The 72,089-nt window shown below is 42.3% G+C and overlaps 2 protein-coding genes across 2 annotated transcripts in view; one reads left to right on the forward strand and one right to left on the reverse strand.

Moving 5' to 3' along the window:
- Positions 1-21,081: 21,081 nt before the first annotated feature.
- Positions 21,082-36,127, reverse strand: LOC126285129 (trypsin delta-like). The gene is made up of 2 exons (XM_049984450.1): positions 35,762-36,127; positions 21,082-21,564 (listed from the first exon to the last, which is right to left on the reverse strand). The coding sequence occupies exons 1-2, from the start codon at positions 36,125-36,127 to the stop codon at positions 21,163-21,165; spliced, it is 768 nt and encodes a 255-aa protein (XP_049840407.1). The 3' UTR covers positions 21,082-21,162.
- A 34,602-nt stretch (positions 36,128-70,729) lies between these two features.
- The window catches only part of LOC126284331 (trypsin delta-like), a 3,695-nt gene continuing 2,335 nt past the window's right edge, over positions 70,730-72,089 (forward strand). Inside the window, exon 1 of the mRNA XM_049983178.1 lies at positions 70,730-71,219. Within this exon, the coding sequence (XP_049839135.1) occupies positions 70,854-71,219 (366 nt within the window). The 5' untranslated portion in view covers positions 70,730-70,853. The remainder of the gene's footprint in view (positions 71,220-72,089) is intronic.

Here is a 72,089-nt window from a genome sequence, read left to right on the forward strand (position 1 = left end):
GAGTATAGGGTAATATCAACAGCAGAAATAATTCTATAATGGGAGTAGAATGCGTTTGAATGGGAAGGTAGGACACACAGTGAGTTGCTGTTAACTGTCCATTGATAGGATCGTTGTTATCAGAATAGACAGTAAACCAATACCTACAAAAAGAGTTCAGGTGTACATGCAGGCGTCACAGGCAAAATATGAAGACACAGAATGTATAGAAGGGTACTGAAAGGGTAATTCAGTACGGAAAGTAGAAGAAAATATAATTGTCATGCAGGACTGAAGTGTGGTTATACGAGACAGAGAAGAAGAAAGGGTTATGGGAGAATATAGACTTGGTAGTAGGAGTGAAAGACGAGAAAGGCTAATATTGAGTTGTATCATAAATTTCAGTTAGTAATAACAAATACTCTGTTCGAGAATAACAAGAGAGGGAGATATACCTGGAAAAGGATGGGAAGTATGGGATGGGTTGGATATCAGTTAGATAACATCCTTATGAGGCAGAGATTATGATATAAGATATTGTATTGTAAGGCGTACTTAGGAGCAGATATGGACTCAGATCACCATTTAGTAACAGTGAAGAGTAGGTTGAATTGTAAGACATTAGTCAGGAAGAATCACTGCGCAAGGATATACAAAAATAACCACGGAAATTCAGGAAAACAGCGATGGAAGTCACTTAGGAATGATGTAAATAGGAAGTGCATGAAAGCTAAGGCTAAATGGATGCATAAAAAATATAAAAATATCAAAAAAGAAATGATTGTCTGAAAGGCTGAACCAGAAGTCGGTGAAATTAAAAGCAGGGGCAATAACACGTGCAATGGTAATACCACTGTTAGATGATTGAAAACAAAGCTGAGGAAATGTTACCTGGCGATCTGTTTTGACATTAGGAAGGGTAAGGGCATCGGAGAGTACTGAATATGGACTGAGAGCAAGATCCCTAGAGATCCAATGCTTAGGAAACGTCTCATGGAGAAATGAGGTAACATCCCCATGTTAGTGGGGGAAATGCAGAGTTCGCACCATGCCGAGAAAGGTGTGCCATAGTACTGGTGTGGACGTGCCTTGTGACAAAGCTTTTCGTGAATTGGTGAAGATCACATCTTCGAGAGTGCCTTTATCGAATGCAAATATAGCCAATAATATAAAATGTCGAGGTTGTCCGTTATGAGCATTAGTTTGTGCATCAGTATCTCTAGGCCAGAAACACTGTACACTTCTATTGCTCATAAGGCCTACAGTTCCTAATAATGTACTGATATTTTAGTGTATGTTCCCTTTCAACTACTTCAAGGAAAGTAATTTATCCAGTCATACTTGGCACTACCCTAAATATTGAGAGAAGAGGTGGATGTTCATTTTTTTTAATTCTTATGTACCGTATATGTGCACTTCCTAACATTTTCCCTGCTGTGTCTTGTCTCAAAAATTTAATTAAAATTTTTTTGCATCTTTTTGTCTGTTAGTGAGCTTTCAGCAAGTGAGATGGAGTCTTCCAAAGACAGTACAGTGTAGTTGGAAGTTAACTAGTTCGATACTGATGAAAGAAACCAAAGATATGGGTGATGAGGTTCGGTCAGTGGTAGTTGGCCAATCTGGTTCCAAGAATATTTTCATTTTGCGCATGATGCTTTGTTCAATGGACCAGCATGTGTTCTGGTGAGTAGTATTAGTAAATACCATATTTGCATTGACATGGCAGCAAGGAAAATTCTACATGCCTGTGAACATCATTAGTTGAGGATATGTGAGCGTAGAAATTAAGATCGATTTAGTAAATATTCAGTAACCGTCTCCATGCCATTGAGTGCTGAAATTGCATGACAATAACTGGGAATTGCACGATTACAGGTTTTTGAACAGCACATTTTTTAGGACAGGTGGAACAGAAAGGTGTCTAGTTCTAAGAGATGCCAGGACCCTTCAGTTTGGGAAAGAAATGAAACAGCAAAATTCTGGCCCATTGGATTAGCAAACACAACTGTTGGTAAATTTTTTTTAAATAATGAGTAGAGATTTACTTCCCTTCAGTTTTCTAAGAAGTAAAATTAATGAACCATTTGTCTGTATTGATGAATTAGAGTCATACAATCCCACTGACATAATATGTTTCTCTGAATACCATGTGGCCACTGTTGTAGATATGTTTAGTGCTGCAGGAGTTAGGTTAGATTCTCACTTTCATAGGACACAGATAGAGGCTGCAGGAGTTGCCACACTCATCAGGAATTGGCATAAATTGATTAATACAGACATTCATAAGTTTTTAATAGATAAGCATATGGAAGCAATGGAAGCAGGATTTCACAATAAGTCATTCATAATAGTAGTATATACTAAGTACCTGTATATAATTTTAATATGTTTGTAAATCCCTTTGAAGCTCAATTGGTCTATTTAACAACAGAGTTTATGGTTGCTGTCGATTTCCTTGAAGAATTTATTGCCATCACCATTATTGTTATTCAACTTAATTCACAGCTTTAGCTATCTGACCAGAATAACTAAGGGCCCAAATACGGCCTTTGATAATATATTTATAGAAATGATTAATTAACAATTATTTTATACAACCAATAACAATAAGGAGCCTCTCACAGCATGAAATGCAATTCCTTTTGCTGGATGTTAATAGTAATCAGTGTGTAAAACGTAGTAATTCTGATTTAATGAGGATAGTCATTAAGCCAAAAATTGTTTGTCTTAGGAAACTAATGGAAGAGATAAATTCGAGTGATGTATGCAGTGCTCATAACATGAATGAGAAATACAACACTTTTATTAATATAGTCCTTAACTTATTTGAAAACAGTTTTCCCCAAAAACTAACCAAGATTAGGGCACAGTCTACAAAAGTGCTATGGTTTACTCAAGGGTAAAGGTATCCCGTAAGAGGAAGAGGAAACTATATGTACGAGGCAGTAACAGCTCTGACGTAAAGGCTATAGACCCTTACAAAACATACTGTATTTTATTGAAGATAGTATCACGGACATAAAAGAAAATGCTGTATCAAAAAAGGATAGTCACATGAGATAACTAAATAAAGACAATATGGGACACAATGAAGGAAGATACTGCTAGAACTGAAGTTGAAGAGGACCATACAGCATTAAGAATAAATGATACACAGGTAACCTATATGTGCAGTGTTCTGAACTTTTCAATAAGCACTTCATAACTGTTACTGCAAAGATGGGGTTTTTAGGTTCAGTAGATGCTGCCACTGAATACCACCAACAAGTCACTACAAAAGATCACAATGATATAAGTATGAAACTCACAACACTAGTAGAACTAATGTCCATCATAAAATCCTTGAAATCAAAATAATTGCAGTTGCTACTATAATATATCAACAAAGTTGATTAAACACTGTGGATTTGAGTTTAATGGCATTTTAAGTTATTTTTGTAGCCGGTATTTTATCAACAGAAAATTTCCTAAATGGAAGAAATATGTTGAAGTTAAGCCTTTGCCTAAGAACCGAGATAAAGAAATACCATTAAACATATGTCTAATTTAACTTTTGCTCATATCCTCAAAAAATTTAGAAAAAACAATCCAACTGAAAGTAAAGTAATATCCAAGTCACAATTCAGATTTCTGAAGGATTTTAATATTGAGAACACTAACTACATATAAAGTGAGAATACACTTACTTCACTAGCCAGTGAAATACAGGCTACTGGTATAATATGAATTATGTCAAAGGCATTTGACTGTGTAAATCACAGTACCAATTTAAGGAAATTAGGATATTACAATGTAACAGGAAATGCTCCATAATGGTTCAAATCCTACTTTTCCGACAGAAAACAAAGTCTGTTAACAACGGGAAAGGGACATGTATTAAATTATCAAGCATCATCCAACTGGGAACCAATAACATGTGGTTTGCCCCAGTGTTCCATCTTAGGATCTTTATTTTTCTTGTGTATGTCAATGAGCTTTCATCAGTAACATTACTGGATACCAAGTTTGCTTGGTTTGCAAATGATACAAACATTGCAATAAATAATATCAAGTACAGACTTCGAACTTTTGCCTGCCGAAATTTTCATGGACATTCATGGACCTTGAAATAAAACCATACTGTATGCAGCTATCCTGCCAGTATATGCCTAAAATATGACGAAACCAGATAGGAGAAGTTGACATGTTACATTCTTATGATAACATCTAGGAACTGCTGAAACATCTAAACAAATCTGTATTTGCACTGTGAATTTTCTCAGACATAGCTAATATAAAAATGAAAAAGCTGGATTACTACGTTTACTTTCATTGTATAATGTCATGTGGGGTAATTTTCAGGGGTAGTTCTTCAAGCTGAACTAAAGTTTTCTGGGCGCAAAAAATGTGCAGTAAGAATTATTTTTGGTGTGAACTGAAGAACGTCCTGCAGATGGCTGTTTAAGGAATTGGCGATACTAACTACTGCATCCCAACATATGCATTCCCTTATGAAATTTGTCATTAAAATCATGTCTTTTTTTAACCAACACTTGAGTTCATGGAATCAGTACTAGAAATAGGAATAACTTTCGCAAACATTCGAAATCATCTACTTTGATTGAGAACAGTGTCCCTTATTCGCCAATACATATTTTCAATAATATTCCTGCAGTCATAAGAAATTTAACTAATAACTAACTTCATTGGGGAAGAATCTTAAAGTTTCATTGGTGGCCAAGTGCTTGTCTTTCGCTGATAATGTACTTAGCACAACCGATTGACATGTATATATTACTAATAATAACACATAATGTGAATCTACATGCATCTACATCTACATCTACATGACTACTCTGCAATTCACATTTAAGTGCTTGGCAGAGGGTTCATCGAACCACAATCATACTATCTCTCTACTATTCCACTCCCGAACAGCGAGCGGGAAAAACGAACACCTAAACCTTTCTGTTCGAGCTCTGATTTCTCTTATTTTATTTTGATGATCATTCCTACCTATGTAGGTTGGGCTTAACAAAATATTTTCGCATTCAGAAGAGAAAGTTGGTGACTGAAATTTCGTAAAAAGGTCTCGCCGCGACGAGAAACGTCTATGCTGTAATGACTTCCATCCCAACTCGTGTATCATATCTGCCACACTCTCTCCCCTATTACGTGATAATACAAAACGAGCTGCCCTTCTTTGCACCCTCTCGATGTTATCCATCAATCCCACCTGGTAAGGATCCCACACCACGCAGCAATATTCTAACAGAGGACGAACGAGTGTACTGTAAGCTGTCTCTTTAGTGGACTTGTTGCAGCTTCTAAGTGTCCTGCCAATGAAACGCAACCTTTGGCTCGCCTTCCCGACAATATTATCTATGTGGTCCTTCCAACTGAAGTTGTTCGTAATTTTAACACCCAGGTACTTAGTTGAATTGACAGCCTTGAGAATTGTACTATTTATCGAGTAATCGAATTCCAACGGATTTCTTTTGGAACTCATGTGGATCATCTCACACTTTTCGTTATTTAGCGTCAACTGCCACCTGTCACACCATACAGCAATCTTTTCTAAATCGCTTTGCAGCTGATACTGGTCTTCGGATGACCTTACTAGACGGTAAATTACAGCATCATCTGCGAACAGTCTAAGAGAAATCTAGAAATATTGCATTTAATCTGAGATCTGTACAAGTTTTGTGCAGTAATGCGATCATTGCAAATAAACGTTGTAATTTTTTTACTTTATTTTTTATTTTATGATGATTGGCTACAATAGCCTAGTAATTACATATCCATTTAAGTGTACTTAATATGTCATGTTTGGTGACAAGTTTTATGTCCTTTTAACTGGGCTTAAGGTTGTTTTTTTTTTCCTTTTCCTTTTTTTTTACTGAATCCTCATCCACAAGGTCAATTTCATTTAGGATATCTGGAAGATAAATTACTATATATATTCTTATATTGTAAATATTGATTGTGTGTTCTTGTTTTCTGACATGATCGACATCCCAGAGGATCTCCTTACTATATCTCAACTGGAACGAAAAGTACATCTAATCTAATCTAAACATAATAATGTTCATTGTAGGACGTGACATATGTTAGAATTCAGTCTCGGTTTCCATTGTTGACGTGGGACAGCGGATGGTCTAATATTTAACAAAGTAATTCGCCAAATGTCCATGCAAATTGAGAAGTTATTTTATTTTATTTTCCCTATCAGTTTCGGCAGTTCAGTGTGCTGTCTTAAGCCACGTTATGTACCTCTCAAAAATTTTCAATATTGCCAAACTGCGGCCCTCTGTTTGCGAATGTCGTGAATTTTCAAGTGCTTCTTTCGAAGACTTGATTTCGTATCACAAGCAAAATATTAAAAAACCGTGAGAATTAAGATGATCATCACCAACAGTCTAATAGTTTGACTATAAAAGATGTCACGTATGTAAGAAGCAACGAGTTCTAGTGTGCCTAAAAGCTTACAAGGACTAAGCACAATGAGGGCGCTTGTGTCTGTGACATAAGTTAAACGAAACAGAACGTCAGTCTTAAAGAAGTGAAACACCACTAAGATTATATGTCACGTGCTACTCAGCCGAATAAATGTATACCCAAAAATGACATAACTTGTAAAAAGGGGCTGAATAATGGATACAATGATCAGGTTTAATTAATAATCAGCTGACCGGTGGTGCCGTGGGCCGATGAAGATACGTTGCTACATTGACTTTTCGAGTATCCTGACGTAAAGGCCGGCGTATGTATATGGGTTTTCAGCCAGGCGAGTAAGTGGTCCCACCCCAGCCGACACATCCGACAGGACGGCGAGCGCGAGGTCCCAATGAGTGTTTCCGTTTCTGGCCTCCACCTATAGCTCTTGTAAATAACAGCTACAGCACAATACATTCATGCTTAGTAACTTAAAACCTTAGCCACATTACGGCTTAATGTAGGAAAATGTGTTAGGCACATTGATCACTAGAGGAATACGTGGCCCGCAGCTCAGGCCAGCTATCACAGTTAAAGCATATTTAAAAATAAATAAATAATGTTAAAAATCAATAAGATCTACCGCCTATTCAACAAAGTTGAGAGAAAAACGAGCAACCTAATGAAAATGGTCGTTCTTAACATACAGCAATTGAATAAGAAAGTTATGTCATTTTAATCGAGAGGTACAAATCGTCGTTTTAACTATTTGATATAAACCGCTGATTAAGCAGTTTGGCAAGTGAAAAGAGAGTATATACAATGAAAAAACAACCTGCTTCCAAGCGAGAGCTAATCATTCAGCAGAGCTTTGGAGTCTGGACGGAGATGTTTCTAAATGAGAAACTAAATCAAAGTTGTTAACAGAAAATTAACTTCTGAATCACCTCACAGAGGGGGCATATAGTGTGTTTTTGGGAGCTTACGGGTGCTCAACGCCGAGGGTATCAGCGCAGAAATCTTTCATGGACTCTCTGCCCCTCTTGTCATACATTCTGGCCTTAATGAATTCTCGCAATAAAACAATCTCGTTTTGTTCAAAAATGGCTCTGAGCACTATGGGACTCAACGTCTGAGGTCATCAGTGCCCTAGAACTTAGAACTAATTAAACCTAACTAACCCAAGGAGATCACACACATCCATGTCCGAGACAAGATTCGAACCTGCGACCGTAGCGATCTCGCGGTTTCAGACTGTATCGCCTAGAACCGCACGGAATCTCGTTTTGACCCGACCGGTATTACTCGGTAGACTTTTGTCAGAATTCCTTAGACTTCGTTTGATCTGTGTTCAAATTCAATGTAATCGTTAATGCACTTATAACCACATTAATCCTCTCCTGATGTGGCAAATAATCTGAAAAACTGAAATTTTTTCAGTAAATCGAATAGATGGCAGCCAGTACGTCTATTGGCAGGCTCAAATCGTTGTTTGCCCTCTAACTGGTTACTGTAATGTAGCCTATCATTGTTATTACTAGGCTTGTCTCTAATTTCCTGTTTCTTGGTCCAACTATTTGCTCTCAATTCTCTTGGAATTTATGTTGTTTATTGTGGAATGTCCATGATTACAATACTCAGAACGCCGACTGTTTTGTCTACTTTTCCAATCTGTGGCTGAATTTAATCTCCTGTGTTTTCATGATATTAGTTTCCGTTTTCAGCTGGTCATTAAGGATAGTAATACCTTTGCCTGTGTTTTCAGGTGATTCTCAAGGCTACCGTTTTGTGCCTTGATGCTTTTACCTAGTGCGGCAAGCTGACTATTAATGCTGTTAACTTGTGCTCTGATTTGTGCAGATACAATTTTCGATATATTATTCATGCTCAAAGATTTTTCACTGACCTGCTCTATTCTCTCTTCATGCTATGATTCTACCTCATGTGCTTCAACTGGACTGTTCTCTGAGGCGAACAAAACGTATCAGCCGATTCATTCGCCTAATCACTATTTTCCACGTAATATTTGCCATTTGTTCCGGCCTTTAGTTCCTGATTTGTTTGCGACTGGCTCATTATCTGAATCTGACCATTTACGTACGCTTCGTATTCCATGTAAGCCAGCTGACATTCTGTGTCGCTACCCATGAACTGATTTCGGTAACTACTGTCGTGTTTCATGGCGTTTCTCGGAACGCCCTGCCCTCTCTCGTTTCCTCGCTTTGATCTGCTACTGTTTTTGTACCCAATACTGAGTATGAGTTCCATTTTACTTCCTAAAGCCCCGTAATATTTGATGATGTTTTCTTTATTGAATTTGCTGCAAACTCATGCTACTGGACATTCAATGCCAGTAATAGCATTGTTTGTACAGAAAATTAGCTATTCGTATAGACTTTACTTGGAACTGACGATATGTTTTACAGATTAGATACGAGACAGTACCACACTTTAGGTAGCGATGTAAAAGCAGTTTGGCGTGAGCAATACGGAAGAGGTATGAAACCATTTTCGCAACAATCAGAAGCACTTATTTTCTGTATGGTAAAGCAGAGAGCCAATGAACATTACTGGTAAATTATCATTAGTGGTGGAGCACTGATAACTTGGACATAAGGTAGTTTTATCACTTAATTTTGCGGAATACTATCAATGAAAATTTTTTTGAAAATAATGTTATTTGTTCGGATTACTTTTAGCTTTATCAGGGAGTATTTACTTCTGTATACTAAATAGAGCACACTTACAAGACCTGCGGTTCCTGAATATGTGGCGGTTGGAATAGTGGAAGCAATTTGAATATTATACCACGCAAATGTTATAAAATTGGAAGTTACATTCCATTAGTACTGTAACTCCAATTTGGAAAGCAAAAGTGGTTCAACAATTCCTATGGGGAACAAGAATCCATTCTACTAGTGATTACGATAGTGGCAGATTAATTTTGTTTGAACACAGCATGAAAAACATATTAACTCTAAACACATGAAACATACCTGTAGATACTGTTACAGACCTGTGCCTTATTTCTTCCTTAAGCTGACTCTTCCAGTTTACTACACACTAACTCCTTTGATTGATGACACTTCTTTGCAGGGAACTTTGATACTGTATTGCTGTTTCAATAAGAACGATGTTTAATGAAAGCACGTTGGATCTTTTCCTGGCAATCACGTTTTAGTGAAACTTTAACTATCCTTATATGAAAAATACGTGGATTACTTCAGAAACACGGCTCAGTGAATGATTATTAAATGTACTACAACCACAAAATTTATTACTTGTAGTTAAAGGGAGCAACTATTTTACAGTTCATTAAACTAGCAGACTCTAAAACATTCCAGGAGTTGCAAAAGGTCTCTGTGTAGATAAACGACTATCGATTAAATATGAGTTTTCTTCACAAAATTCTAACAAAACAGTATTATTATCCGGATGAGAAACCAAATAATTGGGCGATGCAGTTATACATTACTCAACTGATTCATTGAGATGGCAGTGGTGACTGTGCCGCTTTCCTTTGACTATTCAAAAAGACGACATAAGTATCCCAACTCATTCTGTATAAGACACTCTGAAAATTTTCGTCTTAGCGTCGGGTTTTCGTACTACGGAGGTAACCAATGTATGCAATGAATTACAAGCAATATTTCTTCCACATTCGAGGCTATATTAAACTTGCTGCTCTTCTAGCCTCGTTTGGCATACAAGATGCGAACACTTGGTCTACTAGCCACAGACACTCAATGGTTTCCGCTGATTGACTCTTACCGCAATGTAGGTATGAGGTTCGACTGCCAAATCATCCTTTTGTATCCCCGCCACATGGGTTTCGTCGCGCAGGGACTTCCCTCTGGCTTTTACATGATTACAAACCTACTTTCTCTATGCACGAACCAGTACCACAAGTAAATTTGTGGCATTTCCATTCTATTACAGGACATAACTTACAAAATTACAGCCACAGATTAATTACATTGACATATATGGACATAAATATCAAATAAAACATTTATTTAGATCTTACAACAAACGTCATTGTGATGTAGAAATCACTTTAAGCATAAACAGGCAAAGACGTCATATGAGTAAATACCAGTAATATCGATTTTGGTGTTACACGTAGCTGGACTGTTTAGCGAAGTAAGAATAATGAGAGAATCATGAGTTTGCTGCCTTGGTGTATTCCACAACGCCAAAAATAAAAAAAAATAAAAAAGGCGCTCTTTATAACGCTCATGGGTAATGGTAGTACGATAGCTGAAGACAAAAGTCAGTCACCTATCTCTACTTCCATTATATTTAACAGTAGACAAAAGACTCTGCTACAGGTAACGCGCTACCTCCGCATTATTTCCAGGATAGCGACTAGGTATCGCCGTTACACTTGACCAGTCCTTTCATTTGTAACGGATAATATAGGATGTCAACGTATAAAACTAAAACTTGTAGGATTTGGTACCCATTACAACAATTCTAATTTTAAGAACTATTAGGAAAGCATGCCTCATACATTGGTAATAGTTACAACGTTGCTAAAGATGTGCTGCCTTGCACTTGAGCGGCAATTTATATAGAAACTGCAACTTGAACACCGTTCTGCTACCACCCATTTCTGAAGTATTTGATATAACATTTTCTGTTCTGTAATTGCTATGTGTGTGATTACGAATGTGACTGTGCTGATACCAATGCGTTTGTTAATGAGCCCTGTGTCACTGCTGTTTTCAATTTTAATTTGGTTTTTTGGAACTGGTGCCGAAATTCAATGCACGCTTGTGGAACCGTGGACCCATACTTTCCGCATTTGTGACGATCATGTCACATGTTCATAACCAAGGAATTTTCGGTTCCGCCCATATCGTAACTTTAATGTCATTGTTCACCATGTAAGAACTTTATTTCTTGCTGTTGATTGTAACAATAATTCGAGAAAAATTGTAGCGAACGCTTTTTCTGATTTAACAGAGTTAACGTGATGATGTGGCATCTAGGCTTCGAAAGTAATAGTAAAATAAATCATCTACAAGGGCAGCTAAGTGGCTATTATTCAAGATACCTACTGATTTAATTACGTAATATCGCCTGGAAATTGTTTAATTAAGCCTGCCCGCGACCGGCCTGGTTACATTGCGCAGAGATCTGTTAAATTAAAAAAGAAAATAGTTTGAAGAAGCTTCTGCTGCTTATCTCTACGTTATGGGCTCCGATTAGTGAATTAAGGCACCATTTTGGTACTTGAACTCACGAGTAACTAAGGAAAACCTCTGTCGTAATTGACTTGCTTTTGTAACTAATGTATCCTATGACATAATGTTATATTATTATCGGTGCGTTCACGCAACTCACCTCTTCACGTGCGGCGTTGGCTTTGTTAACAATCAACCTAGTGCCAAAAACTGCGACACTTCAGAAGTAGACTATCCGAGTCAGAGATAATATGGGGGTCAAGGAAAAAGCTGCTTGTGTATTCCAGGAGAAATATGGGAAGCAATCATAAACGCTTTTATGTGTTTCTAGAAAGAGCCGAGAATGACGATCATGGGCAAGGTAAACGTTATTACTATCAAAATAACAACAGAGGAAATCCCAGTGAGAATGAACAAATAGTCGGCGACAGGTATCATGTTAATATGGTTCAACGAGGTACAGGCAGAGGTCGAGGATGGTGATAATCAGCGGCTCGCGGTAGAGGGTTTGCACCGCGATATTACCAAGACAGCAATATCGCGGGAAACCGAGGGCAGCATATACTGCTAGCCAAACTAGCGCAGACAGATTTTCACATGCCAAACATAAGAAACAGTAAGGACGTAGAACTGATGAAGCAAGTACACAAGAAAGCGACTGCAAAGAACCGCAGACTGCTGCAAGCGGAGCGGCAAGTGTACTCAGGGCTGAATCACTGTACGCAGACAATGGAACAGCAAAACTGCCAGTAACGAAGAAACCAGATCAGTCATCTGTTCATATGGAAGCTGTAGGTACGACAGCACAACAAAATAAGGGCGCCATAGCAGAATGTAGTGAAACTGTTTCGGTAGATAATGACGCCAATGTGTTCGTACGTGGGGAAGAAAGCGTCTACATCAATTTAAATAATAACGAATTTCGAGAACGTGGGTTGTCGGCGATTGCAAACTGCTGCGAGGAGTTAGTCGATCTGTACCAAGAGTTATATGGGTGGATTTCCAAAAGAATCATGCGACTAGAGAATTGGATGGTAGGGAAAGGAGGAAAGGAGACTTCGTGAATGGGACGTGGCCCATTAGTACGGAGAAAAGGGAAGTATTTAGCGCAGCACAGAGCTCGCGAGCAGAAATCGGTTAGGAGGTGCAAACAGAGCAAAAAAAGCACTGCACTAAGTACGCGAACTGCCAACAATCTACATCTAAATCTGCACCGTACTCCAGAAGACACCTAATGATAAGTGGTGGCGTGTATCTTTTGTACCACTAACTGAGATTACGAACCCTGTTCCACTCGCGAATAGCGCGTGGTAAGAAAGATTGTCGATAAGTCTCTCTATTGGCTCTAATTTCTTGAATTTTCTCGTCGTGTTCATTACTCGAGACGTATACAGGACGAAGTAACGTGCTGTCCGGAAAGTACTCTCTCGAAGTTGCACTAGTAAATCTCTCCGTAATGCGCAGTGCCTCTCTTGTAATGTCTGCCAATGGAGTTTCTTGTGCATCTCCAGAACGTTCTCGCGACGTTGAAACGATCCCGCGACGAACCGTGTCGCTCTTCGTACGGTCTTCTCTATCTGTTCAGTCAGTCCTGCCTCGTAGAGATTCCAGACAGATGAACAATACTCAAGAACCGGTCGGACAAGCGTCTTTTGAGCCATTTCCTTCGTGGATGATATACATTTCCTTACGATTCTTCCTATGAATCTGAGTTTGCCGTCTGCTTACCACACTATTTGTTTTATGTGGTCATTCCAACTTAAGGTCGCTCTGGATAGTTACTCCTAGGTATTTTACGGTAGATACTGTCTGCAATGGTTTGTCATCAATAGTGTAGCTGCAGAGTGTAGTTTTCTCATGTATGCGCAGTATGTTATACTTATTTACGTTCAGGGTCAACTGCCAGAGTATTCATAAACTGTATGGAGGACATTCTGCAAATGTTTACTATGTCCTGGCGTTTCTACTTTGTTGTAGACACTCACACTATGTGCGAAGAGCCTTAAAGGGCATACGACGCTTTGTGCTAGACGATTTATACGAGCGTCACTCCAAAAGAAATGCACATTATTTTTCTAAAAATTACAGTTTTCATTCTGCATGCGTGAAAGTTTTATAGTGTGTAGATACATCCTTCCTGCTTGTTCTCAAACTTAGTTTAACCTGTTCCCGTGAGTGGCGCCCTCACAGCATGTCTTCAAGATGGCTGCTACACTTGACGTTCGTCAGAAGCAACGTGCTGCAACAGAATTCCTGTGCTGTGAAAACTAGACAGTGGAAAACATCCACAAGAGGTTGAAAAAGGTGTATGGAGATGCTGCTGTCGATCGCAGTACAGTTAGTCGCTGGGCAAGCAGGTTACGTGATGAAAGTGGGCATGGCAATATTGAGGATTGTCCTTGCAACGGCAGGCCTCGTACAGCACACACTCCGAACAATGTGCAGGGAGTTAACGAACTGGTGACTGCTGACAGACGTATTACAGTGAACGAATTGTCACGCTCCGTTTGGATAGGGGAAGGAAGTGTTTGCAGAATACTGAAAGTGTTGGCGTTAAAAAAGGTTTGCGCCAGCTGGGTTCTCATTGGCTCACAAAGAAACAAGAAAAACGATATGCAGCGAACTTTTGGAACAGTACGAGAATGGTGGAGATAAATTTCTTGGAAGAATTGTGACAGGTGATGAAACATGGCTCCATCATTTTTCACCAGAGACGAAGAGGCAAAAAATGTTGTGGCATCATGCAAATTCACCCAAGAAAAAAATTCAAAACCACACCTTCTGCTGGAAAAGTTATGGCTACGGTGTTTTCGATTCCGAAGGAGTCTTGCATGTGGACATCATGCCAAGAGGAACCACCATCAATTCTGATGCATGTGCAATGACACTGAAGAAACTTCATGCTCGACTGAGTCGTGTTCGACCACATCGGCAGAAGCAGGTTGTTTTGTTGTTGCATGAAAATGCACGGCCACATGTCAGTAAAAAAACCATGGAAGCGATCACAAAACTCGGATGGACAACACTGAAACACCCGCCTTACAGTCCTGACCTGACTCCATGTGACTATCTTTGGCAAACTGAAAGACCCTCTTTGTGGAACGAGGTTTGAAGATGATGACGCCCTTGTGCTCGCTGCCAAACAGTGGCTCCAACAGGTTGGTCCATTATTTTACCGTGCGGGTATACAGACGCTGGTTCAAAGATAGCGTAAGGCAGTTGAGATGGATGGAAATTATGTGGAGAAATGGAAATATTGTTCCTAAAGGATGTATCTACACATTGTAAAACTTTCAAACATGTAGAATGAAAGATGGATTTAAAAAAATAGACTGCATTTCTTTTGGAGTGACCCTCGTACATACTGTAAACAGTAACGGTACTATCACACTTCCCTGGGGTACTCCGGAAATTATCTTTATATCTGTCGATTTTGCTCCGTTAAGAACGACTTTTCGAGATCTATCTGCAAGGAAGTCTAAAGGCAGTGCGGGATGGTATTAAATGCCTTCCTGAAGTCAAGGAACACGCCATTACCCATCGCGCCGTCATGTACGGCGTTGTTGATCTTGTGGAGGAACAGAATGAGCTGAGTTTCGCAGGCTCTCTGTTTGCAGAATCAATGTTGATTTTTATAGAGGAGATTTTCTTTCTGGACAAACGTCACAAGTCTTGAGCGTAGAACATGTTCCATGATTCTACAACAGATTGACGTCAAAGACATGAGTCTTCCGACTGCGTGCGTCAGTCCTACGGCCTTTCTTAAAAGTGGGAATGACACCCGCTTTCTTCCAGTGGCTAGGTATCGTTCGTTGCTCGAGCGATCTACGATAAATTACTGCTGGAACAGGGGCAAGTTCTTTCGCAAAATCTTTGTAGAATCTTATAGGTATGTCATCTGGTCTCAACGCCTTCCCACAACTAAGCGATTTGTTTCTCTGTTCAGCGATCGGTTATCACAGTGGCTGCCATTTAGACGTTCGTACGACGATTGAAAGGAGGGACCGTGTTAGCATGTTCCGCGACGAAACAGTTTCGGAAGACCGAATTCAGTATTTTGACCTTCTCTATGTTATATTTCGTTTTTTTGTCAGTATGGTCACGAGTGAATAAATAGACGAGATCTACCCACTTACTGATTTTACATACGAACAAAACCTCTTGCTCAGATCGGCTCTCAACAATTTTACTTTCAAAGCCTCTGAACGCTTCCCTGATTGCTCATTTTACGCTATTTTCGTTTCGTTCAGCTTTTGTTTGTCAGATGCATTTTCACTTCTCGTGAATATCAGATGCATTTCTTTTTGTTTATGTAGCAGTCTTCTATTTCGGCTATTAAACAATGATGGGCCTTTCTGAAGAAATAACATAATTACCAGAAAACCACATGAGTGACAGTATTCCCCAATAACTAAGTGATAAAACTACCTCATGCTCACGCTAGTAATGCTCCACCATTAATGATCATTTACTGTTAAGATCATTTCCTCGCTGATTTAATGTACAAAAGGTTGGAACTTAAACAGTGGCAACATTGCTGTGCGATGGAATCTACTATTGTCGCTGAAAGCACACGTGGTTGACATACCTACCTTACCTCCGAGCAAATTGACTCGCCTGTCCCATGTCACAGGCGTCCGCACATTCGAGGGAAACACAGTCACTTGTGAGCGAGCGGTCTAACGTAACGGTGTCACTATGTTTTCGAAACAGGGACACCGGAGTTGGGTCAAGATTGAATGTGCCAGAGGTCGTACGGCACGATCAAAGTCTTCAAGAGGCTTGCGGGGACTCGGCATTGCCGTTTATAACAGTGGCACGTTGGGTAAAAGCCTTCAACGAAGGTCGGCAAACTGTGGCAGACATGCATCGGGCAGGTCGTCCTAGCGTCTCGGAAGAAGAAGTGCATGCTGTTGCCGCGTTAGTGGACAGTGATCGACGCCATACGATTCGTGGTGTCGCGCACGAAACCGGATTAGCGCATACGACTGTGATTCGCGTCCTGGAGGAACGCCAGGGCATACCAAAAATTGCATCACGATGGGTTCCGCATGACTGGACGCAAATGCAGAAAGGGATGCGTTACGACGCTGCTCAGACGCACTTGGAGCGCTACGAGTGCGAAAGAGAGGCTTTCTTACGCCGTATCTTAACACTGAATGAGACATGAGTCACATCGTACTAACCAAAACAGAAACACCAATCCAACGAATGGCGTCATTGTGGGTCGCCGCGAAAGTCGGAAGTGCGTCAGAGCTCCTGTATGGTGAAAGTTATGGTGATTCTCGTGTACGACTGTGATGGTGTTATCGTATCACACTACGTTCCTCCACAACAGACCGTCAATGCATAGTATTACTGTTCGTTTTTGGAGCATCACCTGCGACCAGCTTTGCAAAAGAAGCGGCGACACCTTCTGCGCAATCCACCCACCATTTTGCACGACAATGCACGGGCGCAAACAGCGCAAGCTGTGGCTGCTCTGTTCGGTAGATGGGACAGGGAAGTACTGTTCCATCCACCGTACTCCTCGGACTTAAGTCCTTGTGAGTTCCATTTGATTCGCTTCAGACTGTTCCAGAAATTCGATAGGCAGTAGACCCCTCAATTCGCACCATCGACAGTACAGGCTCTGCTAACGGTACACTACGCCTTCCACATCGATGGCAACGTGTTATGCACAACGCTGGTGACTATTTTGAAGAACAGTAACAGGTGCAAACATATAACTCTTTTCTATCGATTGTCAATGAATAGTTGCCACTACTTAAGCTCCAACCCTCGTAAATTTAGTAAGTGTTACTGAGAACCAGTTGTTCCCAAAAAGTTGTAATAATTGTTCTGTGTTCTTCATACCAAATCTATGGTACATTGATACATTTCTTGCTAATGTGTGCTACTTTCTCGTATCCAATTTGCAAAACAAAATGTAAGTATTAAGTAAAATTCATTCCAATAGCTAAGTTTCTTTTTCAATAGAGCGTTTACTTGGTACAGATTTGCCTGTCAGTGCAGCGACAGTTTCCTTTTACGTAATTGCAGTTGACATTCCTGTTGGCTTCCTTCCAACAGAAAACTTTCCAGAAACGAATAATAGTCACATACCTTACCACTACACACGATCAGGGTCATTTCAAATCTCAACACAGGAGTAACATTATCGGCTAATTGCTAATCTAGCAGTAGCCGGTAGTAGTCTACTTGGCTTTTACCGTGACAGGGCTAATGATACGGTTCGGGAAGAGTGTAATATACTGGGTTAACTGATGTCAAAACACCTTCACCTACAATCTTCCTCGAACAGACTTGCAAAAACCTACTTCAAATAATTTCCCGATTTTTCAGGTATGCGCTTTGCAAGGTTAGAGGCCTTTTTGAGTAGATTTCCGAAAAGTGGGTTTAGTCTCAAAGGGCCAGGTCAAACACGGGACACGGTTGCAGCTAAGAAGCATTGGTATTATAGTTTTAAACTGTCGTAACTGTCTACGGCTGAAATAATATAATTGCGGCATCCCGTGATATAATTATCTTCGTTTCACTCTACTAAATGTGTCAGTAAAGTGTTATGTTTCCGAAGTTATGCGATTAATGCAGGTTCGAAATCATAAAATCTGTAAGAGTGCAAGGAGCACAATAACTTCTGATTTCTTTCAATAAAAAATTTTCAATTAATATCGTCTAAGATAATCGGTGTTGTTTAGTGTGTCACTATGAGAACCAGAGATGCTAAATAACTACGGTGTACCTGCTTCAAATAATCTATACCATAAAATTGGTGAAGTAAATGAAATAAAATTAATGTTGTAGTTGTAAGTATTTTCGCTAACTTGTCAGATAGTTAAACGTCATATTTCAGTAACAGATTGCTTCAAGATCTTTTATATGGCAGCACATCAGAATCTGCTGTAGTACTGCAAATCAAAGTCGTTGTAAATTCTTAAGAGCAGAGATGCATTTGTGTTAATGTCGCACTATCGTACGTGAACTTCAGTTTGTATTCTGAAGTGTCAATGCTTTCAGACATGCACATTTCAGATAAAAGGTTTCACCAAAAATTTCATCACACAACCATTGAATGAATTGTAACACTTTCAATAATATATTGCACTTCCGCGAAGTACACACTACCGCCACATATTAAGGGCGTTACGTTAATTAGCAAAAGAGCAGAAAGAATCTTAGGTAAAAATGAACTGAAGCAAAGATATTATTACACTGACCGCATTTTTTCAGTTTAATAATGATCAGCGGCATTTTAAAACAGCTATACTCGTTTTCCGGCACGAAATGGCTATCGGGCAGGTGTTAACAGGGTCCGGTACCTTGTTGTCTGCAAATCTACCCAGAAGAATACGAAACAAATAGGAAAAAACACAAACACTCATAGTACTTTGGAAACAGCACTTCATAAGAAAATTCTTTATCATGTAGAAACAAATTCCGTAACTTACTTCACCATGTGCCATTAAAATGGCATAACCCATAGTGATACAGCTCTAAATTTCGAAGCGCTATGTTCGGGAAGAACCAAGGCAAGCCCACAAGCAAGACACAGGAGCAGAATTCGTTAGATGTACTGAAAGCCTGCTGAAGCCGGAGATAAGTACTGCTGAATTTTTTGCTGAGGACCTAAACGTATACGGCTCTTTTTTGCAACAGAACAAGACTGCGAATAACCAATTTTAAAATGTTTTATCGTGTTCGTATTAAAAACTGGCTGTGGAACTGGACATAGTGTTTTGATATAAAAAAGAGCAATGATACTCAAAGACTACTTACCTTTGCAGTTCAAACGGCTCGAGTTCCCTATTAAACTTTCCTTCGGTATTACAATTAACAAAGGATAGGGCCACACATCGAACGTTGCTGGAGTTGACCTAAGCGTGCATTGCTTCTCAAATGGTCAGTTATAGGTGGCTCTGTCATGTGTAACATCAAAACGTAGTATGTTCATTTTTGCACCTAATGCTGTAGACGTTTTTAACGTAGTATACAAGTAAATGTCCTCAATTCATAGAAAATATCTGCCGGACCACTAATAAAATATAAGTAATATGCTTTTAAGGGCTTCTTCTGGAGGCTCAATGTAGCAAATTTTGTTTTACGTTCTATGCATTTATGATCACTATTTCAATTTGCACCTAATATTTAGTTACCTAAAACTCTACATAGTGACCCGTCAACAGAATTACTGCTACATAAGACAAGTCGGTAGGCCGCAAATTCTTAGCGGTACTCGTGTGATTTGGGAGGGTGTCACTAGTAATATATAGTCCGTATTTCCCCTGGTAGCCATTCCATAGACCTTTTATTTCGAAAGCTGTAGCTTTTTTAGTGCTAAAGTGTGAAGTACTTGTATTTTTAAACTAAATATTGTTTTCTATTACGTGAACTCGTGTGTAAATGGCCAGTTTGCTGTCATACTTATATAACATTAAGCTAATATTCTGTAAACTGATTCGTTCCTAGTCATTATGATATATCGTGGAAAGTGACCTCAGGAACGTGTAGTTTTTAATATGTTACTACCATAGCTATTGCTGCTAGTTGTCCAGACTGTCTGCCTATTAGCAATGCTTTTCAGCTCCAAATTTTCAACAGTACAAAAGAGCAGTCAAAAATAGAGGTAAATGGTTGGTTATTTTAGGTAGTCTATGCAGATATGATCACTATTACAATTTGGAATTACAGACTTTTTTAGAAGTGTTTTCCACTTTAATACCTGATCATCCTTTGACTACTTTCAGTATTTGTGCACGACGAACACAATCCCAATATTAATTTTTCTCATAGTCATTCCTCTAAGGATGAGTCTACCCCGTCAGTCTAAGAAGTCTCGAAGTGTACTCATAAAGAATAGAGGAGAGCTGAGATGGTAGTTTTATTGCTTCACGTGTTCTACATAATCTCTCCCTACTTGAGTACAGCGCACAGCACGTTCATAGTGCCATGTGAAGCCGTCATAAAAGTACTTCTTTAAGATGTTATTCAACTTGTTCGTCAGACTGGCTTGAACGGCGGTTACACCGCCGAAGCGTTGACTCTTCCTGTGAATTTCTGCGCTGTGTCGTTTGATGGTACGGTCGTATTTACATCACCAACTCCTCTCACGAAGTGTGATTTTTTCCGCGCATTTTTGTTCAGGGATCGAGGTGTGTGAGACAGACTTTGCATTCACTTTTCTGTTCTTTAAAACATTCTGGATAATGTCTCGAATAGCTCATTTAGAGGTGTTGCTCCACTGTGACACAACAACGTTGGTACAGAATGGCCGCTCGTCCACTACTTAACACTACCGACGTATAACTCACTGGTCGAATGCATATCTGTTGTTCACTGCTGTTAGTACAAGCTGCCATCATAGGAAGCTGGCCTATAGGACAGGAATAAAATCAGACTCCGAACTTTTTGGACGGACGGTGTTCTCTTTTGTCTGTTGATGTATCATTAGTAATTTTTAAAGAGAAAATTCGTATCAACACATTTAATTTTAAAAAAATGGTATAGTCCAGAAGAATTAATAGTTAAGAACAGTTTACATCATTGTAGAAAACACAGACCAGTAGAGGCACATAGGGTGTTAAACGCCAGTTAGAGCTCGAACCCAGGAACGTAAGTTCCCAACACTGGTGTAGACGCCGGGAGTCGCCTCACATTCGTCCGGGTATCCCCAGGAGACGATGCCCACCTGGGTGCTACCGCTGACAAGAGGACCGCCAGAGTCGCCGCTGCAGACAGTGTGGCCCACCTCACCAGCACACACCATCCGCTCGGTCACAGTGTTCATACTCGCAAAGAGGTCCCGGCAAGTGGAACGGTCCAAGATGCTGATGTCCACTTTCTGGAGATTGGTGGGAGCGTCCCCACCAGTGACAGTGAGTCCCCAGCCGGTCACCGTCACTGCCAGACCAGCTGGGGGGTCATATCCGTCTGATGCGAGCTCTACCGCCTGTGTATTGTCGCCAAGTAGAGACCCAGACACCTGGAAAGCCAACACAAACAGTGACACTCTAGCGATATTTAAACTTTTCCTGCGTATACAGTGTTGGAATAACTCGCTAGGCGGCGATGTTCTGATCGCTGTTCTCATAAAGGCACGATCTCCAATGATATGACAAAATTCATCGTGCCAGACCTCCTTTTGCCCCGCGTAGAGCCGCTACTCGACGCGGTATGGACTTAACAGGTCGTTGGAACCCCTGCAGAAATATTGAGCTATGTTGCCTCTATAGCCGTCCATACTTGCTAAAGTGTGGCCGGTGCAGGATTTTGCACACGAAATAACCTCTCTATTACATGTCATTAATGTTCGATGGGATTCACTTTAGGCGATCTGGGTGACCAAATAGTTCGCCAGAACTGCCCAGAAAGTTTTCAAACTTATCACAAACAATCATAACACTTATATGGCTGTTTGGGAACATGAAGTAGCTGAATGGCTGCAAATGACAAGTGACAAAAAGCAGATTACAGAGTACCTGACGGCTCAACACAAAAGTTTTGTCTCAAGTACAGATAGTGTTGAGGATCAGTGGACAAAGTTCAAAACCATGGTACAATATGCGTTAGATGAGTATGTGCCAAGCAAGATCGTAAGAGATGGAAAAGAGCCACCGTGGTACAACAACCGAGTTAGAAAACTGCTGCGGAAGCAAAGGGAACTTCACAGCAAACATAAACATAGACAAAGCCTTGCAGACAAACAAAAATTACGCGAAGCGAAATGTAGTGTGAGGAGGGCTATGCGAGAGGCTTTCAATGAATTCGAAAGTAAAGTTCTATGTACTGACTTGGCAGAAAATCCTAAGAAATTTTGGTCCTATGTCAAAGCGGTAGGTGGATCAAAACAAAATGTCCAGACACTCTGTGACCAAAATGGTACTGAAACAGAGGATGACAGACTAAAGGCCGAATTACTAAATGTCTTCTTCCAAAGCTGTTTCACAGAGGAAGACTGCACTGTGCTTCCTTCTCTAGATTGTCGCACAGTTGACAAAATGGTAGATATCGAAGTAGACGACAGAGGGATAGAGAAACAATTAAAATCGCTCAAAAGAGGAAAGGCCGCTGGTCCTGATGGGATACCAGTTCGATTTTACACAGAGTACGCGAAGGAACTTGCCCCCCTTCTTGCAGCGGTGTACCGTAGGTCTCTAGAAGAGCGAAGCGTTCCAAAGGATTGGAAAAGGGCACAGGTCATTCCCGTTCTCAAGAAGGGACGTCGAACAGATGTGCAGAACTATAGACCTATATCTCTAACGTCGATCAGTTGTAGAATTTTGGAACACGTATTATGTTCGAGTATAATGTCTTTTCTGGAGACTAGAAATCTACTCTGTAGGAATCAGCATGGGTTTCGAAAAAGACGATCGTGAGAAACCCAGCTCGCGCTATTCGTCCACGAGACTCAGAGGGCCTTAGACACGGGTTCACAGGTAGATGCCGTGTTTCTTGACTTCCGCAAGGCGTTTGACACAGTTCCCCACAGTCGTTTAATGAACAAAGTAAGAGCATACGGACTATCAGATCAATTGTGTGATTGGATTGAGGAGTTCCTAGATAACAGAACGCAGCACGTCATTCTCAATGGAGAGAAGTCTTCCGAAGTAAGAGTGATTTCAGGTGTGCCGCAGGGGAGTGTCATAGGACCGTTGCTATTCACAATATACATAAATGACCTGGTGGATGACATCGGAAGTTCACTGAGGCTTTTTGCAGATGATGCTGTGGTGTATCGAGAGGTTGCAACAGTGGAAAATTGTACTGAAATGCAGGAGGATCTGCAGCGAATTGACGCATGGTGCACGGAATGGCAATTGAATCTCAATGTAGCGAAGTGTAATGTGATGCGAATACATAGAAAGATAGGTCCCTTATCATTTAGCTACAAAATAGCAGGTTAGCAGGTCAGCAACTGGAAGCAGTTAATTCCATAAATTATCTGGGAGTACGCATTAGGAGTGATTTAAAATGGAATGATCATATAAAGTTGATCGTCGGTAAAGCAGATGCCAGACTGAGATTCATTGGAAGAATCCTAAGGAAATGCAATCCGACAACAAAGGAAGTAGGTTACAGTACGCTTGTTCGCCCAATGCTTGAATACTGCTCAGCAGTGTGGGATCCGCACCAAGTAGGGTTGATAGAAGAGATAGAGAAGATCCAACGGAGAGCAGCGCGCTTCGTTACAGGATCATTTAGTAATTGCGAAAGCGTTACGGAGATGATAGATAAACTCCAGTGGAAGACTCTGCAGGAGAGACGCTCAGTAGCTCGGTACGGGCTTTTGTTGAAGTTTCGAGAACATACCTTCACCGAAGAGTCAAGCAGTATATTGCTCCCTCCTACGTATATCTCGCGAAGAGACCATGAGGATAAAATCAGAGAGATTAGAGCCCACACAGAAGCATACCGACAATCCTTCTTTCCACGTACAATACGAGACTGGAATAGAAGGGAGAACCGATAGAGGTACTCAGGGTACCCTCCGCCACACACCGTCAGGTGGCTTGCGGAGTACGGATGTAGATGTAGATGTAGAATGTATTCCATGCATCCGAAAGTAACTGTTTCCACTCAATGAACGGTTCAAGAACCCGTCCGTTTCGTGTAAACACGGCCCACACAATTATGGTGCCTTGTTCACAACTTGACTCCATAGATTCGTTGGCTCAGCGCCACATTCGACTCCTACCATCGGCTCTTACCAATTTAAATCGGGATTCATCTAATCAGGCCACATTTTCCAGTCGTCTAGGGTCCAACGATATGGTGACGAGACCAGGAGAAGCGCTGCTGGTGACGTCGCACAGTTAGCAAAGACAATCGTGTCAGTCGTCTGCTGCCATAGCACACTCGATACTTCACCGCCCCGTCCTAAGGTATACGTCAGTCCCACATCCCACATTGATGTCTGCGGTTATATCACACAATGCTGAATGTCTGTTAGCACTGATAATTCTACGCAAATGGCACTGCACTCGGTCGTTAAGTGAAGGCTGTCGGCCATTGAGTTGCCCTTTGTCAGAGATAAAACCTGAAATTTGGTATTCATGGCACGCGCTTGACACTGTGGATCTTGGAATATTGAATTTCCTTGCTAATTCCGAAACGGAATGTCCAATGCGGATACCTCAAACTAGCATTTCGCGTAAAAAAGTCTTTTAATTCCCGTCGTGCAGCCATGATCACGTTGACAACCTTTGCACATGAAACATCTGAGTGCAAATGACAGATCCTCCAACGCACTGCCTTCTTATAGCTTCTGTACGCTATACTACCTCAATCTGTATGTGGTCATATTGCTATCGCGCGACGGATGTCAGACGCCATGGACTGGGTACAATGGTAAAACAGGATTGACGGCGAACTGTGACGGAACTAACATCAGACTCCTAATGCTGTGCAGAGTATGAGTGTGTCTGAACACACAGTTTACCGAACACTCCAACGATAGGCCTTCGCCGCCGACGACACAAGCATGTGCCAATGTTAACACCACGATATTCCCAACTACGACTACAATGGGTAGGTACCATCGACTCTGGACGATGCCGCAGTGACAGAGAGTTTCATGGTCAATCGCGATACCTTCTTCATCATGCCGAAGGGAGGACCCAAATCCGTCGTCTTCCAGGGAACATGTTCTTGACTGTTGTACTACGGGACGGAGAAAAGCTGCAGCCGGCTCCATTATGCTCTGGGGAACGTTCACGTTAGCGTCCAAGGGTCCAGTGGTGCTCATGAAAAACATCAGGACGGCCAAGAAGTATCATACACTGGTTGCAGACCTCATACACCCCTTCATGACTATCATCTTCCCCGACGGCAGTGCCATTTTTCAGCGAGATAATGCTCCATGTCACAAGGCCAGAAGTGCAATCGAGTGTTTCGAGGAACACAGTGACGAGCTTCAATTGAGGTTCTGGCCCCCAGCTCTCAAGATCTGAACCCGGTCGAACACATCTGCGATGTGACTGAAGGTGGCGTAGGAGTTCATCGCCCCCTCCCCGGGAGTAACGGGAATTAAGGAAGCTGTGTGTGCAGATGTGGTGCCAACTCCCTCCAGCGACCTAAGAAAGATTCCCTGCTTCCATGCCACGACACATCGCCGCTGTTGTTGTGCTACAGGTCGACATACCGTCTACAAGGTAGGCGGCCATAATGTTCTGGCTGGTCAGTGCAAATTCCAAGGAGCTTTAGCCACCGTGGTTATCTACTCGTGCACTAGAGAATGCCAGCAAATAGGAGGACGCTATAGGCGGACCTTCACAACTGTGATCAAGGAATCCTATGTAACTAAATTAGCACCTGGATTTATAAATAGTGACTTAGGATTTTGTTTGAGTTCTCGGGATGCTAATCCAGGGTAATGTGAGTCTCACTCCGTCTGCCCGCTGGCGTTTACTATTGATACATCTCGGTGAGATTTCTTAACAGATAACATATCATCCAACATCTTCTTCTTGTCAGTTTTTCCACATATTCCTTTACTCTTCGATTCTACTCATAACCACCTCATTCCTTATCTAATTTCCGATATTCATGTGTAACACGACATCTGTTCCGATTTTGCCACAGTCCATGCAATACTGTGCTGCGAACGTACGTTACCAGAAAATCCTTCCTTAAATTAAGCCCTATGTCTGATATTAGTAGATTTCTCTTGACCAGGAATGCCCTCTTTTGCAGTGCTAGTCTGTTTTTGCTCCATCCATAACTGGTTATTTTGCCTTCTAGGTAGCAGAATTCGCTAACATCATTTACTTTGTGAGCATAATCCTGGTATTAAGTTTCTCGCTGTTCTCAGTTCTGCTACTCCTCATGACTTTCGTCATTCTTCGATTTACTCTTAATACACATTCTGTACTCATTAGACTGTTAATTGCATTCAGAAGATCAGGTAATTCTTCACGTTCACTGAGGACAGCCAGGTCACACCTTGAATTTTAATTCCACTCCCGAATTTTCCTTTTATTTCCATCATGGCTTCTTCGGTGCGAAAAACTACATCCTGTCCTACATATATTTAGACCCGAGCACTACATTCGGTTTTTCCACTATTATTGTTCCCTCTTGGCTCTTCTTGTACGAGTACATGTTTTATCTTATCCGTTGCTCCCTATAGCTTACGCCTACTTTCCTCAGAATTTCGAACATATTCCACCGTTTGATATCGTCGAACGACTTTTCCAAGTCGACATTATGAAGTGTCTTCATCTTTGTTTACTCTTGCTTCCCTTATCAACCGCGAAGTAAGAATTGCCTGTATGGTGACTATACTTTTCCTAAAGCCAAACTGATCGTCATCTAACACATTCTCAATTTTCTTTTCCATTCTTCTCTTTACCATTCTTCTCATCAACTTGGATGCATTACCTGTTAAGCTGATTGTGCGATAATTCTCACACTTACCAGCTCTTACAGTCCCCGGAAATGTGTGGATGATATTTTTCCGAAAGTCAAATAGTATATTGCTGGATTCATACATTCTACACATGTACATGATTAGTAGTTTTGTTGCCACTTCCCCCAAAGCCTTTAGAAATTCTGGTGGAATGTTAAATATTCCTTCCGCTTTATTTTATCTTAAGTCTTCCATATCTCTTTTAAATTCTAATATGGATATCCTGTCTCTAAATTTACTACTGTCTCCTCTTCTACCACGTCAGACAAATCTCCCCATCATCGAGGCCTTCTACGTACTCTTTATACCTATGTGCTCTCTCCTCTGCATTTAACAGTGGTATTCCCGTTGCACCCTTAATTTTACCACCCTTGCCTTTAATTTCATTGAAGGTTGTTTTGATTTTCCTGTATGCTAAGTCTGTCCTTCCGACAATCATTTCCTTTTAGATTTCTTCACATTTTTCATGCAGCCATTTCGTCTTAGCCTCCATGCCCTTCCTATTTATTTGATACCTCACAAAGCTATAACTCTGTATTCCTAAATTTACCTGAACATTTTTGCACTTCCTTTTTTCACCGAAGTATTTTTTTTTTTTTGTTACCCACGGTTTGTTCAAAGTTACCTTCTTTATACCTACTTTTTATTTTCAACTTCTGTGACTGCTTTATTTAGAGATGTCCAGTCCTCTTCGACTGCACTGCTTACTGAGCTATTCCTTATTGCAGCATTCATAGCCTTAGAGAACTTCAAGCATATTTCTTCATTCTTTAGTATTTCCATATTCCATTTCTTTGGTTATTGATTACACAGGCCAACGATGGAAAAACTTTTTTGCTGAAAATACCTTATTCTTATGTTTTTTAAGGTGAGAAATCCTAATATTATATTACGAAACTGTATCATGCATCATTTCTTCACATTTTACACTTAAATTTATTAAATTAAGCGATTTTTATAGAATTTAACAGCTTTTATGTAGTTACAATAATTTAAAAATGTAATGAATGTAGCAGTACTGAAAAATATTTGCTGGCAAGAAAAGGTCGATTTTATTTTTGTGTTTACAAATGGTGTTTTCTTTACTGTCAACCTAACCTCTCTTTCCCGTTTCCTGTACATGCGTTCAGTACAACGTCTAATCGTGGTTGTAAAAATTCTGCTGACAGTTTTTTTTTTTATTTGTGGTGAATTTGTGATTAAAAACACTAAAGAAACGTTATGGACTTAGTGAAAAAGGTTTATCTATCATACTTTGGATCTAAACTTGGCCGGCCGAACTGGCCGTGCGGTTCTAGGCGCTACAGTCTGGAACTGTGTGACCGCTACGGTCGCAGGTTCGAATCCTGCCTCCGGCATGGATGTGTGTGATGCCCTTAGGTTAGTTAGGTTTAAGTAGTTCTAAGTTCTAGGGGACCAATGACCACAGCAGTTAAGTCCCATAGTGCTCAGAGCCATTTGATTTGAACCATCTAAACTTGGTGATCAAGATAAATCTTGGGCGCTGCATAAGGTACGTTATGTGTGTGTCGAAGATATGAGTCAATGGTCAAAAAGGAGAAAAAAGCATTTAGATTTGCTGTTCCTATGATATGGGGGGAGCCAAAAAATCATTCTGATGATTGCTACTTTTGCAGTGTTGGTATTACTGTTCATAATTCGAATAACAAGAAGTTAATAAGTGACCCTAATCTTCTGTCCGCCATCCGAACAGTAGGCCATGGTGTAGATCTGCCAGTTCCTGAAACGCCAAATGATTTAAATTCTATTTCAGCAGAAGTGTTTTCTGATGTACAATGTGATTTAGATGAACCAGACGATGATGAATTCCATTGTGATACAGACCGAGCTTAACGATTTGGTGAGGGATCTGGGCTTAACGAAATGAAAAGGCTGAATTGCTTGGCTCTAGATTAAAAGAAAACAACCTATTGTCAGTTGGAACCAGCAGATATATGTATAGAAAGAGTGAGCAGCAATTTTCCTAGCTTTTCCACAAGAAGGTGATTAAGTGTACCGCTCAGACATTCCCAGTCTGATGAATGAGGTTGGTATTGAATACAAAAAGGAAGACTGGAGGCTGTTTATTGATTCATCGAAAACTAGTTTAATGGCTGTTTTATTACACAATGGTAACGTATATGCAACTATACCTGTTGAACATTCTGTACATATGAAAGAAAGTTATGAAAACCTAGAAATAGTGCTAAATAAAATAGGCTGTTCTGCTAATGGTTTGATGATACGTGGCAAACTGAAAGTAACATGTGTGCTCCTTGGTCAGCAAGGTGGCTTTACCAAATTTCCATGTTTCTTGTATGAATTGGACAGTAGGGCTAGGGAACAACACTGGTGCAGAAACAACGGGCCTGTGAGGGAGCCTTTAAAACCTGGTGAGAAGAACATTCTACGAAAAAATCTTGTACAGGCAAAAACGTACTCCTACCACCTCTACATATAAAGTTAGGATTAATGAAACATTAAGTGTAGGCTTTGCATGTAGATGGACTACGTTTTAAGTGTCGCTGCCTTTTAGAAGCTAAATTGGAAGAAGGCATCTTTGTCGGACCTGACATTAGAAAATTGATGTTTGATGTTAACTCTGAATCCACAATGACCTTAAATGAGAAAGAAGCATGGGTATCATTTGAGCAAGTCGTTACAAAGTTCTTAGGACATGAAAAAGACCCAGAATATGTTTCTGTTTTGGCTACAATGTTAAAGAAGTTTAAAACTTTATGATGTTTAATGAGCCTGAAAATCAGTTTTTGAATAGTCACCTTGATTACGTCCCGGGTAATGTGGGACATGTTAGTGAGGAGAAAAGAGAGCGTTTTCACCATTAAAGTGATGGAAGAACGCTACCAAGGCCGCTGGAACACCAATATGATGGGGGACTACTGTTGGTCACTTCACCGAGAAGGTCAGCAAGTGACTCATCGTAGATAAAGCTGCCCAAGAAGTTTCAAAGAAAAAGAGAAAGAAAATACAAACCAATTCCAGCTGACAAGTGAAACCTCTGTTGTTGTTGCGGTCTTCAGTCCTGAGACTGGTTTGATGCATCTCTCCATGCTACTCTATCCTGTGCAAGCTTCTTCATCTCCTAGTACCTACTGCAACCTACATCCTTCTTAATCTGCTTATTGTATTCATCTCTTGGTTTCCCTATACGATTTTTACCCTCCACGCTGCCCTCCAATACCACATTGGTGATCCCTTGATGCCTCTGAACATGTCCTACCAACCGATCCCTCCTCCTGGTCAAGTTGTGCCACGAACTTCTCTTCTCCCCAACCCTATTCAATACTTCTTCATTAGTTATGATATCTACCCATCTAATCTTCAGCATTCTTCTGTAGCACCACATTTCGAAAGCTTCTATTCTGTTCTTGTCCAAACTAGTTATCGTCCATGTTTCACTTCCATACATGGCTACACTCCATACAAATAATTTCAAAAATGACTTCCTGACACTTAAATCTATACTCGATGTTAACAAATTTCTCTTCTTCAGAAACGCTTTCCTTGCCATTGCCAGTCTACATTTTATATCGTCTCTACTTCGACCATCATCAGTTATTTTGCTCCCCAAATAGCAAAACTCCTTTACTACTTTAAGTGTCTCATTTCCTAATCTAATTCCCTCAGCATCACCCGACTTAATTCGACTACATTCCATTATCCTCGTTTTGCTTTTGTTGATGTTCATCTTATATCCAGGTCTCAAGACAGTGTCCACGACACCACGGCCAGTCCGAGACCCTTCAGTGAACAAAAAGGTACTGTCGCGAAGTTCCATGGGTAGGTTGTGAAACTGAAGGCGATAGAGCGAGGCAGGAGTCGTGTCCCTAGGAAGCGAATGAAGGCCAAAGTTAACATGGGCCGCTTCACAAAGCCAAGGTGCTGGAGGGTTCACACCCAACGGGAAAGTTGCAGGTAGTGTGAAGTTAAGCTGCCAGAGCAAGTGTCGAAAGCGGACTTCAGGAGGTAACAGAGAAATGGCACGCGCCTCATACTGGCTCTCAAAGGAATCATCGAAGAAGGAGGAATAGGATGGGTGGCCAAGCATGGCAGACAAACGGAACGCCTACGTGCTGAGGAGAAAGTCACAGCGGCAAGACAGTGGTAGTTCAGCAGCTTCAGCATACAGACTCTCAACTGGGCTGGTTTAAAAGGCGCCAATATCGAAACGAATGCCTCGACTGCGGATAGTGTGACATGGTGTAAGAAGGACGTGAAGACGCATAAACAAAGCACCCATAGTCTAGATTCGAACAGACAAGGGACCAGTACTAACGGAGGAGGGTGGTTTGATCTGCACCCCAGGAAGTACCATTGAGGAGACGTAGGACGCTGAGGGACCGCTTACAGAGGGCTGCAGGGTAAGACACATGGGAAGACCAAGTGAGTTTCCTGTCGAGCATGAGCCTCAGCAATTTCGTAGTTTCAACGAACGGAAAGCAACCGTCCCAAGATGTAAAGATGGTGGAGGAAACGAATTGTGCGAAGGCTGTTGTCAATGCTCCATGAGTAAAGACGATCAAGACATCAATGAGACAGGTCAGTGGAGAACTGCAATCTATGGCAAAATCGTTAGCAAAAAGGGAGCCGAAGATGCCGAGAGGAAGACAGGCCATTATAGGGTTAATGGTGATAGCAAATAGGATGATGTTCAAGACGGAACCCTGAAGCACACCGGTTTCCTGGATAAAGGTGTCCGACAAGGCAGATCCCACACGCACCCTGAAAACTCGGCCTTTAAAAAGTTACTGAAGGAATTGCGGCAGGCGCCCACAGAAGCCCTACGTTTAAAGAGTATGGAGAATACCAGTACTCCAGAAGGTGTCGTAGGCCTTCTCAAAATCGGAAAAGACGGGCACAGTCTGGGATTTTCGCAGAAAACCATTCGTGTCATGGGCGGACAAAGTGACGAGATGGTGGACTGCAAAACGGCTCGCTCGAAGTACACACTGTGCAGTTGTTAGTAAATTACGAGACTCGAGCCACCACACCAGCCAGGCATGAATCATATGTTCCATTACCTTGCAAACACAGCTGGTGAGAGAGATGGGGTAGTAGCTAGAAGGAAGGTTTTTGTCCTTACTGGGCTTTGGTATGGGTATGACTGTTTCTTCACACCAACATACGGGAAACGTGCCTTCTGCCCAGGTATAGGTGTAAGAGATAGCAAAGACATCTCTGATATTGAAATTGGCGTATGAATGTTGGTACCAGAGAGCCATCTGAGGCTGGCCCACACGACAGAGGAAGGGGTGGAACTGTTAAAATAAATAGTGAATGGAACCAGGTAGCTTTTTTGCTATCCAGATGAACGCGACGACAGTTTGCACGCGTCTGTTTATAATGAATGCAGTTTGTCATCTTAGGATGACGGTTAAAAACGCTGAGGGCACATCTCCGCCCGCGAATTGCGTCGCAACTTGCTTCTGTCCACCAAGGAACTGGGACACGGTGTGGTAAAGAGGAAGTGCGAGGAATGGAACATTGTGCAGCAGTAAGGATAACGTTTGTGAGATATTCCACCTGGTCATCTCCGATCTTGTTCTTCGAAGCTCGCTAGGGAGGAGCAAAGCCACCAGTCAGACTTAGTAAGCAGGCATTTGGGTGTGAACGCAGGTGATCGCTCGAGTACGTGTCAGAGAGAACGGACTCCTCAAGACCATGGGCAAGGTGGGTAGTGCAGAAGAACAGTTCCAAATGGGAATAGGTGTGCGAGGAGTCGGAAAGGAATGTGGGTGCTCCAGTGGAGGAGATATAGTTGATTAAGATCAGCCAAGAGGGCAGATATCTGACGTTCTGAGAAAACCTCAGAGGGGATGATGCGCATTAAATTCATCGAGCAACAGAAAGGGCGGAGGTAGCAGCACAGTAAGCTGAAGGAAGTCTGTTCTGAGGACATTGAATGACGGAGGGACGTAAATGGTACAGAGGGAAAAAGTCAGATGAGGAAGGTAAAGGCGAACTACAACAGCTTGAAGGTAGGTAGTCAGGGAGATAGGTTGACTGTTAACATCATCCCGTATGAGCTGCATGACGCCCCCATGAGATGGAATGCCGACCTCAAAGTGGTCGAGAGGATGCAATTACGTTTCCTGAAAACAGAACAGAAGGGGACGCTGCGATGCTAAAAGCAATAGTAAAACCTCTCGTGGGACTGAAGGCCATGAACGTCCCATTGGAGGAGAGTCATAACGAGAAAGAAATGAAGGTGTGTCACCTCGACGGCTGCCGAGTGACCGCCTGTGAAGACTCGCAGCTACAGGGCACAGAAGCAGGAGAATCCAGCTCTGTGAGGTTCGCAGAGGCATCGGCTTGCTTGTGCTATCGGTCTGTGAAGTCCAGTGGTGGACACCGGCGACATGGAGGGCAGTCGGGCTAAGGTGTCATGTAGCAACACCGTCGACGCGGATCTTTGAGTCGGTGAAGGAGCAGACCCTTTGCCTATGTTGGACTTCTTCGAGCCTTTCCGGTTAGCAGAGGACTCAGATGTTCGTTGGCTGAGGGTCGTAGGAAGCTTTCAGTGGAGTACTCCTCCTGTCCTTTGCAGCCTCCCGGTTGTGTAGCTGGTGCCTTCACCTGTCGAGGTAAGAGTTTGATTGCTTGTTGTACAGCTGGACAAGGGGATCACGATGCTACCTTGACACTGGGCGATTTCACAACCTCACAGCCGAATTTGACGTCGCATGTCTGTGTGGCCATGTCCTTCATGGAACGAGAGGCAGCAAGAACAGAACTATGAGTGCCAGACGGGAGAACTCAGGGTTTGTGAGTAGCCAATAAGCTGCGCGAGACTGGGTAACGCACTTTTTTCCTTTATCCAGATCTCCTGGACATTCCGCTCATCAAGATACACGGGACAATCCCGAGAGGGGGTGGCATGGCTCCCAGTGCAGTTGATACAGCGGGAAGAAGAAGGCGGACAATCGCCCTCGTAGGCATCCCTACCACAGGTTACCTATGTGGATGGGTGTCAACGAAATGTTCTAGTTTGGTTGAAACGATGACACTGGTAGCAGCGTATCAGGTTTAGAAAGTACGATCCGACTGATAATTTCATAGCCTGCTTTGATCTTGGACGGAAGCACCACTCTGTCAAAGGTGAAAAAGAGCATGGGTTTGCACTAAGGAGGAATCAACCTTTCTCATCACCCGATGGCAATGACATCCTGATCAGAGAGGTATGATTGGGTTTCGGCCTCGGTCAAACCGTCGAGCAGCCTAGTGTAAATAACACCACTGGAAGAATTCAGAGTTCAATGGACCTCAACACGAACAGGGTGACTGCAGAGGTGCAAGGCAACAAGCAGTTGTTGTACTTGCAAATCAGAAGTAGTCAGCGAAAGCAAAGTAGCATTCCGTAAACGAGTGCAGGATTTCACTGGGCCAGTCCCCTCCAGCACTACTTGAGACATCAGTTGAGCCCATGTCATCTCGTGTGCTCCACTTCTGTGTGCTACCGGGGGCCGTACCCGATATTAGGCAGGTGTACCACTTTCTTGGGTTCTTCAGTTCATAAATAAGTGACACATCAGATATTTCGCACTTATTTGAAAACACTCACCTCTCACATTGTTTATCTGTACACTGTGCAAAAGAGCATTGATTACAGATTCGAGACCACTACCAGAGATGTCACTGCTGACGTTAGATTTAAAATTATTGCGTACGCCTTCTTGTGGAGCTAACTATACGATATAACTACAGCCGAAGAACTAACATGATCTCGCAGTGCCTAATCTTGTTCGAGGTTACAAATGGCTCCACCACTACGCAAAAGCTGCTTGAGAGGTTCATCGTTGCTGAACTAGTTTTGGGAACACTGCGTCGATATTGCTGTATTGGATCTGAGATCTGAGTTGCATATATATGTTTTCCGTTGCCAAAGATGTTGATTTATTAATGTGAAGGATGTTCGAGTCCTCCCTCAGGCATGGGTGTGTGTGTTTGTCCTTAGGAAATTTTAGGTTAAGTAGTGTGTAAGCTTAGAGACTGATAACCTTTGCAGTTGAGTCCCATACGATTTCACACACATTTGAACATTATTGAAAGTGAAGGAATAAAACCAGCAAATGGAATACACAGAAGAGGAAATGTCTAATTTTAAAAAGTCACGTTTCAGGCTGTAGGAGAATTTCGGACATCGTAGACTAGGATACATCCCGCGGGGTTGCTCGTATACATCAACAACAGACACGTCGACATGAAGCTCAAACTATCGTCGTTGTTGTTATTGTTTGACCTGCCCTGTCTACAAATATCATCAAGTACGAATGAAGTGTTTTTGCTTAACTTGACGAACATTCAGGATAAATGACATACCCGAAGTAGGCAGTAAAATCCGCAGATATTAACTCCGATGTAGATCTTTGAAACTACCCAATACCAAAGAGCAAACATCATTGCCTTAAAAAATGGTTCAAATGGCTCTGAGCACTATGGGACTTAACTGCTGTGGTCATCAGTCCCCTAGAACTTAGAACCACTTAAACATAACTAACCAATGGACATCACACACATCCATGCCCGAGCGGTCGCGCGGTTCCAGACTGTAGCGCCTAGAACCGCTCGGGCATTCCGGCCATCATTGCCTTAACCCACTCCTAATGGAAAACCTATATGGGGTTTCGTGGTCGAAAGAGTCCTGATCTGGATTGTCATAAGACATTGATGCACATGTGTCAGTAATGGAATTAATTTGGTTGATTGGATTACGAGCATCCGAAATACGAAAGCTCCGCTCAGCTCTACTCACCTGTACAACAGCAATATCGTAATCCAGTGTTCTGGCACTGAAAGATCCGTGCATGTAGCCAGATGAGGCTTGAAGGACGGTGCCACCACTTTCTCGAGTTGACGAGCCAGCTCGGAAACTCATGAGAGGGAGACTATAGCCCTCCACACAGTGAGCGGCCGTCAGCACCCAGTTGGAACTGATGATGGACGCTCCGCAGTGGAGCGAACCGCTATACTCGAACGCCAGTTGCCAGGGGTAGTTAGCTATGTCGGCATCGGATCCTCCAATGACCCTGCTACTTTCACTGCTCCAGAGTCTGGCGGGCGCTGGCGAGGCTACAGCAGAGCCAAGCACGTACGTAAACCACAGGACGAGAAGCTGCATTGTGGGAAAGGCGACTGTAATGTGATGAGTCGCCAGTCTATATATTCAGTTGTACCAGCCAAGAATGGCTCCTTATCTCTCGTCTGCAGTGCTGTGTGCGTGAGAGCTGTCAAGCTATATTAGCTATTTAAGGGCTTCCGGATCCCGATAAAATCAGTGGTCAATGTCACCTATGACGCACATACTAAATGGTTGCAGAACGTTTCTAAATGACGCAGAGATACATGTGCTGAAATCTTCGTGTTTGTTCGAACCCAAGTCTTTTGTTCAACAAACGAACGTCAATTGTTAATCTTAGAAGTGGCTATCTTCTTCGTAGTCTTATCTCACATTACACCAGCGTACTCTGAGAGTTATTCCATGCTACGTTCATTGTTTAGGTTTTTTCTTCCTTTTAGCAAAAAAACATCATTATTTTTCGTTTCCACTTCATTTCTTTTTCGCTTCTGTTTTAAACACCCAACCTTTGTTAACAGTTTTCCACCGAAGCATTTCCCTCTCAAATAACTTTATCGTTACTCTACTATTACAATAAGTAAAGACAAAGCAGAAATAAGTAATCTTGAAAAGAGAAAACCGGGAAAATGTTGATCAGTAGCCGTAAAGACTTCCCCTCAGAACTATATAGGAAACCACCACCATCCACTACTAACACAGCCATGATTCAAAATAAAATGCTGGCCGGAGTGGCCATGCTGTTCTAGGCGCTACAGTCTGGAACTGAGCGACTGCTACGATCGCAGGTTGGAATCCTGCGTCAGGCAAGGATGTGTGTGATGTCCTTACGTTAGTTAGGTTTAATTAGTTCTAAGTTCTAAGCGACTGATGACCTCAGAAGTTATGTCGAATAGTCCTCAGAGCCATTTGAAGCATTTTGAACCGAAATAAAATGCTTGCTCTACATTAGACTCTTAACCAGTAGAAGATGTTCTGACTTACCCACAAGCATAATGTACTCTTGGGATACGAAGAGCCAGAAAGATTGTTTTAGATCCTTTTACTGTTGGGAATCATCCTTAAAGCAGTCCATACACAGAGTGTAGTTTCAGCAGCAGTTAGTGTGTCACAAGGAACTATTTGCAAGTGAGATGACGATTTCGGAAACAAGGAAATCTCCATTGGAAACTAGTAGAAGATAAAGGGCGTCCGCAATGTCCGAGCGGTTCTACGCGCTTCAGTCTGGAACCGCGCGACCACTACGGTCGCAGGATCGAATCCTGCCTTGGGCGTGGATGTGTGTGATGTCCTTAGGTCAGTTAGGTTTAAGTAGTTCTAAGTTCTAGGGGACTTATGACATCAGAAGTTTAGTCCCATAGTGCTCAGAGACATTTGAACGATTTTAAAGATGATAAAGAGTTCTCAGTGATACTGACCCACAGTCTTTTTAAACAATAATCGCCATTGGACTGTATATTACTGTATTCTTCTTCTGTACAATCTATATTTCGGGTTTCACGCCACAATCGAACGCAATATTCTTATACCATTAACACAATTTTGTTGTGTACTATGCAGGATGACAAATACATAGTTCAAAACGTTTGCCTAAACGTTATATCAGTGTTAAGTGAATATGTTGAACAGTGTATTGGTCATCCTGCATAGTATACACCAAAATTACGTTAGTGGTCTAAGAACATTATGCTCGATAATGGTGTAAAAGCCGAAATCATTATTTTACAGAAGAAAAATATTGGAAATTTGTCGTACGATCTTATGGGACAAAATTGCTGAGGTCATCGGTTCCTAAGCATACACACTAATTAAACTATCTTACACTGACGACAATACAAGCATCCATTCCCGAGGGAGGACTCGAACCTCCAAAGGAGGGAGCCGCGCGGATCATGACAAGACGCCTGAGTCTGCGCGTCTAGCCCGCCAGGCGGGAAAATATTGTAACACACTTTAATGAAGACATATTCTTCTTTAAGACACAAAGAGCAACCGTCCGACAGCACGTCAGATGCCTGGTGTTTACTACACTGCGAATGGTGATGGTTTCCAGGAAGGCTTACAGTTGTATTCTAAATAGGAATGTCTGCTCAGTCTACCGAAAGCTCTGCCCCGTTAGGTCTATTCGCCTGATATTTAGGAATGTTTGCGTTTTGTCCGCTGTGCGTCGGAGCAACCCTTTTTGAAATATATTCTGTACTACTAAATTCACAGTATTAATAATAGCCTCCGGACTATGGCAAATTCACAGCAAACGTAACAGAAGGAATGATTTCATAATTATTACGAGAAATACTACAGGAGCAGGCCTATGGGTAGACGTCGTCATAATTTTGTATCAAAATATATTTCTGCAGAGTAGTGACACACTTTGACGACTATTCTGCTAGTCATAACGCCTTTTTTTGGGGTCATCTGTCTTCTGACTGGTTTGATACGGCCCGCCACGAATTCCTTTCCTGTGCTAACCTCTTCATCTCAGAGTAGCACTTGCAATCTACGTCCTCAATTATTTGCTTGGCGTATTCCAACCTCTGTCTTCCTCTATAGTTTTTGCCCTCTACAGCTCCCTCTAGTACCATGGAAGTCATTCCCAAATGTCTTAGCAGATGTCCTATCATCCTTTCCCTTCTCCTTATCAGTGTTTTCCACATATTCCTTTCCTCTACGATTCTGCTTAGAATCTCCTCATTCCTTACCTTATCAGTCCACCTAATTTTCAACATTCGTCTATAGCACCACATCTCAAATGCTTCGATTCTCTTCTGTTCCGGTTTTCCCACAGTCCATGTTTCACTACCATACAATGCTGTACTCCAGACGTACATCCTCATAAATTTCTTCCTCAAGTTAAGGCCGGTATTTGATATTAGTAGACTTCTCTTGGCCAGAAATGCCTTTTTTGCCATAGCGAGTCTGCTTTTGATGTCCTCCTTGCTCCGTCCGTCATTGGTTATTTTACTACCTAGGTAGCAGAATTCCTTAACTTCATTGACTTCGTGACCATCAATCCTGATGTTAAGTTTCTCGCTGTTCTCATTTCTACTACTTCTCATTACCTTCGTCTTTCTCCGATTTACTCTCAAACCATACTGTTCATTCCGTTCAGCAGATCATTTAATTCTTCTTCAGTTTCAATCAGGATAGCAATGTCATCAGCGAATCGTATCATTGATATTCTTTCACCTTGTATTTTAATTCCACTCCTGAACCTTTCTCTTATTTCTATCATTGCTTCCTCGATGTACAGATTGAAGAGTAGGGCCGAAAGGCTACAGCTTTGTCTACACCCTTCTTAATACGAGCACTTCGTTCTTGATCGTCCACTCTTATTATTCCCTCTTGGTTGTTGTACATATTGTATATGACCCGTCTCTCCCTATAGCTTACCCCTGCTTTTTTCAGAATCTCGAACAGCTTGCAAATCCTATGAACGTGTCTTGATTTTTCTTCAGCCTTGCTTCCATTATTACCCGTAACGTCAGAATTGCCTCTCCCGTGCCTTTACTTTTCCTAATGCCAAACTGATCGTCACCTAGCCCATTCTCAATTTTCTTTTCCATTCTTCTGTATATTATTCTTGTAAGCAGCTTCGATGCATGAGCTGTTAAGCTGATTGTGCGAAAATTCTCGCACTTGTCAGCTCTTGCCGTCTTCAGAATTGTGTGGATGATGCTTTTCCGAAAGTCAGATGGTATGCCGCCAGACTCATATATTCTACACACCAACGTGAATAGTCGTTTTGCTGCCACTTCCCCTAATGATTTTAGAAATTCTGATGGAATGTTATCTATCGTCTGCCTTATTTGACCGTAAGTCCTCCAAAGCTCTTATAAATTCCGATTCTAATACTGGATCCCCTATCTCTTCTAAATCGACTCCTGTTTCTTCTTCTATCACATCAGACAAATCTTCACCCTCATAAAGGCTTTCAATGTATTCTTTCCATCTATCTGCTCTCTCCTCTGCATTTAACAGTGGAATTCCCGTTGCACTGTTAATGTTACCACCGTTGCTTTTAATGTCTCCAAAGGTTGTTTTGACTTTGCTGTATGCTGAGTCTGTCCTTCCGACAATCATATCTTTTTCGATGTCTTCAGATTTTTCCTGCAGCCATTTCGTCTTAGCTTCCCTGTACTTACTATTTATTTCATTCCTCAGCGACTTGCATTTCTGTATTCCTGATTTTCCCGGAACATGTTTGTACTTCCTCCTTTCATCAATCAACTGAAGTATTTCTTCTGTTACCCATGGTTTCTTCGCAGCTACCTTCTTTGTACCTAAGTTTTCCTTCCCAATTTCTGTGATGGCCCTTTTTAGAGATGTCCATTCCTCTTCAACTGTGCTGCCTACTGCGCTATTCCTTATTGCTGTATCTATAGCGTTAGAGAACTTCAAACGTATCTAGTCATTTCTTAGAACTTCCGTATCCCACTTCTTTGCGTATTGATTCTTCCTGACTAATGTCTTCAACCTACTCTTCATCACTACTGTATTGTGATCTGAGTCTATATCTGCTCCTGAGTACGCCTTACAATCCAGTATCTGATTTCGGAATCTGTGTCTGACCATGATGTAATCTAATAGAAATCTTCCCGTATCTCCCGGCCTTTTCCAAGTATACCTCCTCCTCTTGTGATTCTTGAACAGGGTATTCGTTGTTCCTAGCTGAAACTTGTTACAGAACTCAATTAGCCCTTCTTCTCTTTCATTCCTTGTCCCAAGCCCATATTCTCCTGTAACCTTTTCTTCTACTCCTTCCCCTACAACTGCATTCCAGTCGCCCATGACTATTAGATTTTCGTCCCCCTTTACATACTGCATTACCCTTTCAATATCCTCATACACTTTCTCTATCTGTTCATCTTCAGCTGTATACCTGAACTATCGTTGTCGGTATTGGTCTGCTGTCGATTCTGATTAGAACAACCCGCTCACTGAACTGTTCACAGTACCACACACCCTCTGCCCTACCTTCCTAGTCATAACGAATCCTACACCTGTTATACGGTTTTCTGCTGCTGTTGATATTACCCGATACTCATCTGACCAGAAATCCTTGTCTTCCTTCCACTTCACTTCACTGACCCCTACTATATCTAGATTGAGCCTTTGCGTTTCCCTTTTCAGATTTTCTAGTTTTCCTACCACATTCAAGCTTCTGACATTCCACGCCCCAACTCGTAGAACATTATCCTTTAGTTGATTATTCAATCTTTTTCTCATGGTTACCTCCCCCTTGACTGTCCCCTCCCGGATATCGGAATGGGGGACTATTCCGGAATCTTTTGCCAATGGAGAGATTTTCATGACACTTCTTCAACTACAGGCCACATGTCCTGCGGATATACGTTACGTGTCTTTAATGCAGCGGTTTCCATTGCCTTCTGCATCCTCATGTCGTTGATCATTGCTGATTCCTCCGCCTTTAAGGCCAATTTCCCACCCTTAGGACAAGAGAGTGCCCTGAACCTCTATCCGCTCCTCCTCCGTCTTTGACAAGGCCGTTGGCAGAATGAGGCTGACATCTTATGCCGGAAGTCTTGGGCCGCCAATGGTGATTATTTATCAAAACTTAGGCAGTGGCGGGGATCGAACCCGGGACCAAAGACGTTTTGATTATGAATCAAAGACGCTACCCCTAGACCACGGGGTCGGAGTCAACGCCTACACTTCCTAATAATAGGCAATTTTATTCAGTTTATAGACGATGTTAAGCAGCTTAATCAGTATGTACTGGGTGGTTATAACTAAACTTTCGGTACTTAAGCCAGCGTAGACGGAAAGCTACACTATATGATCAAATGTATCCGGACACCCCCAAAACGTACGTTTTTCATATTAGTTGCATTGTGCTGCCACCTACTGCCAGGTACTCCATATCACCGCACTCAACAGTCATTAGACATCGTGAGAGAGCAAAATTTGGCTTTCCGCGGAGCTCACGGACTTCAAACGCGGTTGGGTGATTGGGTATCACTTGTGACATACGTCTGTACGCATAATCTCCATACTCTTAAACATCCCTAGGTCCACCGATTCCGATGTGATAGTGAAGTGGAAACGTGAAGGGATACGTACAGCACAAAAGCGTACATGCCAACTTTGTCTGTTGACTGACAGAGATTGTCGACAGTTGAAGAGGATCGTAATTTGTAATAGGCAAACATCTATCCAGGCCGTCCGACAGGAATTCCAGACTGCACCAGGACCCACTGCAAGTATTATGACAGTTAGGCGGGAGGTGAGAGAGCAAAATTTTATGGTGAAGCAGCTGCTCATAAGCCATAAATGACACTGGTAAACGCCAAACGACGCATAGCTTCGTCAAAGGGGCGTAAACATGTGACAATTGGACAGCGGAAACACGTTGTGTGGAGTGACTAATCACGGTACATAATGTGGCGACCCGATGGCAGGGTGTGGGTATGGCGAATGCCCGGGGAATGTCATCTGCCAGCGTGAAAAAGTGCCAACATTAACATTCGGAAGCGGCGGTGTTATGGTGTGGTCGTGTTTTTCACGGCGTGGGCTGGCACCGCTTGTTGTTTAGCGTGGCACTGTCACAGCACAGGCCTACATTAACCACCTTCTTGCTTCCCACTGTTGAAGAGCAATTCGTAGATGGCGATTGCACCTTTCAACACGATCGAGCATCCGTTCATAACGCACGGCTTGTGACGGAGTGGTTACACTACAATAACATCCCCGTAATAGACTGGCCTGCGCAGAGTCCTGGCCTGCATCCTATAGAACACCTTAGGGATGCTTTGGAACTCCGTGCCAGGCTTCGCCGATTGACATCGACACCTCTCATCAGTGCAGCACTCCGTGAAGAATGGACTGTCATTTCCGAAGAAACCTTCCAGCATCTAATTGAACGTATGCCTGCGAGAGTGGAACCTGTCATCAAGGCTGAGGGTGGACCAACACAACATTGATTTCCAGCATTACCGATGGATGGCGCCACGAGCTTGTAATTCATTCTCAGCCAGGTCTCCGTATACTTTTGATCACATAGTGTATTTATCGCACGGGTACCCAACTAAATAGGATTGATTTTGAGTGAGTGTGCTGTAGGCTTTGCGTCGTTAGTAATGTTAGTGTCATCACTCGCCGTTAGGCGCCTTAGCTGTACGGCGACGCAGGTTTGGAACACAAGCATCAGTGTGCTTTACGGTTGCAGAAAGTCAACATTAGTCTGGACAAGGTGAAAAGAGCTTTACTCGTGAAGCTGTTTTACGAAAACAACAACAGCATTAATGCTGCTACTCTTCGAGAATATTGACTCATTAAAGGAGCCGGCCGCTGTGAGTGAGCGGCTCTACGCGCTTCAGTCCGGAAGTGCGCTGCTGCTACGGTCGCAAGTTCGAATCCTGCCTCGGGCATGGATATGTGTGATGTCCTTATGTTAGTTAGGTTTAAGTAGTTCTAAGTCTAGGGAACTGATGATCTCAGATGTTAAGTCCCATAGTGCTTAGAGCCATTTGAACTATTTTTCATTAAAGGCATAGGGAGCGGTCCTTTTTCCGCAGGACGTTTCTGTTGAAAAAGTTACTGTGACCATGGCTGAGATCGCTGGACGCAATGTGGGATCTTCAAGCATAGCACGAGGTGTGTCGCAACAGCTAAAATTCCATGGCCCCCGTTCGGAAAGTGCTACGAATAATTCTGAAATGCTGTCTCTAATGCTGTTCCAGACTGTCGTGGATGCAGGTGGTTGTCACGTTGAGCACTGTTTATAACCGGAAGCGCGACGGTTGTACGCAACAAACAAACGTTATCTACTCGTGTGGATATTAAAATGTGCTTCTTTCAATGATATATTCATTATACCCTTCCGCATATTCTCACGAATGTTTCCATAAAGTTTCATTGATACGATCACTCGTTTTTCTATGGGGACTCTCTCGAGTAGCAAGTAGCAAAAATTTAATTATAACCATACTGTATGGAAATTTAGATCCCAGCGAAGTATTACCTGCGTACAATTAATATCATAGTTAAGACTCTCATGAGGAAGAATGCACAATACAATTTAAATGTCAACACTGGTTACAGTGCCATATATGTTAGCAATGCTGTCGAACTCACTTCGATTGGAGCACCTATACCAATAAATAAAACCGAAAAAACCAGTGACACAGAGCACAAACCCTTATGCATTCGGATCAGCACAGCTACATTCACAATCACATACAGAGTAATTAGAAAAAAGAAAATGTAATACCAAGTACTGCCATTATTACCAGCGACAGTACGTCCTTTAATAGCATTTCATGCAAAGCAGCACGTCTTTAGCAATTGTATAACTTTTTCTATTACAATAAGATATGGTTTTCTAAATAATAAAACTACTCTTCAGCAAAGAGTAACGATCTGTTTTATTAGGTAGCGAATCACTGTACTCTAACAAAAATTTTACTTTTGTAAATTAACCTGCAGTATTAGCCTTAGTCTTGAGACGAGTGACCAATTATACAAGCAATGTGTAGTCACTGTCCTGTAAATAGTACGGAACCAGTACGCTCACGAAAATATCATAGTGTTACAGGGTGTGTCTCTCGACTACAAAAGTACAAACAGGGATTCAATCTAAAAGTTTGCAGGAGAAACACCGGACACAGGTACACCTACGAAACATTTGCATCATATACACTCCTGGAAATTGAAATAAGAACACCGTGAATTCATTGTCCCAGGAAGGAAAAGACACATTCCTAGGGTCAGATACATCACATGATCACACTGACAGAACCACAGGCACATAGACACAGGCAACATAGCATTTACAATGTCGGCACTAGTACAGTGTATATCCACCTTTCGCAGGCTGCTATTCTCCCATGGAGACGATCGTAGAGATGCTGGATGTAGTCCTGTGGAACGGCTTGCCATGCCATTTCCACCTGGCGCCTCAGTTGGACCAGCGTTCGTGCTGGACGTGCAGACCGCGTGAGACGACGCTTCATCCAGTCCCAAACATGCAACTTCCCTTGCCGGTCTAGGAATGGTAGAACGATGGGTTCGATGACGGTTTGGATGTACCGTGCACTATTCAGTGTCCCCTCGATGATCACCAGAGGTGTACGGCCAGTGTAGGAGATCGCTCCCCACACCATGATGCCGGGTGTTGGCCCTGTGTGCCTCGGTCGTATGCAGTCCTGATTGTGGCGCTCACCTGCACGGCGCAAAACACGCATACGACCATCATTGGCACCAAGGCAGAAGCGACTCTCATCGCTGAAGACGACACGACTCCATTCGTCCCTCCATTCACGCCTGTCGCGACACCACTGGAGGCGGGCTGCACGATGTAGGGGCGTGAGCGGAAGACGGCCTAACGATGTGCGGGACCGTAGCCCAGCTTCATGGAGACGGTTGCGAATGGTCCTCGCCGTTTCTCCAGGAGCAACAGTGTCCCTAATTTGCTGGGAAGTGGCGGTGCGGTCCCCTACGGCACTGCGTAGGATCCTACGGTCTTGGCGTGCATCCGCGCGTCGCTGCGGTCCGGTCCCAGGTCGACGGGCACGTGCACCTTCCGCCGACCACTGGCGACAACATCGATGTACTGTGGAAACCTCACGCCCCACGTGTTGAGCAATTCGGCGGTACATCCACCCGGCCTCCCGCATGCCCACTATACGCCCTCGCTCAAAGTCCGTCAACTGCACATACGGTTCACGTCCACGCTGTCGCGGCATTCTACCAGTGTTAAAGACTGCGATGGAGCTCCGTATGCCACGGCAAACTGGCTGACACTGACGGCGGCGGTGCACAAATGCTGCGCAGCTAGCGCCATTCGACGGCCAACACCGCGGTTCCTGGTGTGTCCGCTGTGCCGTGCGTGTGATCATTGCTTGTACAGCCCTCTCGCAGTGTTCGGAGCAAGTATGGTGGGTCTGACACACCGGTGTCAATGTGTTCTTTTTTCCATTTCCAGGAGTGTAGCACACAAGTTTTCTGTCAGGCAGACCAGATATCACGCTGTTGGTTTACACAGTGGCCGTAAATATCCTATTTTGAAGGAACGACAGACGCCTGCCGCTATCGGCCAGTGAAATAATTCGATGGTAAAAGCTGAACATTTGTGCTGAACCTGGACATGAACCCGGATCGCCTGCTTAACAGTAGTAGTTGCCTTAACTGCTTTGATATCCGAACGTGCTCCTTGTCTGACTCAAATTCTCAACTTGTCACATGCTAGTACCATCCACTATCCATTCACCTACTTGCTGACGGAGAGGGACACTACTAGCGTACGACGTTTTGAGACTTGCATCGAATGGGATGCGTTTCTGGATGGTTGAAGCAGCCTGCTCCTGGCAGTGGAGTGGTGCTGATGTCATGTTATTTCCCTGCTGTGGTAACATATGTGAGGTGTAGTTGCGATCTGCATTCGTCCAGTCCAATTTATCTCGTTCGACGCACCCTGACATTTTCAGAACAAAAATACTGTAGTTTAATGACCTAGAATGTGTAACCAAAAGCACAGGAAACTAAATAAGTTTTACGGTATGATGTATGCATCATCGTGAGAAGTGTGGTCTACGTGAAACTAGTGGGCAATGTAACTTGTGAAAGGAACATGTGGGTCTGTGTGTTCGAGTAACCATGTGAGGTGCCAGCAGAGATGGCAATCACAGTGAAGAGACTCCATGGTATTGTAATACGCCACATAGCGGAAAAATGGGCACACCTTTCCAAACAGACAGTTCTGAATAGGGTGTGCCAAGTTTTCACATACCTTACTAAACCTGTCACATTTTATCTGAACATAGACATGCGCCATGCCACCATAGTTTACGATGGTCAGATGAAGACGTTCTGGTTACAGACAAGAAGGATATCTGAGATTAAACTGTAAGGAATGGTGCTTCTCACAACTGCCATCAGGGGACATCAGTTAAGGAGAGGTGCTCCCATACATGTACAACCAGTCTCTAACATCTGATCGTTGCCTGTCAAAAGAAGCGTCATCTCCAATCGACCCTGATCAGTCCTGAATGTGGTGTGCAGGACACTACAGACAAACAGTTCATACTGCCCCCCCCCCCCCCTCCCCAGCGCCAGTTTTCTAACGAGAAGGAGGAATGGCTCCAGCTGCAGAGCAGAGGTTGGCCATTACAGACTTGTTGGTGGTGAGGATGAATGTTGTTTGCCCCAATGGCAACGACCTCCAAGCGTATTCAGACATCGACACTAATGTCAGAGAACAATGGGCTCTGAAGCGATGGAAGAAGCACTGACGGGTGCTGTCCAGCAGGTGTACAGGTAGATATGATTATCGGTCCGCTAATGGGATGCTATTTCGATGGACAGTAGGCTGGTTTTGTCTGTGCCTCTACCCCTCAGCCACCTCAAAATTTACTGGTGTTACCACCACCAAAGACCGACTGCGTGTGCCGACTATGACAAGGAAGTGTCTGCTATGGTAGCTAAAGCGATTCCAGTTCCGTCACATCATGGCAGTTAAAGAGTGATGGATATTGGAGGGGACCCATTGTTGACTCTGGGGCCTTCTGTGCGTGTCCCATTTCTACCTCACCCAAAGAGAGCCAATGATACTACCTCCCTGTGCGAGGCATACCATACCATATGGATGGCATCAATACTTTCAAGGGTCAAGCTGCAGATGTTTCGTGATATTTGTGGGTGGTGAATCTCGACGTCGCTTTCCTAAAGGAAGTACACCTCATCTACTTCCAATCTATTTGTGGATATGACGTTTACAAGGCGCCATGTGTGGACAACAGTGGTACAGCCATTCTGTTGAAGGAAGGTATTGTGACTGATGGTGTAAGGACTTCGACTTACTATCACATATCAGATCATCAGGAGTTTATACCCCCTCCAGTACGGACGAGAGGGGGACCACTTGAGGTTTTATGTGGAGGAGGTCGCGTCCTTACTCGGTGGGTGATACAGTCATATCATCCCAGTGGAAGACTTCAATTCTGTCCTGTCACTGTCTCATTTTAGCGCTTGCCAGGAACTGCAATGCCTAGTACAACAAATTTGCCTTGTCGATACATGGTGGAGTCGATACATGGTGGAGTCGCTTTGATCAGGTCTATATCTCCCGGTGATATACCGTTGAGACAGTTGATCCTAAGATACTGCCGAAGACATGTCCCAATCATGATGCCTAGATCTGCGCCATTTCACTCCCAAGGCAGAGGAGAAGCTAATTGAAAATGAATCTTACCCTCCTCAAAGTTCTGAAGTGTATGGAGACGATAGTGGACATGTGGAGGTTCCGTGAAAGCAGCCTTCGCTGTTTGCTTCTACAATTCGTTGGTGGCTCCATTGCACAAAACCTACTGTGCAGCGAGCAATGATGCATTTCGTTCAAGAGGCCATGTGCTGGCATCAGCACACCATGGCATATCATTTCAAGCTAATGCGAGATGTATCTAGCCAAGAGCCACCGCCATAACGTTAGGCTGAGGTTCAGCACTTGGAAGCAAAGACCACTATTCTCACACTAAACCAACTCGAGGGCACACTTGTGTACACGTATAGTCGAGACCAATGTGTGGTGAACCGTTGCCATCCATCACATTATCTGTGAATGTCACAGGTGTCAAAACACGTGTGTTGCACACACTGGATAGCCAAGTGCCTGACAGCCCAGAAGGATATCACCAACGGATCATTTCCGGTGGCTCTAGGCCACAGAAGACCATGATGATCAAGAGACAGTTGAAATCCTCCGATTGCCGCTTCAGGATCTTGGTGGAGAAGCTGCAGCGGCAGTCACGGACCCATAACGGCCGCAGACATAGAAGACGCCCTCTGCAAAGGGCAACCAGCAATTTGCTGGACCCAAATGATTTCACAGTAGAGTTTTATCATACATTCCCTGAGGTTATGACGCCCAAGTGGGTTATTAAGTACCAAGAAATGATGACCAGTGCAGATGCCAACTTCCTTTGTCGATGGCATCCTTAAATCGGTCCCAAGCCAACAGCTAGATGGGGAGTTGACCATCACCAGCCTCTTAAGCTGCTCAACTGTGCTTTCAAGTTATTTAGAGTGTCCTGCCCCAACTTGTCTCTATGGACCAGAACTGTCTCGGTGGTAACAGCAACATCCACATGGCAATCAGTGATTACCGCAATACACAGGCGGAGGCATTCCACTTTGACCATGCTTTTGAGATGCTTTTGGTGGTGTATGAGGAGCTGCAGAGAGCCCGTGACGTTTACTGGCAGATGGTGTGACACCAGCTCTGGAATCTAATTGAAAGCTATCTCCTCTCAATTAGCGCACTTGGCCACTGGTCTGGTGTTCAGTGCTTGGCGCTCTCCTCGACTTGGTGCAGGAGCAGCATTGTATTTGGTGGTCAACCACAAACATATGAATCGCAGAGACCACTTTTCATATGTATGGAAGAGGCTCCATAATGTCTCTGGTCCAGTCTATCTGATATGGATGAACATTTCTGGAATGTGGGTCTGCACTGGAAGTGTGGAGGTTGATGAGAATGATGTTGGCACGATCCCAACTGTAGTGACTCTGACCTCCTATCTCATTCTGGATATGATGTTTTATCCACATACTAAGTTGCTTGCAATGACATGGATCAACGTTTTGATTATTTTGTATCTTTACTGGGAGGGTGTCAAGCACGTTCTCGATTTTGGACCTTCTACTGGAATGATTCACTTGTCTTTAACGCCACCAGCGCTTCCACCAGTACTTTGTTAATTTTGTGGGTAGTGTCTTCCTGGACCCTCTCTGCAGTGTCAAGTATGAGAAGTTAACGATAAGTGCTTGTCAATTTTACCGACCAGAACACATGGCAGAACCATATAGTCCCATTCTTTGTGAATATGTGCCCGACCGCAATGACACGATTGAAGGATCTGTATACATCTTGTTGCTGACAGCCATGGGTGCAGCGTATATTTTTGGTTGAACCAGTAGGGTGGTGTTTACGTTGTATTCATGCTTTAATTTTGCTTTGGCTATTTCAGCACTGTCTTTACCACTAGATTGTGCTGTCTGAGCCTGCCTCAAACTGACCACTCTACTTCTTTAAGTTAACTAAAATACAAAAAGTTAGGGTTCCTCACGTTAAGTGGGAGATACATGTTTGAGTCCCGGTCCAGAACAAGTTTTCAACTTTCACCATCGTATTATTCCAATGTCCGATTGCAGCTGGCGACTGTCTTTCCTTCGAAAATGTGTCTTTTAATTGTACGACTAATTTCTAACAGCCATCTAAAATGCGCCGTCCTGAGCGTAAATTATCTTCGTAATTTTCTTCCTTTTTTGGTTCAGGTTCGAATTCAGTTCATCTTTGAAAGAATAAAGGGTAAAAATACTTCTGGCATATTGCAATTGAAAATTATCAGTTCGTATTGGCTAATATTGCAGCTGTTGTTTAAAGTGGTGCTGTGATAAACAGAGATACTACACAACAGAAGTGCACAGGTTTGAAATAACGTCTTAGTTTAAAATTGCTCACTCAAATGATTTAAAATTTGTCATTTTAATTTTAATTATCTTTGATAACTAAACATCTTCTGATACCTTGAAGATCTTATCATAACACTCCAGAATCTGCTGTAGTAAATCAATGTCGTCGTAATTTCTTCAGTCAAGAGATGCAATTTTATTAGCATCTCACTGCTGTGTCTGAATTTTAGTTTTGATTTCGACCTGTCAATTCGTTCAGAAAGAATACTCTAGTAGACAAATATCAAATATTTCAGTTAAAAGTCTTCAATAAAAATATCATCACACATCCACTGAATAATCTTAAACAATTTCAATAATTAATTGCTGATTTGCGCAGTACATACTACTGCCATGTATTAAAAATATTACGTTAATTAGCAAATGTGTGCAGGCAAACATGGCTGGAAGTAAACTGATAGTAGATAATTAGAACACCAAACTCATTATTATCTCTTTGCTATTTCAATAATGATTAGCGATGTCCTGAAGCAGCGATATACATCTTTTGGCGAGGAATGGCTATTGGGTCGGCGTTAACTGGGTCCAGCATCTCGAAGTCTGCAAACCACACCAACAGATTCGTTTTCCGAAGCCAGATCTCTTTGCTCAATATGAAACAAATAGAAAAGAAAGACAAACATTTGTGGTATTTGGAAAACAACACTCTATACAACAAAACAAGTGACCGTGCACTGAAATGAAATTGTTTAATTTATATCTTCATACATCGAAAAGCTAGTGTAACTTGTAGTGGTACGGTTCCAAACGTTGAGACACTATAGTTGGGAAGAATCCAGACCAACACAACATACAGGGCAACGAAGCATCATTCGTTATAGATACTGAAAACTGGCTAAAACCAGAAATAAGTTCAGGCTATCTTCTTACCAAGAATCAAAGCGTACATGGAAAGGATAGATAAAATTCAGTTGGTGGTAGCGTGTTTATTGATGCTACAAGTAGTTTATCTTGCAGTGAAACTGAAGTAGATAATTCTCTGTGAGTTAGTGTGCGCAGAGGTTATACTCAACAACCGGAATAAATGAAAAGATGGTCACTTTTACCGAACTCGAAACTCAGTTCGTATAATTGCTGAATGGTTCATGGGAAAATTAATTTCAACATGAGCTGGTACTCGACTCACACAGTTGCAGCTGGTACTTACTTTAATCTACCCTCGATATGTTTGTGGAAATACATACTTAAAGTCTATAATTGGTATAGAACATCATCCGAAAATGTTCTAAACACTTTCACCCAAAATTATTTTGAATGGTTAGTTTAGGAGGTATCACGAAATGTAAACAGATACGATCACATACTACACCTCTTAGTCATAAACAATCCTAAGCAATTAAAGAACGCCATTTTGAATAGTTAGATTAGTGACTACTTTTAGAGAGACTGGATATCGTACAGAGTGGGCCAGAAGCTCCCATCCAAACAGCAGCAGTTCAGCACACAGTATTCCTTTTTGAGTTTCGTGTTTTAAATCACAGTTTATTCTCTTGTTCCTCCAACTTCAGTATTGATAGGGACTGTCATTGCTGTGTTTCGATGCGAGCTGAGTTGATGACCCATCGCAACAGTTCCAGGAGGTTTTGGCTTCGGCCTCGCCTCTTGAGGCTTTTGCCAGTGGATGTGGGAACACAAGATACGTCAAGTAACTCCCTCGTGGATCCCAATCGGTCCACTAGTTTGACTGCGTCAGGTACTGCACTCACTGAGGATGACCCACAGACGGCCGCGGTGGTCTCGCGGTTCTAGGCGCTCAGTCCGGAACCGCGCGACTGCTACGGTCGCAGGTTCGAATCCTGCCTCGGGCATGGATGTGTGTGATGTCCTTAGGTTAGTTAGGTTCAAATAGTTCTAAGTTCTAGGGACTGATGACCACAGACGTTAAGTCCCATAGTGCTCTGAGCCATTTGAACCATTTTATGACCCCACATGTCTCATGGAGTTGGAGGTTGTTTCAAAGTGTGGCAGACTTGCCTAGGGACCAATCGAAGGGCCCCCATGCTTCGTCTGACGAACAGGTTTCGGGAGATATCTATGATTGACAAAGAGTGTGAGACAGGTTCCATAGCTCGCGCTGTTCCAGAGGAACCTTTCGGCACACATGATCTGGTCTTTTACAGAGGGTAGGCTCACTGGTGGTGGGGAGCTGTAGGGACTCGTGCGTAATGGTGCCCCTTAGGCATATGGCTGTCAAGGAAGGGAAGAAATTCATTGTGGACTCTGTGTGCATACTGGGAGAAGTCATTACAGATGAAAACGAGTGCTTCTGGATGCCATGAAGAGCACAGGGCTGCAGCAAACGGCAGGTGATGCCTCATCTCTATACTAACGATATATGTCAAATTGGATCAGAAGACATTCTTTGCTTCAGAAGAGATTTTCTCTGGTTTTGAGTGGCTAGCTGAAGTGATAAAGTCTGCCAGTGCTGCTTGCGAGCTCAAGGCATAGCTCACCAACTGTAGCATCATCGACAGGACCGACTGCGGACATTTGGTACAACGCCGATTGGAGGATCTGAGTCAGAAAGATGATTCTGCGACAGTGTAGGCTGCAGATTTCCTGACTTGCGCCGTAGGGTTGTGGGGTTTTGGGTTCTGGTTAAAACTCGATGCCCAGAGGGGTCAAAATGACCCTTTTCGGTGTTTTGAAGAATGATTCAAAGTACGTTTACTCTCGTAACATTTATTTATTTGGCATTTACTTTCATTATATTAAAAACTGTGCATTTCACCTAATTGATTGTCATTTTTCCCCTTTTACCTTTAACACCCAGAGGGGTCATATTGACCCCTTTAGAAAAAAGCTATAATTTTGTTTATAGTTGTGCCATACATTTATCTCATGCATTATCAAGCCTCGGCTACTTTACTCTGTAGTGCAATGACGTATTTTCGTTCATATTATTGCCGTATGAAATGACAATGATGGACTCGTTTCAGCATTGCTCGTCATTCCCTTGTAAGAATCAGTCTCACAAAGGAGATTGTGAGCTGAAGATTGAAATGAATCGGAAAGAGTATTTACGACATGAAGAGATTCTTGCAGAGTTATAAAGGGTTATGGAGTATGATTAAGGTGGTGGCGAATTTTTTTCTGACGATTCGCAGGAAGAGTTTTTACCACAGACATTGAGAGAAGGTGAATCATCTAATACTAATGATTGTGATTCTTCAGATACAGATAATGGAAGTTTACAGTCTAGTAAGTATATTATTATTATTATTATTATTATTATTGCTGCTAATACATAACTATCATATTATTACCTACATATAATGTTACTGTACTCTATTTAGATTTGACGGCGGCTTTCTTCCATTTGTTCTATTATTTATGCCCTATAGATCGAGAAGAAGCATGTAACAGAAAACAAGATAATCCTGTTCCTCGAAGTGTAGAACAATTGACAGCTTCTTTATCATTTGGTAAAGAAGTTGCTCCTGACGGAATAGTCTAGATAGAAGGAGTTGCTGATTCAGAAGGTGCGCGTCTCCCTAATCACAATGTTTTCAGAGAATTTTCTGGACCTACGCCACATGCAAAAATAAATGTAAGTGATGAACTTGTATCAAGTGCTTGGCACTTCTTCATACACAATTATATAAGCAAACATATTTTGAAATGTACTATAACAGAGGCACACAGAGTACTAGGAAATGACAGTTGGTCAAAAACCACGGAAGAACTAGAAGCATTTGTTGCAATTGTTTATGGTCGTGGTGTGAGTGGTTGCCGAAATACAGACCTTCACAGCTTGTGGGCAGATTCCTGGGGCCTACCATGTTTTCTGGAAACCATGAGTAAAAATGGAGTCAGTGAGATCCCTAAGGTTCGACGACAAGTCTACACGCTCTGTACGAGCGCTGAATGATAAATTTGCATTGGCTTCTGCTGTCTGGAACAAATTCATAGAAAACTGTACAATGTGTTACAAACCTGGAAGTGACATAACAATAGACAAGCAGATCTTTCCAAGTAAAACTAGGTGCCTTTTCACACAATTCATGGCTTCAAAGCCTGTAGATGTTGAAACCAAGTATATACTCAATTGTTTCCCTTATCTTGGTAAGGATATTGCACGATTCCAAGACGAAAAGGCTTCAGATTATGTAGTGATGCTTCTTATGGAACCATTTCTGGGCAAAGGCAGAAATGTCACAACAGACATTACCTCACGTCACTAAAACTATCCAAAAATTGAAAGAGAAATCAACCTCCATTGCAGGAACAGTAAATATAGCAAGAAGAGAAATACCACATGCTCTGAAGTCCTTGAAGAGTCCTCTGTATTGCATAAATTTTTTAAAACATAATGATATTTTCCTGACAGTCTATCAAGGAAAGAAAGTTAAAAATGTGTTGGCTATGTCTTCCCTTCACCCTAGTGTTACCATAAATACTAATGAGAAAACCTGCTAGAACTATATGTTATTACAACAAAGCAAAATTTAGGGTTGACATAGTAGAAGAAATGGCGACGCAGTAGTCAGTCAAGCATTGCTCAAGAAGATGGCCGGTGCACTCCTTCAACAATATCCTTAATCTAGCAGGAATAAATGCATATGTGGTATTTAGGGCTGTTACTGGGAAGAAGATCAAAAGAAGACATTTTATACAGTGGCTTTCAGATGAACTACGCTCTGAGTATGTAAAGAGCCGTTTTCCTCTTATGATGACAGTTATGTATGAAAAGAATGAAAATGAAGATGAAGACGAAATGCCACAGAAGCGCAGTAAATGTCTTTCAGTAAATGTAATAAAACTATTTCCAAGTGCAGTGTTTGTAAGAAGATGGTCTGTGGAAAATGTACAAAGGAAACTGAATACAAGTGTTGTTAGTTGTGTAAAACAATGAAGTAGTTGAAATTTCTGTACACATGAAAAGTTCATTTTTTTATTAATTTAGAACAAAGAAAAGCCTGTCACTTGCTTACACTTATTTAGGTGTTACCAGGTTCTGGGAAATTTGTTTATACGTCGATGAATAATTTAATTTATGTCTGTTGTTTTTATTCACAACTCTGTATCTGAAATGACTCTAAACCGTGTAAACATTAAAATATAATAAATGCTTAAAAATTCACAATAATAGTCCAGAAAACGTTTTTTAATGGTAGGGGTCAAAGTGACCCCACCGTGGATTCGAGGGGACAGGCAAAATCTACGCTTCCGAGTGTTAATAGGTCAAGTGTCCACTACACGCTGGAGGCGCCTACACATATACAGGGTGGTCCATTGATAGTTAACGGGCCAAATATCTCACGAAATAAGCATCAAACGAAAAAACTACAAAGAACAAAACTCGTCTAGCTTGAAGCGGGAAACCAGATGGCGCTATGGTTGGCCCGCTAGATGGCACTGCCATAGGTCAAACGGATATCAAGTGCGTTTTTTAAAATAGGAACCCCCATTTTTTATTCCATATTCGCGTAGTACGTAAAAAAATATGAATGATTTAGTTGGACCACATTTTTCGCTTTGTGATAGATGGCGCTGTAATAGTCACAAACGTATAAGTACGTGGTATCACGTAACATTCGGCAGTGCGGACGGTATTTGTTCCGTGACACATTACCCATGTTAGAATCGACCGTTTACCAATTGCGTAAAGGTCGATACCGTATTGATGTATGGCTATTGTGATCAAAATGCCCAACGGGTGTGTGCTATGTATGCTGCTCGGTATCCTGAACGACATCATTCAAGTATCCGGACTGTTTGCCGGACAGTTACGTCATTTAAGGAAACAGGGAGTGTTCAGACGCATGTGAAATCACGACCTGCAACAAATGATGATGCCCAAGTAGGTGTTTTAGCTGCTATCGCGGCTTATCCGCACATCAGTAGCAGACAAATTGCGCGACAATCGGGAATCTCAAAAACATCGGTGCTGAGAATGCTACATCAACACCGATTGCACCCGTACGATATATCTGTTCACCAGGAATTGCATGGCGTCGGCTTTCAACGTCGTGTACAGTTCTGCCACTGGGCACAAGAGAAAGGGACGATGACAGATTTTTTTCACGCGTTCTATTTAGCGACGAAGCGTCATTCAGCAACAGTGGTAACGTAAACCTGCATAATATGCACTATTGGGCAACGGAAAATCAACGATGGCTGCGACAAGTGGAACATCAGCGTCCTTGAAGGGTTAATGTACGGTGCAGCATTATGAGAGGAAGGATAATTAGTCACCATTTTATCGATAGCAATCTAAATGGTGCAATGTATGCTGATTTCTTACGTAATGTTCTACCGACGTTAATACAAGATGTTTCATTGCATATAGAATGGCGATGTACTTCCAACATGATGGATTTCCAGCACATAGCTCGCGTGCGGTTGAAGCGGTATTGAAAAGCATATTTCATGCCAGGTGGATTGGTCGTCGAAGCACCATACCATGGGCCTCACGTTCACCGGGTCTGACGTCCCCGGATTTCTTTCTGTGGGGAAAGATGAAGGATATTTGCTATCGTCTTCCACCGACAACGTCTGACAACATGCGTCAGCGCATCTTCAATGCATGTGCGAACATTACGGAAGGCGAACTACCCGCTGTTGAAAGGAATGTCGTTACACGTATGGCCAAATGCATTGACGTTGACGGACATCATTTTGAGCATTTATTGCATTAATGTTGTGTTTACCGGTAATCACGCTGTAACAGCATGCGTTCTCAGAAATGAGAAGTTCACAAAGGTACCTGTGTCACATTGGAGCAACCGAAATAAAGTGTTCAAACGTACCTACGTTCTGTATTTTAATTTAAAAAACCTACCTGTTGCAAATGTTCGTCTAAAATTGTGAGCCATATATTTGTGACTATTACAGTGCCATCTATCACAAAGCGATAAAAGTGGTCCAACTAAAACATTCATATTTTTGTACGTACTACACGAAAATGTAATAAAATGGGGATTCCTATTTAAAAAAAAAACGCTGTTGATATCCGTTTGACCTATGGCAGCGCCATCTAGCGGGCTAACTATAGCGCCATCTGGTTTCCCCCTTCAAGCTAGACAAGTTTCGTTCTTTATAGTTTTTTCGTTTGACGCTTATTTCGTGAGATATTTGGCCCAATCACGATCAATGGACCACCCTGTTTAGTGGGGACTGTCTGGAATTGACTGAACGGTGTTTTTAGGTTAGAAGGTTCTGTAAAAGTGCAGAAAGCGCTTCAGATTCAAAGCGTGCAGCACGAATAAAGAAAGAGGGTAGACACAGCAACAGTCAGTATTGTGGTGGTAAATTGCCACAATCGTGTTGCGAGAGAACAAGAACTTCAAGCGCTAGAACAAAAATCACTGAAGCTCAAACGGTTACAGGTAACGAGAGCTGACCAATTCTGGAGATAAGATCAGTCAAAATTTTTCCAGAGGACCTAATAATGTCTAGAAAGGTCAGATTCAATACAGTTGATGGCGGCGGCTTTGTTGTTGTTAGGAAGTAGTTTAACTTGTAGCGATATTGAAGTAGATGGTACCTGTGACTTAGTATGGCTAGAGGTTGTATCTGGAAAGCGGAATAAATCAATAATTGGTTCCTTTTGTTTACTCCCAGACTCTGATGATACAGTTGCTGAACAGTTCTAAGAAAACATGTGTCAAATCACGAATGCATGTATTTATAAACAGTATATTTATAGTTGGTGGTGACTTCAATCTACCCTCGATTTGTTGCCGGATACAACTATTCAAAGCCGGTAGTAGATGCGAAATAACCTGAAAAATTGCACTTCAGGAGTCAACTCTAAGTGTAAATAGTTGCGAAAACCCACTTGACCACTGAGGAGCAAATAATCCTGAGTAAATAGGTGTAAGGTGGTCACGTCATTTGGTTTTTGTATGTCATCGATGTGAAAATCAGAGGGAGACAGCAAGTTACGTTATTGTTCAGCAATCTTTGGTCTTGTCGTGGCACAGTCTTTGCCTCTGCTCAGTCTGAGACGTTCTTTATCGCAGTGTTGTAGGTGATGGACGTATTCAATACTGCTCTGTTGACTTATGATGGTACCTGTTAGATGAAGAAAGGGCACAAAGGATACATGAGAAAGCGAAGAGATGTATATTTTGAATAATGTCATTATTTTTTAAGACAAGACGTTTGAGGTAAGACTGCTGCACTGCGCAGCTAGGAATGATTATTGTCAGCTAGTTAACTTTTTCAGAGCTGAGAAAGCCACCACCCCACTTCCCTGAGTCATGCATTAACTGATTAAGCTCCTGAATTTTTATAGAAATTCTTTGTTAACAGTCCCTCTTTAAATCGTTGTTCCCTTTGATAAGCATAGTATTGTTCAGACGTATGTGGGAAGATCACGTACGTAACGCATTACTTATGCCCTTCTCAATACAACTTCATTCTAGAACTGTTGTCTTGAAATATGATTTCAAAGGAATAGTTACTCTCCTATCCCACTGTTTGTCATTATGCATTGCCACATGCGAAAGTTCGAACATGTATTTAGAAACAGAAAGCTAGCGTAGCCGTTGTCTGCTTGCTGTTTGCTGTAGTGCTTTCGAGAAATCTGCAACAATGTTGACAAGACGCGAGATAAGAGAAAATTTAGATTAGGGGCATACAATAATTGTTTTATTTCAGTTGCGGCCCTAGCACAAAGACAAGCTTAATCAGATCAGTTACTATTCAGTTTATATTAGGTTCTGTTTAGTCAAAGTTTAGCATTCGAGTCTGATTTGGATGACAGTCTGTGATGACGCAGTTTTTTGGTAATATACAGATTTTATAGAGTGGGAGGTAAAGTTGGGCTAAATTTCAGACTGATACAAATATGGTGGGGAGGTTATATATGTCGACCTTTCTGCCATGATAGTTCGTTGTTTCTTTTCGTAATACGTAGTCAGATCGTGCTGGATTGCTCGGAAGCACCACGTTAATTTTATTAATGTTCTACTTCTTTTTCTGGCAATTCATTTAAAAATTCTGTGTTCAGTTTTGGATCTTTTATGTCGTGTGACAATTATCGATTATTTTGTTGCGTAAGGAATTGGCGTAATAGTGCAAGTCTGTGTGGGTTTCTTTCAGTGTTCATTATTTGCGTGCACGACACTAAAATTTTGTTTATTTCATCAATGTAGCAAATTTGTTTCTCCAAGGAATAGTGTTTCGTCATGTTCGGTTCAATAGAAACCAGTATGAAAGTCTATTGTAGCACAGGACAACAGAGGGTGTTGCAAAATAACTACTCGGTACAGGATGAGATACACAAACCATGAGCGATTAGAAAATACCAGCAGTTTACATGAGGTTGCAGGACGTTGCTCCGATCCACAATTACACTCCTGGAAATGGAAAAAAGAACACATTGACACCGGTGTGTCAGACCCACCATACTTGCTCCGAACACTGCGAGAGGGCTGTACAAGCAATGATCACACGCACGGCACAGCGGACACACCAGGAACCGCGGTGCTGGCCGTCGAATGGCGCTAGCTGCGCAGCATTTGTGCACCGCCGCCGTCAGTGTCAGCCAGTTTGCCGTGGCATACGGAGCTCCATCGCAGTCTTTAACACTGGTAGCATGCCGCGACAGCGTGGACGTGAACCGTATGTGCAGTTGACGGACTTTGAGCGAGGGCGTATAGTGGGCATGCGGGAGGCCGGGTGGACGTACCGCCGAATTGCTCAACACGTGGGGCGTGAGGTCTCCACAGTACATCGATGCTGTCGCCAGCGGTCGGCGGAAGGTGCACGTGCCCGTCGACCTGGGACCAGAACGCAGCGACGCACGGATGCACGTCAAAACCGTAGGATCCTACGCAGTGCCGTAGGGGACCGCACCGCCACTTCCCAGCAAATTAGGGACACTGTTGCCCCTGGGGTATCGGCGAGGACCATTCGCAACCGTCTCCATGAAGCTGGGCTACGGTCCCGCACACCGTTAGGCCGTCTTCCGCTCACGCCCCAACATCGTGCACCCCGCCTCCAGTGGTGTCGCGACAGGCGTGAATGGAGGGACGAATGGAGACGTGTCGTTTTCAGCGATCAGAGTTGCTTCTGCCTTGGTGCCAATGATGGTCGTATGCGTGTTTGGCGCCGTGCAGGTGAGCGCCACAATCAGGACTGCATACGACCGAGGCACACTTGGCCAACACCCGGCATCATGGTGTGGGGAGTGATCTCCTACACTGGCCGTACACCTCTGGTGATTGTCGAGGGGACACTGAATAGTGCACGGTACATCCAAACCGTCATCGAACCCATCGTTCTACCATTCCTAGACTGGCAAGTGAACTTGCTGTTCCAACAGGACAATGCACGTTCGCATGTATCCCGTGCCACCCAACGTGCTCTAGAAGGTGTAAGTCAACTACCCTGGCCAGCAAGATCTCCGGATCTGTCCCCCATTGAGCATGTTTGGGACTGGATGAAGCGTCGTCGCACGCGGTCTGCACGTCCAGCACGAACGCTGGTCCAACTGAGGCGCCAGGTTTAAATGGCATGGCAAGCCGTTCCACAGGACTACATCCAGCATCTCTACGATCGTCTCCATGGGAGAATAGCAGCCTGCATTGCTGCGAAAGGTGGATATACACTGTACTAGTGCCGACATTGTGCATGCTCTGTTGCCTGTGTGTATGTGTTTGTGGTTCTGTCAGTGTGATCATGTGATGTATCTGACCCCAGGAATGTGTCAATAAAGTTTCCCCTTCCTGGGACAATGAATTCACGGTGTTCTTATTTCAATGTCCAGGAGTGTATTAACCAGTTTAGCGAATAATAATGAAATAGAACAAACGATGAGTAATGAACACGTGAATTCTGGAGACGAGTGGGTCGACGATAAATCACCACAGTCTAGCGAAAGTGTGCTGAAGTCGTCGCAGTCGTGCGAAATTTTACAACTGGTAAGAGACACAGAATCAGGTCAGTGTCTTTTGAACGAACACAACGCACATCTCCTTCAGTGAACAGCTATATAGAAGTAAACTGCGCGAATCCAACAAATTTTCTAGGATCAATTCGTCAGATGCTTAAAGAAGCACAAGATGAAATGATTGACAACATCGGTAAAACACGAGATGAAGTGAGTAAAAAAATCGACGAAACAACGGAAGCGAACAGAAAAACACAAGATAAAAATAGAAAATCACTGAAATACAATCGATAATCTTAGGAAGAAAAGAAATTGAAGACGCGCGACGAATCGTTAGCTAAAATCGACACGGTAGTTCCGAGTGCAATAGCTACTCAGAAAAAGGATAGAACGAACTTCTTAACACGTCGGTAAAAGAATTTAGTCAACGGGTGGGAAGTTTGACACTTAATTCTGAAGCACAAAAAAAAACAACTTCATACGTTAACAAACAACACAATATTAATCGAAATGAGCTTAAGCAGTGAAACAAATCAGTGCAATGACAAAGTAGAGAAACTAACAAAGAAATTAATGTCATATGATTTATCATTGCAACTCATAGAGAACACGAACAAATAGCATCATTGTGAGTAACATATGTAGAAACGCAGATAACATTTCACTACTTTGTTCTTCACTTATAAATGAACATGAAGCTTTGAAACTGCATACTGACGGTCATGTAAGACTTATGGAACAACAGGTTACACATAGTGAACGAATATGCAAGTGCGACGACCTTGGTCATTCTTATTCATATATTGGCGTTTTCGATATGTGTATACATTCATGACACTCAGGTGACTTTTCGTGAGAACACAGTTTCTCTTGTAATCGAAACAGTGAACAGCCTTGGCGCCATACCAGCGAAGGTTTGTGGATACAGAAAGCTTACAGTTCTTTACAAACATTTTCATACAGACTACTTTGGCGATTACTCTCTTATACAAACATGAACTTACACACAAGACAGTGGACAAACTGCGCGCAATTATACTGAGCGTTGGAGTAAAATAATTACGAAAACAAGAGACACTCTGAACTTCAACCATTTTGTTACGTTCAAATGTAGGTAGGGGATACGTTCTACTTTTTTAGATAAATCAGTTGGTGTAAGATGCCTCTCCGAGTTGGGTGTTAACTATATTGCAGTTTCTTGGTACACTAGTCTTCTCTTACTATTTTTTTAGTCGATAACTATAGATAATTTTCTTCTACCATCATAATGTAAATATACTGAAAGTAATTTTAGTGAAATGGGAGCTATGATTTAGAATGTGCCATACTGGCGACAAAGTACATTTCCATACTGATAATATTTGATAACAAGCATTAAGTGATAGTAACAAAATTTTACCCTGTTAAAAAAATCACTAGCATTTAATAAATATTTGACCCCATTAGCAAAAAATGTAGAGAAAAATAGGAGACATTTTAATTGAAATTCGACTGTGGCACATACATAACAATAAGCGACAGGAATATACTACAGAACAGCGACTTGCCATTCCGGCAGTAAATAATGAGTCACATCACACAAAATATACCTCTGCTACAGTACTAAACCGTGGGCACCTATAGAAATATTTGGGACATCTTACTGACCGTCACAGAAAATTTGTTCATTTTCTAATACAAAATTTTTGAAAATGAAACACTGATTGGCGATACAAGTAATCAGCTTTGAACACCACCACTTTTACAGACAATAGTAGCAGTCATGAGTTATAAAATGAAAGATTTAGTGCCAGTTCTGATAACATCAAGAGATTAATGACATAGTAGTTGTGTTGTCCATATGGTAAGTCTAAGTTACAAATAATAGTGGTACTGATGAATTGCAAGTATATGAATGATTTTCTACCACTTTAAAGAATAATTACTGATTGTTAAGGGTAAGACGATTTTTCCTCAAGGAAATTATCAGTGTCTGTGGTAATATGTATTTTTATAGAGATTTTCTTTTCACGATGTGTAGTGTAGTAACGAAGGCTTGTTTGCTCAATGGTGTTTTTATGAAGTGTGACTGTGGACTGTTTATTTGTAAGGACTGATTAATGAAACAGAGCAGCGAGTCATTACTATTGATTATTTACGAGATATGAAGATATTATTTGATGAGAGGTTATTATGATGATGATAAAGTAGAGATAAATATGTTGAAGGCCTTACTGATTATTGATGATGATGATTATGAGGATAATAATGACAATATAGTAGAAATATGCTAGGTTAGGAATTATGATGTATTATGAGAAATGAGTAGGTAATGGTTCAGGCATCCAATAGAGACACAGTTTTTGTTGAAGTTGATTTTCCATTGCATGGGTATATTTCATTACCTTGCATGTAGTAAAGGGAAGGTGCTGAACAGCAATGTGTAACACAAGTGTTGTAAGAGGCAACACAATTATTTTTTCATGTGAAGTTTTTTTATTTATTTATTTATTTTTTTATCATTGCAGTTAACATCCTCTGCTTTGGCGGAGAAGGTTTCGTGCCGCTGAATATTACAATGTTACAAAATTATTGTGTCGAAACTAGTCATTAATGGGTTTTAAGGTCTGAGTATTATTGCAAGAATCTATAAGTAAACCTAATGTTGCGTAGAGGAAGGTGTAAGTAGATGAATCACGAACACTAACTTCAGTTAACGAAGGTTTGTTCAGCACTTGCACATAGAATAGGGCCGAGCGAACTGCCTCCGGTCAGAATATATACAGTATATATACAGCCACAGAACATTCCAGTACAGTGAATCTTGCCATTTGTGGATACTTCTAGAATGTACTCGAACTGAATACCGAAATTAAAACTTTACAGCTCAGTGAGTTTTGAACTCAGGATCCTACATGCAGTAGTCTAATACCATAACCACTCCACCGCGGCTTCTTCAGCGAGGCTCTCTACTGATGAGAAGAGCGTCTCGATGTTACGTCCTCCTAGTCCGGGACCGAGTCATCGCTCCTGTATACTCCCGATGACTGATATTCGCCCTGGCGGTGATCTTCTTAGAACTTCCTCGGCCGCTGCGCTATTCGTCACGTTTCCGCTTGTTGCCTGTCGTTGGAGCTTCGAATTTACCCTGGGTTGCAGGATCCTTATAGTACATAATTCGAAGGACGTGGAACGTATCTCTGATCTTCCGTCGTTTTGTGACGGGGTCAAAGCCTTCAACTTCATAAGTAACAACAGACAACTGTCTAAAAACCTTATAAGGTCCAGAGTAGCACCTGAGCAGCTTTTCTGACAGACCAACCTTCGGAACAGGAGTGAAGATCCAGAAGAGGTCACCAAGCTGGTAGACAACAGGGCGGTCGCTCGCGTCATACCTTCGGCGATTCTTTTCTTGACCCTGCAGTGTGCGGATTCGAGCTGACTGCCGAGCTTCCTCAGCTCTGGTTAACACCTGGACGATTTAGTCGTCGTCCACGTCATCAGGATGTAACGGAAACACTGTGTCCATAGTCGTAGTCGCCTCAAGCCCATGTACCTGGAAAATTGGCATAAATCCTGTGCTGTCTTTTTTGGCGGCATTGCAGGCAAGCGTTACGAAAGGTAGCACCTCATACCAGTTGCTCTGCTCAACACTGACGAACATTGAAAGCATGTCATCCAAGGTCTTATTAAGGCTTTTAGTAAGCCCGTTACTTTGCGGATGATAGGCAGTCGTCATGTGACGAATAATGTTGCACCGATGGTTTAATTCAGTCCCGAGATTCGATTGAAAAACTCCCCCTCGATCCGTAATTAGCGACGTCGGGCCACCATCTTTTAATACAGTGTCTTCAGCGATGAATTTGGGTACCTCGGATGCTACTTCTGTTTTCACGGCAGTTGTATTGGCATACCGGTTCAGATAATCAGTGCAGACAATAATAAATCTATTGCCACTTTCAGACGTTGGAAATCGTCAGAGGAGGTCAATCCCAACACGCTGGAAAATCGTTTCGGCTGGTGAAATTGGTATGAGTCGGCCAGGCAGTTTCTGAGGAACTGCCTTTCTCCTCTGGTACTCTCGACAGTGCGATACATAGTGACGGACACTCCTAAATAAACCTGGCCAGAAAAATCTCTTGCGGATCCTGTCTATGTCTAAATAAATTCTAAATGACCGGTCTCAGGAGTTTCACGGAATTTCCGTACAACATCGTAACGCATGTGTTTAGAAATCACTGGTAGCCACCTCTTTTCAAGGATCAATGTTTTTCTTGCAAAGTAATCCATTAACTACCTTAAACTGTCATTCCACATACTCTGACCGATCTGAGGCAAGCATAACTTGAGATATCTTCGCGTACTTCTGCACAGCAAAGAGATCCTGTGCAGCAGCGAGAGTGTCACTATCTTCATCAAAGTCTTGATGGTCGTGCACAGTGTTTCTTGAGAGACAGTCGGCATCTTGGTGCTTTCTTCCACTTTTTTCGACGATGGGGAATGCCATACTCTTGAAGACGTGGTGCCCACCTGCCGAGTGGTCGTGTTGGATCCTTAAGACCTGTGAGCCAACAAAGTGAATGATGGTATGTCACAACTGTGAATGGCCTTCCATAGAGATACTGTCGAAAATTGTCATGGCCCAGATCACAGAAAGACATTAGTTGAGTAGTTTCTCTCGGCCTTTGTAAGTGTCCTATAAGGATATACTATAACCTTCTATTTTGCATCCGAAAACCCCACCAGAACGGCATTGATCCCATACCCACTGGCATCTGTGTGTAGTTCTGTAGGTGTTCTCTCATCACAGAGACCAAATACGGGGTCAGTCATCAGAGCTTTTCGCAGCAAATCGAAAGAATCTTGTCGTGAATCATCCCAGATAAATTTAGCATCGGCCTTTAACAACTCTTGGAGTGGCCTGGCTTTGATACAAAAGTCTATGTAAAACGACAGTAATAAGAATACAATCCTAGGAAGCTTCTCTAACACTATCAGGAATAAGAAATTCCATTATAGCTCTGACATTTTCTGGGTCTCGCCGCATACATTCATTTGCCACAATGAGCCCAAGGATTTTGATTTCTTTTGTTCCAAAGAGACACTTTATTGCATTAAGTTTCAATGCAGCTTGTTGGAGACACTTAAGAAAGGCCCTCAGTCTTTTTAATTGTTTATCAAATGTCTCTGATAACACTATAGTGTCATCTAAGTAACAAAGATACATGGTCCACTTCAGGTGCCTTAGAAGATGATCCCTCATTCGTTCAAAAGCTGTTCGTGCATGACATAAATCAAATAGCAATACCTTAAACTCATACACGCCCTCAGGGGTGATGAATGCAGTTTTCTCACGATCGGCATCATCTACATCGAATTACCGGTGTCCCGAGTACGTATCCATGGTTTGAAAAACTTAGCCCCCTCCAGACAGTCTAGTGTATAGTCAATTCGTGAGAGATCTTAAACGTCCTTTTTAGTTACCTTATTAATCTTCCTGTAATCAATACAAAAGCTCCAATTGCCATCCTTCATCCCGATGAGGACCACTGGTGAGGAACAAGGGCTCTGCGAAGGCTGAATGATGTCATTCTTCATCATCTTCTCTCCCTCGTCTGGAATTATTCGACGTTCCGCTGCTGAGACCCGGTATGCTCTCTGTTTTATTGGTTGATGCTCTCCAATGCTAATCCGGCGCTTCACTGTCGATTTGTCAAATCTGGTCTTCAACTGTGGATTGAAGCATTCAGAGAACTGTTGAAGAATGGCAAGTAGCGTCTTTTGTTGTTCCTTAGTGAGATCCGGTGATAGTCGAGTTGGAAGATCTTGTCTCGTAGTGGACGCGCTACTTTCGCCCACAGTCTCGGCATGGGAGGTTTCTATGACGCTCAGCTGTTCTGCGATTAACAGCTCAGCGTTTGCTAGGCACATACGTTTTGGAAGGATCTGCGGTTCTCTTCGACAGTTAACTATCCACAATTCACCGAATCCGTTCTTAATCGAGACGACAGAGGATGGGATGATCAAGTTACCTTTCTAGCACTGACTGCAGGAATACAGCCTCCTGTCCACAGTATCTCATCTAGCATATTCTTTGAGCGACCACAATCTATAATTGCCTGAGAAGCTTTCAAAAAGGCCGATCCTAGAATGATGTCATGACTACACTCTTGAAAGACAATTCATTCTAACGGATGTGTATGACCACTTGTATCTACACGACTGACACATCTTCCTATAGGTTATACATATTTCCCATTAAGCACCTTAAGCAGAGATGTTTTTCTGTCAACGAATGCCGTTATCTGGAATTAGCGACGGTACTTTTCCGAAATGACTAAACATGAAGCTCGAGAGTCCACAACAGCTTGCGCTTGTCGACCTCCATGAGTATATCCAAGTAGTTTCATATCAATTATGGACTGATCGACGTGGGAGGATTTTTCTCTTCGGCGGCCTCACCTCCAAGAAAGGTCGCATCCTTTAGTTTTTCAGGTGATTGGATGGAGCTTCTTAACGGCGATGGAGACCATGGTTCGGGTGTTGGGGATCGTCCCCTCCAGCAGCTAGCTTGCGGCGATGGTGATCTACGTCGCCTGCACCCACATCTCATTGTTCATCTTCGACGTTCCGGAGTTGGCGTCGGCTAAAATCGGTCTACTGTCTTCTGATATTTGCTGCCTTTCTAGACAATAGCGCACCACATATCCCGGCCGTCCGCAGCGGAATTATACAGGTTGGTTATCCTTGTCCTGTAGATGTCTATCTTCATTGGTGCCGAAACAGGTTTCTTATGCGGCATTGTAGGAACGTAACTTCCCCTCGGCCTCTACTTATGTACCGTTTTAAAGGGAAACGGAGGACCAGAGACTGGGTTCAATGTCTGTTCCACTTCCTTCCTTATGACCTCTTCAAGCATCTCGGTTATTTGCTCGCCGTGCAATCCAGTTAGCTTCTGAGCATCCTCTTTCACTATCTGACGAAGAACACTTGTGAAATCAGTCGTACCCTCCATCACAGGCATCGGTGTGATGTTTGGAAGCCGTTCAAACTTCTTGCGTGTACTTCCATTTTGATGCATTGTCTCGATCTACTGGCACCATTTTGTGAAGTTGACTGCTGTCAGAACCTACGTCACGAGTAGGGCTTGATACATGTCCTCAGCAACACCCGTCATATCTGCAACCTTATGTTCCTCCTTCATTCTAGGATATTCTTGCAGTTAGATTATTTTGCATTTTACAGGAAGGATTTCAATTGCAAAAGAATTGTGATCAAAGACGAAAATCTTACTTAAGATTTACGCATATTGTAAGATTAGATGCAGCATTCGTGTGAGAGTGGATGGATGTCTGCCTCCCCCAAATATTGAATTAAGAGGACTGCATAACCCTATTCCAGGCAGAAGAATGTCGATTGCGTCCTAGATAGATCAAGGTAAAACATTATTTGTAAAGAAAAGTATACGAGCTAACTAAGTGATAAAGAAGAACTGTTCCAAGAGAGAAACCTCAAATATCAGTTCTGCATTGTTAAAACTATTAACCCGTTTAACATCAGGCCTTGAGCATTAGTGTCTGGATTTACGATTAGGGACCTCGTCGCGTAGATTGTAATATATAATTATGCATTTTTAAAGTGATACTAAGTGTTGGCTTCATGCATCAACTAGTAACTGTCTTCCTAATTCTAGTAGCTGGAAACACTGCTATCATAAGGTATCATCTATGTATTTCTTCCTGACAGAAACGGGGCCCTTCAGCGATACACATCTTCATCACTTCTATCTATCCTTAGGGACAGAGAATGAAAAGTTAAGAAGGAAGTAAAAGTAAAACCAAGAAAACTAGCGTGCATGACAATTTTCGACAACTGCTGAGAGTTGTATAGTTAAGTTCTAAATATATCTAACTCCATTTGAGAATTTCTCCAACATTATACAATGAAATTGACGATTAGTTTAAAAGATCGACTTAATGGACCTGAAAATTCCACATTAATGCATAACGGTTAATAGAAAGCTTGCGGTTGTTCAACAACATATTAACTCACCCGGTGTAGTGGTGCAATTTCGATATGCCTGTAGTATGTCTGTGTCCCAGAGTCAACGGTTTTACTGTTTTGAAGCATATTGGCCTTGCTTTGCCTATGTGTTGTACAGTGGAGGTCAATTTTAACATTTACTTATATTAACACAAACGAGGAATTTTGTCAAGGGTGAATTGATAGTGAGGTCAGTGTAACTCTAATTCTGCGTTGTGTATGATTGTTAAGTATGGAGTTAATGCATCAGCGTACTCTGTAAGGAACTTAATTGGTATACAGTGTGGACCAGAAGACTTCATTTTATTTAGTGATTTAAGTTGCTTCACTACTTTGAGTATATTTTATAGTATTTTATTCTTATCGCACACAGAAGGTATTGACTCTTGCTGTCGATATTATTTCTTTGAATTTAAGCCATATATCTTCCACAACAGCATTGTTCATTTGGAAAGAGCTGAGATTGAGTCTCAGGAAGGGATCGAGTAAATTCTCACGTATCTGATTTCTTAGATTAGTATATTTTTGGCTTAGTTATGGAGAATTTGAGGGTTAAAACATTCAGTCTCGTATCGACATGTCTGTGTTCACTAATCCCTGTATGCATTTGAAAGTTTGTTATTAGCTCAAGATTATTTGTTTGTAAGAACTCAAGTGTGTTTACACAGCCGTTTAGCGCTAACAATATATATTGTTTTGCAGATTGGTGTATGTGTATTGTCGTCCATAGGTTGAATCATCCGCTTTAAATTACGATCTCAACTGCAAGCTAAGGAGCAATTTCTACAATTTCTGATACTAATGTCTTAGCGGATAACAATATGGGTGATATTTAATGGACATCTATGTGCGATTGGAATGTGGCAGAATGGTGAGTGTTACGTATCAACACAAATTTCACACCATGTTCAGTTACATGAAACATGTATTGCTATTAAGTCCAATGACACTAAATTGAAGAAACTAAAAATACAGTGCTGTGTCTTAATTATTAAGGGCTTCTTAGTGAACGTGGACTGGATTACAAGGTAACTGAAGCTATGTGGCCTAGTTATGTACTATCTTAACAGACATTTATCATATGCTTAGTTGACTGGTAACAAATTACCGTTACGTTGCTACAAGTAACAATCAAGCAGAACGTTGATCATCTCTCCTAATCACCGTCGTCATCTATATTCGTATCAAGGACTCATCAAACAGATAAAATTTATATCACTAATGCTGTGCGCGATTGAATAGTAAGATCACAGTTGTGAGAACACACACTTCAGAAGTCACGTGTAATTATTTTGGCCGTTATCAAGATCATGATGCCGCGAAAAACAAGATATGAAGACCGTCGACCCCATCTATGTCTGTGGTTTTAATGGTATATAAAGGGCTAGGACGGGCGCTCTGGCAGACACAGCTTCCACAATGCAGCGCCTGGCCATCTTCCTCGTGTGCCTGCTGAGCTCTGCTCTAGCTCTGCCCACTCCGGCCAGGTTGTGGAGCAAGGGTAACGGCCGCATCATTGGAGGATCCTCTGCCAACATAGCCAACTACCCGTGGCAACTGTCTTTCCAGTACGGAGGTTCGCACATCTGTGGTGCCTCCATCATCAGTTCCAACTGGGCGCTTACGGCTGCTCACTGTGTGGACGGCATGAGCCTCTCTCTGATCAGTTTCCGGGCCGGCACCTCAACCCGTGGAAGCGGCGGTTTCGTCAGAAGCGCCAGCTCTGGCTACATGCACGCATCGTACAACGACCAGACTATAGACTACGATGTTGCTGTTGTTCAGGTGCGTGGTATATGCCTCAATTAGATTTAATACTACATCTGAACATTGTTTAGATCACCAGAGTGCAGATGTTGGCAGGTCCTCTCTCTTTGGTGTACAATATGATGCCGCCACGTGTATCATAAGAACTGTTCTTGTTTTCATAGTACTTCTGTTCTTTGACTACAATATCATTTCATTTTTCTATTGAAGCATTTTACATCAACAAGATAGCCTGTTGCGCGAATGTTTTCCAAAAACGAGTAGCATGTACATGTCACGGACCTCGAGCCAACGACTCCGATTGGTGACAGTGGTCCGATAGTAGCACGCAGCACAGAGCTAGTGCATTTTAGAGAGTCCTACTCTTGCACATTAATTGCGTGCTACCGTAACACACTTGACACATAAGCTCTGCATCAGCTAGTTTCTACAAGGGGACTGGGGTATGATTCAGAACATTGGTTATCAGGTATTATTAATCGCCGCCTTTTGTGCCGGAGCGGTTCTAGACCCTTCACTCATGAATAGCGAGAGCGCTACGGTCGCAGGTTCGAATCCTGCCTCGGGTATGGATGTGTGTGATGTCCTTATGTTGGTCAGATTTAAGTAGTTCTAAGTTCTAGGGGACTGATAACCTCAGACGTTAGGTCCCATATTGCTTATAGCCATTTGGCCCTTTTTTTTAATTATTCATCACTATTGCACTTCTCATTACGTGTCAGTGGTGAGATTATTTTGTTCTGTCCCTACGACTATAACAACGTACATCAGATTCGAGTGACAATTTATGCATTCTGGACGTAAGGTATTCAGTTTTCCATTCGGTGAATTAGTGGTACTTTATTTCTGGTTTCCACAAATTAATTGAGTGAAACCAGTAAGCGGGTC

The sequence above is a fragment of the Schistocerca gregaria genome, chromosome 8, assembly GCF_023897955.1.
Source record: "Schistocerca gregaria isolate iqSchGreg1 chromosome 8, iqSchGreg1.2, whole genome shotgun sequence".
NCBI classification, from domain to species: Eukaryota; Metazoa; Arthropoda; class Insecta; order Orthoptera; family Acrididae; genus Schistocerca; species Schistocerca gregaria.

What these genes read in the sequence shown, in the direction of transcription:
- LOC126285129 (XM_049984450.1), bottom strand. Translation starts at nt 36,127, where the DNA reads ATGCAGCTTCTCGTCCTGTGGTTTACGTACGTGCTTGGCTCTGCTGTA. An exon ending in ACGATATTGCTGTTGTACAG is followed by an intron (nt 21,565 to 35,761) that starts GTGAGTAGAGCT and finishes TTGGCTTTCCAG; the next exon opens with GTGTCTGGGTCTCTACTTGG.